The following is a 72,089-nucleotide window of genomic DNA, read 5'->3' as shown; positions in this document are numbered from 1 at the left end:
CTTCCACTCTGCCATGTACCTCTTTGAAATCTCCTCACACTCCTGCGGTTTTCCATTTTGTCATAGGTTGCTGGCAGATTAGCGGCCTTCCATAGGTGCCGCCAGGCCCCATATCGACCATGGGCCCCCGTACCTCCTGGTCACGCTGCTGCTGAGCCCACAGTGTGACCTGGGTCCCTGTACGGCCTCCCATTGCTTCCACTCTGCCATGTGCCACTTTGAAATCTCCTCACACTCCTGCGGTTGTCCATTTTGTCATAGGTTGCTGGCAGATTACAGGCCTTCCATAGGTGCCACCAAGCCCCATATCGGCCATGGGCCCCCGTACCGCCTGGTCACGCTGCTGCTGGGCCCACAGTGTGACCTGGGTCCCTGTACCGCCTCCCATTGCTCCCACTCTGCCATGTGCCACTTTCAGGTCTCCTCACGCTCCTGCTGGTTTCCATTTTGTCATAGGTTGCTGTATGGCCTCCCATTGCTGCTGCCTCCACCGCCACACTGTGGCTCCAAACACTGGTTTTGGCCCCGTGACTGGCCAAAGGAGTGAAGTGTGCAGTGATTCTAAGATCGACGGCACTCATCTGCATGTCATACTGACAGACAGTATTATTTCTCTTCCCCAGCAGACTCCAAGGGCATTTAAATTAAAGGTACAGTGTTCTGCACTAATATTAAGTCTCTCTGAAGCCTAGAAACACCCTTTTTTAAGTTAAATTCACAGCGAATTTATTCGGCTCGAATCGAATATTGTCCACGAATTCGCCGAATCAGTCGAATCGAATTTTTCATTTCTTCGCTCATCTCTAATTCTAACCTTAGGGCACGTCCACCATACATGGAACATCGTTCCCATTTGCCCACATCCACAGAAACAGAATGAGGAGGTCCCAGGGTACATTATTGACAATCATTCCAGGACTAAATACCAGCAAGAGAGGACCTTATAGTCTGCCTCTACAAGGGAGACATTCATAATGCCCTTGTGTATTCTAAGGGACCATTTCCTTCAATCCTCCTCTCCTATCTCCTCACCCACATCCCTCTCCTAGACAAGCATATACGGTAGTCTACCCAAGTTGGAAACAAACAATTTATACAGACTTGAGATGCCCCCCTTCTGAACCTCGCCTTGTAAACATCTGCTTTCAAAAGCTGTTCGTGTGCTGACGTCAATAGCATTACTTTGTAAGGAGCGAATGAAATGTAGGATTTTCTGCAGACGATATAGTTCATACGCTACGATACAATATAGTTCAGACAATATGGTGTTGTGGTTGCCTGATGGGGAGAAATATCTTGGATTGCTCCGTAAGTATTTTCCATACAAGACTGGTTGCAGTACCAGCTGAATCTGTTACACTGCTCATGTTGGCCACCCTGCTGGGCGATCAAGTTTTCTGGTAAGAGGCCAAGGTGATGGTCTCCTCCTTGGATTGGAACTCTCTTTCCTATGCACCAGTTTCTGCTTTCATATATGGGAATATCCCATGGACTTTGTTGTCACTTATGTATAGTTATTGTAATTTCTGTGAATGGGAAATGTTATGTTCAATTAGTGCTGAAATTTTTTATATTATGAATGTTTTTGTCTGCCTATATATGTGCAAGCTGCTTTGTCCTTTTTGAAATTCCGATCGCAGGTTTTTAGTATATATGATATAGTTCAGTTGCAGGCATCCCAAGCTGTTGTAAGAAATAAGTGGAGGGTATATCCCCCTATGACCCAAGAAGTGTCCTACACGATACAAGCCTTTATTTATCTACCAGTGGAATTCGTGGGCGAAGACCAGGGGGAAACTCTGGATTTCCAAATATCGGTGCTACAGGGGAGTGGGGTGAGTGGAGAACCACCTGTTTGTGGGCAGAATCCCAGAGGTTCAAGGAGTGGGATAGCATGAGGCACCTTTGCTTAGGGGAGATCCACATTAAAAGGTCGATGGGAAGAGGTGCACGAGCCTGAGCCTCCAGCGCTATCCATTCTGGTTGATACAAAATGGTGTAAATTTGCGACAATTGAGTTACCTGTGCTGCCCAATAATATTTTTTGAGATACGGTACCCCCAACACACCAGAATCTCATAAAGTATATAAGGTTCAACTTTGTGAAAAAAGTTAAGTATTTTAGGTAGCGCTACCATCTTAACTGATGCAATCCTACTCATCCAAGACTGAGATGCGAAAGATGACCACTGTTCAACGTCCCTCAACAAATGTGCCAAAAGATGTGGCTAATGTGCCTTATAAAGTGTCGTTATAAAAGAGGTAAGCTTAATTCCCAAATAAGGCAAAGAGTTTGTCTGCCAGACCAGAGACACTTTGAGAAGCTAGAAGATCAATGAGGGATGGGAGAGAAGTATGTGGTGATGTAAGAAAGAGGAGTATATCATCGGCAAATGCCCACTGTCTATATCCAGGATGTCAGGGTGAGTCCTATTGGCCACAGCCAGGGGTGGACTGACAACTCATGGGGCCCCCGGGCAATAGGGGATCATGGGGCCCCTGTGTCCTTGCCCACACTCAAAAAAGCCTATAAAAAAGGTACCGTACCAGGAGCATTTCATGGGGCCCCCTACTGACCCCGGGCCCTCGGGCAGTGCTCGAATGGTCAGTCTACCCCTGGGCACAGCCAAAGTTTGGATAGAAAAAGCAAGAATAGTTGTATTTAGAGAGGAGCTCAACGGTGCCACATCCCCAATAATTATAAATTGCCTAGAGAAGAGGAAAAAATTAAAGAGAGAAAAAGAGGAGGACAATAAACTCATCACAGGGAAAAAGAAAATAGACGGGACTTTAAGGGTGCCACAAAGTAAAAAAACACTATAAACTAAAATTTACAATGTTATCAAATCAGTAAAAATTACTTTAAAAGAAATACATTCAAGTATGCCAACATTAATGGTAATACTTGTTCAAAAGCATATATCAGGTGCAACATTTCTCAACATGTTTCGCCTATTTTAGGCTTCTTCAGGAGATATTAGATATAGCACCTACAACAAATTCATGTTGATTACACAATGTGCCAACAAATTAAATATGTTGAATACATAGGTCAAAAATAGAATAAATATCAAATCAAAACACATCAGATGTGACATACAGCATGTGAGATATTTTAGAAATTGGGGAAGGGCAACTTACCAAATATTTCATAATGCCTCAGATGGAGAGATAATGTACAGAGCAATTATAGTGCAGTTAGATATGACATAAAATCCTCAAAGTAGCCAGGACACACTGGCACCTCAGATGGCTGGTAGAAGAGTGCACAAGCTGAATAACAAACATTACTACAACTGAAAATTTCCAAAAAAAAATTGCTCAGGGAATTAAGTAAGAAAAATTATACCTTCGAAATTTGGGATAGGCACATCTTGCTAAGTACTCAGCATACACAATTATTACCATTAGATTTAATTATGTTACATTGGAAAAGCTGAAAAACAGAGGTCCAAATTGGATACTGAAAAATTAATGTAAAGTACATTTCAAACACTAGGATACAAAGGTATTCATTGGAGATTGTTATAGGCCTCCCAGTGTTAATGAGAAGGTGGAAACTCAGCTCCTCGCACAGATCGAAAGGGCTGCAAGTGCTAATAATGGGGGATTTTAACTACCTGGAAATTAACTGGAGTAATGGTACTGCAGGAACAGTTAAAGGGCAAAACTTTTTATACCTACTACAGGATAATTTTATGGTACAGTTCATAGAAGCCCCTACTAGGAATGATGCTCTGCTGGACATGGTAATCTCAAACCATGCAGAGCTTATTATGAATGTCCATATAAAAGAACATCTGGGTAGCAGTGACCATAACATGATTTCATTTATTGTTAGCTGTAAACAGCAAGCACATACGGGAAAAATAAAAACACTCAATTTCCAGAGAGCTAATTTTCCAAGGCTGAGAGCTGCTATCCAAGACTTAGACTGGAAGGGAATATTGGCATCGATAAACACAACACAGAAATGGGAGTTCTTCAAAAAGACTGTATGTGAACACACTGCTAAATATATTCCCATGGGCAATAAGTTTAAAAGGCAAAACATCAAACCTATGTGGCTTACAGGCAAAGTTAAAAAAGCTATAGATAATAAGAAAAGAGCTTTTATTAAATATAAAAATGAAGGAAAGCTATCATCATTTAAACATTGCAAAGAATATAACAGAATATGCAAAAAAAGGAAATAAAGGCCGCAAAAATGGAAAATGAACGATAAATTGCAAAAGTTAGCAAGACCAACCCCCAAAAATTCTTCATATATATTAATAGTAAAACGGTCCGGTCTGAGCATGTAGGCCCTATACAAAATAATCTAGAGTGGGTGACTGGGGACAAAGAGAAGGCAAATTTATTTAATACCTTCTTTAGCTCTGTATATACAAAGAAGCATGGGCAGCTCTTGTCCATAATGGGCATGGTATTGACACAGCTCCAGATGATCCACATTGGCTCACAATTGATCTGATCCAAAAATATTTACACAGTATAAAGGTGAATAAAGCACCTGGACCGGATGGCATACACCCACAGGTCCTTAAAGAATTGAGCTCTGTCATTTTAAAGCCATTGTTTCTAATTTTTAGGGACTCTTTAATGACTGGCATAGTACCACTGGATTGGCATAAGGCCAATGTGGTGCGAATATGTAAAAAGGGGTCAAAATCTTTGCCAAGTAATTATAGGTCTGTTAGTTTATCTTCTATAGTTGGGAAGATACTGGCGAGTTTAATAAAAGACCCCATAGATGAGTTTTTGCTGGAAAAAATATTTTAAGCAACAGACAGCATGGATTCATGAAAGACAGAAGTTGTCAAACAAATCTGATTTCTTTTTATTAGGGGGTTAGCAAAACCTTGGACAGAGGGGTGGAGGTGGACGTGGTATACTTGGATTTTGAAAAAAGTATTTGACATAGGTCCCCACACACGACTAATGTGTAAGGTAATGTCTACGGGCATGGAAAAATCTGTATGTAAATGGTTAGAAAACTGGCTAAAAGATCATATTCAAAGAGTAGTGGTTAATGATTCATACTCTGAATGGTCTAGGGTTGTCAGTGGCGTACCCCAAGGTTCAGTGTTGGGACCCTTACTTTTTAATATATTTATAAATGATATAGGGTCTGGGATTACAAATATAATTTCAGTCTTTGCAGATGACACCAAACATGTGGAATAATGTCCTTACAGGATGTCTTCAATTTACAAGCTGACCTCAATGCACTGTTTAATTGGGCAACTATGTGGCAAATTATTATTATTATACAGTATTTATATAGCGCCAAAGGGTTTGCTCAGCGCTGTACATTGTATTGGGGGACAGTGCATGGGACAATACAGTAACAAAACAATACACGAGGGGTTCAAGGGCCCTGCTCTTTCGAGCTTACAATCTAGGAGGGAGGGGATAGAGTTACAGGAGGAAGTGGCTGTGGGGGATGGAGTGGTAGATGGAGTGGAGGAGATCGGCTGTCAGGTGAGGGTGGGGTAGGCTTCCCTGAAGAGATGGGTTTTCAGGGTGCGCCTGATGGTGAGGAGGGTAGGTGACAGTCTGATGGATTGGGGTAGAGAGTTCCAGAGGTTGGGGGAAGTCCTGGAGAAGTCCTGCAGTCGAGCATGGGAGGTGGAGACCAGGGAGCTAGAGAGTAGGAGGTCTTGTGAGGAGCGAAGAGTACGGGTTGGGTGGTATTTGGGTATCAGGTCGGTGTGGTAGTTTGGGGCAGCGTTATGGATGGCTTTGTATGTCAGTGTTACTAGTTTGAATTTTAAGCATTGGACAATCGGAAGCCAGTGGAGGGAATGGCAGAGGGGGGTGGCAGAGGTGGAGCGGTTGGTAAGGTGGATGAGTCTGACCGCAGAGTTCAGGATAGACTGAAGCGGGAATAGCCTGTGTTGGGGTAGGCCGGTGAGAAAGGAGTTGCAGTAGTCCAGGCGTGAGATAATAAGGGAGTGAACGAGTTGTTTAGTAGTGTCTGGGGTTAGGAACGTACATATCTTGGAGATGTTGCGGAGGTGGAGCCTGCATGAAGTTGCCAGCGATTGGACATGAGGTTGGAAGGATAGGTTTGAGTCCAGGGTGACACCTAGGACTTTGGCTTGCGGGGTGGGATTGATGGTGGGATTGTTGGTCATGATGGAGAGGATAGGGGGGGGCGCGGGCTGGGGGAAAACTAGGAGCTCGGTTTTGGAAATGTTAAATTTGTGGAAATGAAGCGACATCCAGTCTGATATGTCGTTCAGGAGGTGGGTGATACGGGCGGAGACTGAAGGGGTGAGGTGAGGGGTGGAGAGGTAAATTTGCATGTCATTGGCATAGAGGTGATAGTTGAAGCCGTGGGAGTGTATCAGTTTGCCGAGGGAGGAGGTGTAGATGGAGAAAAGAAGGGGCCCGAGGACAGAGCCTTGGGGGATCCCAACAGAGAAGGGAAAAGAGGGGGAGGTGGTAGCGTTATAGGTAACGCTGAAGGAGCGTTGGGATAGATAGGAGGAAAGCCAGGAGAGAGCAGAGTCTCTGATGCCAAGGGAGTGTAGTTTATTAAGGAGGAGGGGGTGGTCAACTGTGTCGAAGGCCACGGAGAGGTCGAGGAGTAGGAGGACTGAGTAGTGGCCATTAGCTTTGGCGGTTAGCAGGTCGTTAGTGATTTTGAGTAGGGCGGTTTCAGTGGAGTGTAGGGGACGGAAGTAAGACTTTAGTGGATCAAGGAGGTTGTTGTCAGTGAGGTGGGAGCTTTGTCGGTTGTAGACTAAGCGCTCAAGGAGCTTGGATCTGAATGGCAGCAGGGAGATGGGTCTAAGGTTGTTCAGGTAGGTGGGGTCCAGGGAGGGTTTTTTGAGTATGGGGGTGATGTGTGCGTGCTTTAGGGGCGAGGGGAATGCGCCAGTAGAGAGAGAGAGATTGAAGATGTGAAGAGGGAGTGTAGGATGGAGGAGGAGGGTGACAGGAGGAGTTGTGCGGGGACAGGGTCAAGGGGGCAAGTGGTGAGGCGGGCTTCTGAGAAGACCTTAGTGACCTCCTCAGTGGTAGCAGGGCTGAAGGAGTGGAGTGTTGGGAAGGTTATAGTGTGCGGGATGTTAGGTGTGATGGGGGGCAGGGCGGTTGCGAGGTCAGAGAGGGGAGAGTTGATGGGGTAATGGTGGGAGGGGGGCTAGGTGGGGAGGTGGATTGATTATTATCAATGTCCTTACGGATTGCATCAATCTTGTTTTGGAAGTGATTGGCAATCTCGTGGTCGGTGAATGAGGTACTGGGTGGAGGTGGGGGGGAGAGAGTAGGGAATTGAAAGCGGAGAAGAGCAGGCGAGGACAGGCGGAGAGGGTGTTCATGAGGGTTACAAAGTAGGCTTGCTTGGCGGCGTGGAGGGAGAAGGTGTAGGTGAGGAAGGTGGAATTGTAGAGGGAGAACGCTCGAGCGGATCTGGTTTTGCGCCATAATCGCTCCAGCGTGCGACTGCATCATTTGAGATTTTTAGTGTGGTCGTTCTGCCAGGGTTGAAGCAGTCGGGGTCTAATGCTACGTGTGGTTAGGGGTGCTAAGGAGTCTAGGGCGGCTGACAGCGAGTCGTTGTACGCAGTATTGGCCAGGTCAGGGCATGACAGTGGAAGGATACTGTCGTACAGACGGTCAGCTGCAGAGTGGAGAGGGGCCGGGTTCAGGTTGCGGAGGTTATGGCTGGTGATGGTTTGACGTTTTGGGGGGGGGAGTTAGAGGATGGGGAGACTGAGAACGTAATGAGGTTGTGGTCATAGAGAGGGAAGGGGGTGTTAGTGAGGTTGTGGAGGGTACAGAGATGAGAGAAAACAAGGTCCAGGGTGTTCCCGTCGGTGTGGGTGGAGGACTGTGTGCACTGTGTGAGTGCGAAAGAAGAAGTTAAATGGAGGAGTTGGGAGGTAGCCGGGTTGTTGACATTGGTAGGGATATTGAAGTCACCAAGGATGATGGTGGGTAGCTCAGAGGAGAGGAAGAAGGCTAGCCAGGCGGAAAAGTCGTCGAGGCAAATGAGGTTTAATGTTGATAAATGTAAGGTTCTGCACTTGGGGGCTAAGAATATGCATGCATCATACATACTAGGGGGAGTACAACAGGGGGAATCAATGGTGGAGAAGGATCTGGGGGTTCTGGTAGATCACAAGCTTAATAATGGCATGTAATGCCAAGCTGCAGTTTCTAAAGCGAGCAAAATCCTCTCGTATTAAAAGAGGTGTAGACTCCAGAGAAAGAGATATCATATGACCACTGTACAAATCATTAGTAATACCTCATCTGAAATATGCAGTTCAGTTTTCGGCACCAATTCACAAAAAATAACACTGGGGAACTGGAGAATGCACAAAGAAGGGCAACCAAACTGATATGATGCATGGAAGAGATCAGCTATGAGGAAAGATTACAGGAACTGAATTTATTCTCTCTTGGTGGTTCATATAGTGAACTCGGTGTAGAGCTATTCACCCTGAGGTCATCACAGAGGACAAGGCGGCACTCTTTACGTCTGGAGGAAAGGAAATTTAATCTCCAAAACGGAAAAGTTTCTTCACAGTGAGAGCTGTGAAAATGTGGAATAGAGTCCCTCAAGAGTTGGTTCTGGCTAGCTCAGTGGATTGCTTCAAAAAAGGCTTGGATCCTTTCTTAGATACACAGAATATAACTGGATACTAACATTTATAGGTAAAGTTGATCCAGGGAATATCCGATTGCATCTCAGGGGATCAGGAAGGAATTTTTTTTCCCAGCAGGAGCAAATTAGATCATGCTTTGATGGGGTTTTTTTGCCGTCCTCTGGATCAATTATGGGTATAGGATTATAACTTTTTGTTTTAATGGTTGAACTGGATGGAATTTTGTCTTTTTTCAGCCAGACTAACAAAGTAACTATGTAAGTATACGCTATAACATATGGTATGATATGGATGCTCAGCTTACCTCAGTAAGGGCAATAGGGAGGTGGAAACAGCAAAAACACATAAACCAGAGAACCAATCCTCAGGAAAAGGAATGTACAGTATGCTAATGAATAAAGATGAACATAGAGATTGAAAAATAAATATAGGGAGACCAACAGTATACAGTACCAGCTACAAGCTCCAAAACATATCAAACAAGGTCTCACCAATGCAGATCCAACACCGCAACACCACCTCCCCATCAACCAAGATTTTTGAGCTAGGCCAGATTATTTATGCGTGAGTCTCTCCAACATCGATGACATCATGGCGCCCCCGAAGTCATGATGCGGCACGGACATAGAACATCACTTCCGCCCACCATGTGCAACAAACATCAACCAATATGGCCGCACTATAACAACACAGCGATGTGGGAAAAAGTTTAGATAGCAATAACAAATAATAGGAGCAAAAGAGGGCAGCCTTGTCAGGTGCCAGATGCAACTGAAATAGGATCAGAGAGGTACCCCGCAGCCATATTTGTGCCAAAGGATTACTATACACTGTAAGGAGGAAAGTCAGGAATCTGGGCCCGAAGCACCATCGTGAGAGAATTCGAAATAAGTACTCCCAAGAAATGGTGTTGAATGCTTTCAGGATATCTGATGAGCAGCATACCTCTCCGCAAGCTACCTCGATCCCAGGAAGAATGCAAGATAGAAATAAGATCACCGGCTTTCCGTATTTGATCCGAAGCTTGTCGATCAGGTATAAACTCGACCTGATCCTTATGGATATAGTTAGCGATAAAACCATTCAGTCTGGTAGTGTAAATTTTTGCCAAAAGTTTCAAGTCTGTGTTTATCTAAGAGATTGGCCTATAATTAAATACATCACAATGGTCTTTGTTAAGTTTGGGAATAAGACAGATAAAAGCTCTATTGGAATCCGTGTCTGTTGGTTCACCCTGTTGGAGATAATTAAATTAAGACACTAAATGTGGGACAAGAAGGTGGGCAAATTTTTTGTAGTACAGGGCTGTGGCTGGCTTCGACTCCTTGATGGCCCTGAGGAGCTCAGCCGAGGTAATTTCCCCATCTAGAGCCTCCGAGAGAGCAGGTAAGGGAAGATGGGCTACAAATTCCTCAAAATCCTCTTGAGTAGCGGTGTGCATATGGGTGAATAAATTTCGATAAGTATGAAATTCCTTAAGCACCGTTACTGGGTTCTGAGTTAATGAGCCGTCCAAAGTTCTACTTTTAGGAATTGATGTCAGTCGCGGTCTAGGAGTTCGTTTCTGCGCCAACAGTTTCCCTGGGTGGTTGGAGTGCTGATAAAATTTGGCCTGAGACCATCTAAGTTGTTTCTCCACTTTGGTAGTGAGACAGATGTTTAATTTGAGACACTTGGCTTCTATTTTATTTAGAAGGTCGAGGTGTGGATTCTGTTTATGTTCCTTAAGGAGGGCAGAAAATTCAGACTCTTTTTGGCATATTAGAGCATCAGAGGTTTTTTTTATATCTGGAATCTAGCTGAATAGCCCCATACAAAGGCTTTATGAGCTGCTCAATTAATTTGTGGCGAGGTCTGTGTTGGATCATTAACGGCGAAGAACTCTTTTAGATGCATCTCAACATCAAGACAAACAGAGGGTTTGCTAAGCAGCAAATCGTTAAGGCGCCAGGAATATATTGAGGCAACTTTGCAAATAGAAGTGAGGGTGGCTATAACAGGCAAATGATCAGACCATGCAACTTCTAGAATTTTGGAAGAGGTAAACAAGGGCACATTTCGAGAGGGAGTAAATATGTGGTCTATCCTAGAATAGGTTAAGTGAACATTGGAATAATATGTAAAGTCATGTCTGGAAGTATGAAATTCTTGCCAAACATCAACTAGGTCAAATTGATGTAATAACTTCCCAAACATAGTACCCATTTTGGATGGTCGTAGAAGGCAGGAACCTGGGGCCTTCGTTTGTCCAGGACCGAATTCAGGGCCACATTCGAGTCACCTCCCAAAACCACAGTCCCAAAAAATGTGGAGACAGTGTCTGGATAGGGGACTGGAAAAAAACTATTTGGTCAGTGCTGGGTGCATAGTAAGTGAGGAAAGTCACCTGTTCCCCCTCTATCTCACCTGCCACCAGTAGGTACCTACCGTTAGGGTCCTGAACAACTTTAAGGGGTGAAAAGGAGAGCCGTTTAGATATACATACTGCAACACCCCACGTGTTATCCAGCGAGTTAGCCAGAAAAGTCCTCAGGTATTGTATAATGCATGAATTGTACCATTAAGTTCAAATTGGTTAAGATGATTCAGGTAAAAGGTAAATACTGGCTAACTCATTTGCCTGATATTCTTCTGGCCTTAAGAGTTTCAGTGTCCTCTAGTACAGTTTTGTAACCGTTTGAGTTGATGACAGGACTGTCATGGAAATTTTGTATTTACAGGTTGAACTTTAAATGTGTGATATATTGGTGTTATTCATATGTCTCTCGTGTGGCTTAATTAAAGCTCTGAAGGCTGCAATTGGGCCATGCGCATGTACAATGTATGTATTACAGTACTCAGCTCGGTAATGGATGAGATGGCAGATCTGCGCTTATAGACCGGTGTGTATACCACCACGGCATTCGATGCGAATCAGCAGCATAGTACCACATGGACTCCGTACCGCAAGGCGCCAAGCAGTGCGAACTCCGCGTGTAGGCTCATGTATATCTTACAAGCCATTACCAACCTGAAACTGTATCTGGATGGATGTGTTTTAATAAAGATCGTATCGGGCCCATCCAGATACAGACACTGTTTAATCTAAGGGATGCTTGTACAGAGAATTTACAGACCACTAGGAGCTAGGACAGGAAGTATGCTGACCTCAGAGGGCTCATGGGGGGAGGACCGTTGATAGATAAGAGGAAAGGCTACGCTCCAATCGGAATGTACATCCTGTGTATAGGCACTCCCCATTGCATTGTTCTGTGGGAGGGGATTGACCTTATTCATGTGGGGGGGCGTGTGTCTGCTTGTGAATAAAAATCGGAGGCTGGAGTTGGATGCGCCTCTTTGTGAATTCCAACAGCAACCTGAGAGTGTCGCCTGATCATTCCTGGGTAACCGAAACTCCATTTACCCACATCTCAAGATAGCTAACCCAGTTGGAGGGGCAGGAATCGTGTAGTTTAGCTGCAGTCGTGGTAAGCGAGATTCGCACAGCTTTATGGGGGATTTCTGCGCATCCAACTGCGAGTACTCACGTTAAGGAGAAATTCGTTCAAAGCGAATTTCCAAGACAGGACGAAGAATGTCTATTCTCTCTTCTGATATTTTCATACCTAGTCATTTACAACCTGTTGTACAGAAAAAAGTGCGGTTGCGAACATTGCAAAAACAGGTACAGGAACGTAAGAGGTTTGCTGCACAAAATATGGCTAGACCCTTGCTAGATTTAAATAGAAATGATGTCTTGGATAAGACTACTACTTCTGATGAGTTGAGCCAAAAGTTTATTCCAGGAGCTCAGGTTATGGTAAAAACTACAGGTCAGCAGGTACCTGGGATGCCAACTGGTAAGGTCCCTTTCTTATTCTTAAGGTGATTGGGACTACAGTTCTTGTTCAAAGAACTGCAAAGAAACGCAGAATGGACTCTGAGCTAAGAATGGTCCATATTGATCAATGTATATTACTCAAGCAAAACATATAATCATGATTTGATTGCTTTTTTTATTTTCCCTCCTAGACATGTAATTTCTTGCTAAACTTAAAGAATATTCTTTTACCTTTCCTGGAATCTTGAATTTGACTATGACCATGAGACAACACCACATCTCTTTGTCACTACCTCTTGTTTCTGCTCCCATTGTTTCTCCCTATTTGCATTATAAAGCACTATTGTTTCTGGATGGACTTCAATGATTTGCTTCTATGAACTTGTATCATAAGAGATATTCTGATCATTCGATCATTATAATAAAAAGGAGTTGGGATGCAATTGTCTTATACTTTATATATTTTTTACTTTTTATTTTTTTTTCTCCTATTTGACATTTGCACATCATTCACTACACATGAACTGCCTGATATAGGTGAATATGAATGTACGGAACAAGAAAATTATTTTATATCTCAGGATTTACAGGATAAAACACATTGTGTTGCTTATTCAAAAAGAACGGATTGCAAAATTATGGGAATAATATGTGTCAAATCCTGTTAATCTTGTTGATAGTAACAAGATAGAGGGAAGAATGAGTGACTCCAAGTTGACATTGAAGTCTGGTACTTTCTCCTGCACAATCTGTTTAGTAGATCCTGGGAAGATTATTGGTTATAAAGGCTCAAGTTTTTTTAAAAAAAACCTTCTCTGTGCAGCATCCCCCTCAGCCCCCTCTAGAACTCACCTAAGCCACCTCTCAATCAAGCGATGTACACTGGAGTCTTGGCTATCCTGGGACTTCCTTTCCTCATTGGCTAAGACAGCAGCAGGATCCATTGGCTCCCACTGCTGTCAATCACAACCAATGAACCAATGAGAAGAGAGAGGGGGCAGGGCCAAGCTGCGGCTCTGTGTGTGAATGGACACACGTAGCAGGGGCTTGGGAGTGTGCATGCTCTTGTGCCCCCATCACAAGCTGCTTGCTGTGGAGGCATCTGACAGAAGGGAAGGGTCAGGAGTGCCGTCAGGGGATCCAAGAAGAGGAGGATCCAGACTGCTCTGTGTAAAACCACTGCACACAGCATGTAAGTATAGACATGTTTGTTATTTAAAAAAAAATGTAAACCTTTAGAATAATTTTAGGATCACAGCAACAGCTAATAATGATACTAGTGCAGTTTGCATTATAGCTGTTACATCAAGGATTCTTATTCTTTTTACAGGAGCACATATTAATACAGTGGAAAGCATCCAGGTACATTTAAACCTATTCCTAATTGGACTTGTGGAATAAATGGAGTTAGGTATATTGTTAGATATGGACAGGTAAAGCACATTTTTAATTTAAAGTGTTTTACTCCGGACCCCACATTCACTATATCTGGTCTTCCACAGTACACAGAACATGGAAATGTAATTATTTTAGGAAATATAAACTGCTAAATACCTTTTCTCATCAACAGTATATAGCAGTCTTGTGACCTCTATTAGTATCCATCTGAGCACTGGTTAAAGCATGTAGGAGGAGTTTCAATTCTCCTCTGACTGCCCTATGAGCCTGCATAACCCCTGACCCTCTGTCTGCACAGTGCTGATTGGCCCTGTGCTGATCACATGCACTCTCCCAAAGAAAAACTCTCTAGCAATACACACTAAAGTGTGCATGTGCAGGGTGACTCCTAGAGCTCTGTAGGATCAGAAGATGTATTGGGGACAGTAGAATAAGGGGGGGATCAGAGAAGACAGGATCAAACACAATGCAGAGGATTAACCCTTTAGGTTCCACAGTGAGTATAACAAGCATGCTTTACTGCATATACAGACTGATTTTACTGTTGTGGGTTTAGTAACATTTAAGTGCTCTTACTTCTAATAAAAAAAATTCTATTGTAAAGGATGTCCCTGATCCTTTTAATAAATTTTGCAAGACTTGTAAATATAGACCTTCTTTTAAATAATGGACAGAAGCGAATACTACCAGTCCATCCCCCACAGTTATTACCTTTTGTACCACCAGCCCCTTCCTCTTAGATTGTAAGCTCCCAGGATCAGGCCCTCCTAGCCCTCTTGTATTGAACTGTATTGTTGCTGTATTGTCTCCCTTTTTTTGTAAAGCGCTGAGCATACTCTTGGCACTATATAAATCCTGTATAATAATAATAACAATAATAATAATAACTCAAGTGACATCTGTAGACAAGAAATTCCTTTTGTATTATAAAAGAATCCAATAAAGATGATTCCTTCAGGAGACTATATTTCTACGAATACTCAGTATGGGTTGTGTACATGGCATTTGAATAGGGATAAGCATACCTCTCATACCACTTGTTACCTACTTGGTTCATGCATCTGACTGTCGGCCATCTTTTTGGATTCTGTGAATCAACTTCTTTGGACATTACCATGTAAGTGTGCTACCTGTTTTTACCAATCTCTTGAATAAAAATACTACACTATCAAGATTTCTCTCTTTTGGGTCTTATTGCCGAGTCCCTAAGGTGATCTCCTGATATGAAAGCACACCACCCCTGGCGATAGAGGATATAAGGCAAATTCGTGTTACTGTAAAGAGGCGCACTCCCCCTGGTGGTAGGAGACGGCAAGAGTGGTGCACAGGTGTTCCTGAGGGCTCTACGCTGATGACCATTTGGCTGTGACCAGGAGTAGGTCATTATACTCCAATGCGCTTTTTCTTGCGCTATCTGGTTAGTGCATTTTACAGCTATTCTCCTATCACAGAAGTCACGGATTTGATTGGCACTTGGATGTACCCCCAGATCTAATGACTCTAACATCCCTATCACTATATGCACTTCGTTTGTTGGATGAATTTTTATTACTCACCCGACCACTGTTTACATTAATTTATGTACGTTAAACCTGGTGCACGTCATACTTTTAATGTATTCCCTTCTAAGTCTGTTGTATATATATTAATTGTCCTTACTATACACTCAAGCGCTGCATTTTTTGCTGTATTTTATTTTCTATGAAGAGGTTATACGAGGTTTACCTTTATGCTAGCGGCTTGAATCTGTCAGATCCAGCGCTCGTTTTTATCCTATTTACCGCATTTGAATATGTCATTATGGTAAATAACTCATCACTTTCTACATTGTCATTCTCATATTGTCATCCCTATATTGATTCACTTCAGAATAATTTTTGGTGATGGCTGACAACGTATACTGTTAATTGACATCTAGTGTAAGGAGAGCTTGGTATGACACGTTTTTAGGAGTAGGTTCTACAGCGGGAATTTTGAATACAATTGATATACAGACATCTAGTGTAAGGAGAGCTTGGTATGACACGTTTTTAGGAGTAGGTTCTACAGCGGGAATTTTGAATACAATTGATATACAGACATTATCTTCAAGGCTGTTTTCACAAGTTTCACAAATTCGCAAGTTTAGGAGCAGATTCATCACAAGCTCTTGTACACAGTGCCATAGAAGGAAATACTATAATAAAACAGTTATAGGTTTGATAGTCACATTGTAACTTTCATTCAGAATCATATAAATGAATTAACTGGTTTGACTGAACAGATAATATTAATACTAAAATGATATTGGCTTGTATTGCTTTACAGGAAAAAGTATATACAAATGCTAAAATGGTAAACAACAACATAGGGCTCTCAACAGACAGCAATGATGTGTGTTTTTTTCTCCCTGCAAAGCAGGGAGTAAAAACCAGCCCATTGCGTAATAAAATCATCATACAGTACACACACTAAATATTGTTAAGCACACATTTAACCCCTTGATCGCCCTAGATGATCATTGTATTAGTGTCACTGGAGATGTCAGTGGCAGTTAGTCAGTTCTCACTCCCCCCCCACCATCAGTTTATGTCAAATTGCCAGCCGCAGTATCGCAGTCCCACTATATCTATACCATAATTTGTAGACACTATAACTTTCACACAAACCAATCAATATACACTTATTTGGATTTTTGTTTACCAAAGAAATGTAGCAGAATATATTTTGGTCAAAAATTCTAAAGAAATTTGATTTTTTTAAAAACTTTTATTGTATATCTTTTATAGCAGAAAATAGATAATATATTTTTTTTTAATTTATTTTTTAATCGCAAAAAATAGAAAATCCAGTGGCAATCAAATACCACCAGAAGAAAGCTTTATTTCTGTGAAAAAGAAATTATATATATATTTAAATTGGGTACAACATTGCATGATCGCACAATTACCAGTTAAAGTAGCTCAGTGCTAAATAGCAAAAAATCTTCCAAGGCTCGAGTGGTTAAAAGCAGCAAATTATTCATTTTATTACTGCCTGAAGAACTTTATTTGAGACTGCTGCATTCGTGATCAGCAAAGACCTGAACTTCACACAGCTGAAGATGTTCTCTTTTTCCTCTTAAAATGATATTGACATAACGCCCAACCATGCCGTTACACCCAAAGGTCTGCGTTCCTCCAGTTGGAACAGAGGCCACCACTGCACACCTGTTAAATAATATCATTGTTAGTTTTATCATCCTTGTTATGAAAATTATTCATTTAATAAAGCAGACATGTAGTAATTATTGAATAGTATCATTATGTAAGAGGTGGGTTCTTGCACATATTCAGCTTTATAATCACTGGAAGCATGCACCACCTTCATAACCTCTGCTCTACCCAGTATTATGCTGCTCCTTTGTTGGTTATCCTACTCATTGTTACACTTCTGAAGCTGTGCACCATCATCCTAATGTCTCCTTCTCTGATCTGACTCTCTTCTGACTGTGTATCTGGTTTCCTTTAAAATGTCTATCTTCCCATGCTCTGCAGTCACTCTTTCCCATTCATGTTTCGGCTCTCCTTCTGGGTTTACTCACTCTACTGAGCTGTACCTTTTTTCCAAAATATCCCGCAGCACTCATTTCAAGCTTCCATTAAATACCATCACATCCTTCACATAAGCCTCCCTGCTTAAGACCAAATCCTATTTATTCTGGGCCCCATCTTACTATTATTGGTTTCCGCTAATCCCTCCCCATAACATGTACACTCCATATAAGATTAAAAAATATATATATTTTAGAGAAACTGTATTTTGTTTCTGTGAATTAACACATGATTTGATTACTTTCTATTATTTTTTCAGTTATAATATTGGAAAAAAACAATCAGACGTTTGTAAGATTTTCCAAAGTGTGGTAGCAAATGTTATTTGGTTTATTAAACAATTTCTCTTTTCAGAAAAATTGTAAGTTAAAAACATAATAATAATAATGAAATGTTCATAAATACAATCATGAATGACATTAACAAACACATACATATATAAAATAAAGGAAAAATTCCTAAACAATAGAAAAATACATTGTTAAATACATTTAGGCTTCATGCACGCTGTTTTTACAGGCTTTTGAGCTTTTTTTTCTCCGCCTCTAAGGTCTTTTCCATGTTAACCTACAGTATCTGTCCATGCACACTATAGGCATTGACAGGAGTTTAGAGGCAGAGAAAAAAACCCATCACATTCAAAAAAAGAGCGTTTTGGCAGAAAAAAATGCCTGATGCGCTTAAACGTGGGTGAACACGTCTAAATGGGCATTAATGCTAGGCGCTTTTAGCACTTAAGAGTTTTTCATTTCAGTGGCCAGAATATAAATTATACTGGCCAATGAAACTAATGAACACCCAATTACTTGATGCACCTGGATGCAGGAGAAAAGCGTTTAGAAGAACCCCAGTGTGCATGAAGCGTTAGGGGTTTATATATCAATATTTTCATCCAAGATTTACAAAAGTTTCACCCAAGTGACCCATTTTCACCTAAGACTCCATTAAAAAATGTGAATTTTGGGTGAAAGTTGTGTGGATCGTGAGTGCGTATTTACCCCCCCCCCAAAAAAAAATATAATGTATTGCAGCTCACCAATCCTTAAATGTGGTGACTGCATTAGCTTCCTTTATCCAGGCTTTATTTGTTTATTTCCACTGATCTGGTCAGATTGGTGATCTGGCCAGTACCACACTTCCTGTCTTAGGGTGTCTCCACTCTGGATGGAGAAACAACAGAGACACCTTTGGACAGCAGCATTGTCTCTTTGGGGAGAGGGTGATGTTGGATGTACTTACAGATTTAGATGGACTTGACTAACAAATTAAACCCAAACTCCAGCTACCGGTAACACTATTTAAGCAGTTACAGGAACAGTTTTTTTCCTCAAAAGCTGATCATTGTAAACACCCCTGTCTGTGGTAAATAGTTTGTCTCAATCCCCTAGCTATCGCTGTTGCTGGACAGATTAGTCTGTTAAATGAAACTGAAAATAACAGAGCTACTGGCTGGATCACCAGGTGAAAATAAAGGAAAAACTAGTGCAGCCAACCCATCTTAGAGTTGGCAAGCTGCTAAATACTATTTGTTTGTTTTGGCCTTAATACAGCTTTAATGTCTGTGTTCCAAAGTTATGTTAACCTTCAGTCTTTTTTTACTGAGGTCTTCTTGCAAAGTTTCTATATCCTACTGTGAAGTTATTGATCTACTTAGCTTTTTATTGTCAGCAAACACTGAGAATGAGCTGTCTATACCAGCCTCCTATATTATTTATGAATAAATTAAGCAGAATTGGTCCCAGGACAGAGCCCTGGGGTTCCCCACTTACCTCTCCTGACCAGTCTGAGTACACTCTATTTACCATCACGGCTCCTGTAACCAATTTTCTAACTATATCAACTATTAGGATGATTTTTTGTCCTGCAGACAATGATCATTGTCAACAGCTCTTGTCTTCATTCCAGGAGGTTTGCTGTCAACAGGGTATCCCATTGCCTGCCAGTGAAACAGAAGGTCCTGCCCATGCTCTGTCTTTTTTGGGCATTGGGATTGACACTGTAAAGATGACTTCTGACTTCCTCCAGATAAATTGTCTAAGCTTCTGTTTTTGATTATATTTGTAAGGGCTAGCTCTGGCTGCAGAGGCCTCTACCCCCTTTGGGACACCTTGTTTTCACTTGTCGTGAACTTCGATGGGCAGGACCTTCTGTAGGCGTCTATCCTGGGCTATGAAAGGTATATCGCTTCCACATTACGTACATCTTACCAGACTTATGCATAATGATTTTGAAGTGGAGTTGTCCTTCCCGCAGACCTATAAGGGTCATTCTTGTTGGCAAATGAAGGAAGTGCTGAATTCACAGCTAGAGTTTTACACAGATGCATCAGGATCCTGTGGTTTTGGCACTTTCTTCCAGGGTGAATGGTCTGCTGAACCTTGACCAGCCTCATGGGCCCAATTCGATTTTCTGCTTAGCATGTTGCTGTTGGACCTCTTTCCTAATGTAGTGTCAGTGGAATGATGGTGAGAGAAGTTGTGGAACAAGCAAGTGGTGTTATGCGGATGGATAATATGTGTGGTACAAGTGGTTATCCACCTCTCCACATGCTATCCACCTGTGTTCTCCCTATTGCGTTTTCTGATGTTCAGGTGCCTACAGCTGAATGTTTGGTTTTGTGCTAAACATGTCCCAGCTGTAGCTAATTCTATTGCTGATTTGCATTCCACATTCACCGTTCGACTGCTTACACCCCACACCCCATGGGTCTCCATTGCCCAATGTTTTTGTGGACCCTCATTCCCGATGCCAAGACCCCCCCCTCCCGTGTCTCCCTTTACCGAAGCCCTTGAGTAACCTACTGATGAATTTGGGATAAATGGTTGTAATAACTTGGTGGTGAGTTCTCCCGTTCCTCCCACGGGACAGGTGCTTGGTTCTTTCCTCATACCTCCTCCATCTGCAAGATAAAGCCGTGGCTGGTTCGAAGGTGGCTCCGCTCTTTCTGTTGTCTATATCATTCATTTCTGACTATTTGATTGGTAGGACATCACCAGGGATTCTCTAATTCTTAGGGTTTTTAAGGATAAATGCTTGACTCGCTTCCCTGATGCTTGGCTCTAGTTTCTGTGCAAATCTTAAATGACATCCTCTCCATTTTGCCCTCAGTTGTTTCAAGTTGTCTTTTCTTTGGCATCCTTTGGCTCCTTTAGAATTAGTGAACTTATCACCAGGGACAAACACTCAGTTGGTGGTATCTTGGAGGAGGATGATCAGAGGATCCTGCTGTGTTGTTCTAAAACTAGCGGCACATCAAAAGGGAAGTTGATATTTTTGAATTCTTATGGGAGCCCGTTTTGCCATGGTGCACTTGACTTCCAATTTTTCACCCATTCACACTGCTTCCATGGTTTTGTGGTTCACATTGATTCATTCAACCTAAGCAAATTCTAATTTTTACAAGTCCTCCACCTTTGCCTTTTTCACCTACCTCCATTGTTTTTTTTCCATGCATTCTTTCCACGATTATGCATCCATCGATGCCCATGGGATGGGTTTTCCAGATAAGCAGCTGCAACGTTTAGGTAGATGGGAATCATCTTGTTTTTCTCTATAAGTCTGTCTTTGCCTTTTGTTCTGATTTCTGGTTCCTCCTGGGAGTATCGTGGACTCCTTCATCTCTCCATGCTGAATTACATCACTGCATGGAGATCCTTCTATTTTCATTTGCTGTCCCAAAAACTTGTTGGCAATTTTTTTTTCTTTATTGTTCTCTGGTGTTACTTGAGCTGTTACACCACATAAAATTTATTTTGGGTCCTATCTTTCTTATCATTCATGCAGTGATAACAATGCAGGGCTTTCCAGGTCTGTAGATGTAATTTCCTCCATTAATGAGAAGCTCCAGTCTCCTCCAAAAAATTTAAAAGTCAGTAGCTACAAATACAGTAGCTAATGACTTTTAATATTGTACAGCGCTGAGCAAACCCTTTGGCGCTATATAAACTCGATGTAATAAATAATAATAAATATAAGGACACTTACCTGTCCAGCGATCAGCGATGTCATCACCCTGAGCCAATTGTTCAATTGGCTTCGGATTCTGGTGCCATCATCTCAATTGTGGGCACCTGGCTGTGACAGCTTGTGGCTTCACGGCCGGTTGCCCACTGTGCATGCGCAAGCTGTAATGCACCTCATGAATGATCCCACAGTTTTCTGGCATCTTTGATGTGTCCCAGGGGGAAAGAGGGGGGCTTAACTTCCTTCTCAGATCTACGCAGACAACAGAATATAAAAAAAAACCAGTGCAAGCATTAAAAAATTGTTTAAAAAAATGGTGTAGGATCCCCCCAATACATACCAGGCCCTTTGGGTCTGATTTGGGCTTTAAGGGGAACCCCATGCCAAAATCCCCCCCCCCCCCCATTCAAACCAGGCGCTTTGGGACTCTTATGGATTTTAAGGGGAACCACATGCCAAAATGTAAAAAAATATCCAAGCATGCAGCCCTGCAGGTCAGGAAAAGGGAGGTGCTTTGGGGCAGGAGGGTTCCCCTCCCCAAAGCACCTTGTCTCCATGTAGATGGGAACAAGGGTCTTTTCCCTACAATCCTGGGTTCCAGCCTAGCGGAGTATTTTGCATCCTGGTTTACCATCTCGCACTGGCCACTTGTGAGTTCTATTTTTATTAAGTGGGAAGACAATGTCTGGGCATTGGTGATTTTGGTTGTTTTTGGATACTGGTTATTTTTCATTGTTTGTTTATATATAATTGTTCAATTTTTCTTTTTAAATGATCCAATACAGTTTTAATTTTTATAAATATTGTTCTGGTATATGTGGCATTAGTCTCTAGAAGTAACCACTTTTTGGTGGGGATCTTTTTACCTACCTAAGTTCTTCTCAATGGTGCTCTTAGTTACATGAGACAACTCTAATTACGTGAGTATGGACACCAGATGTATAAATTGCTCCTGGTTTGAATATATTGCTTGCTTCCCCCCCCCCTTTCCTGACCTGCCAACTGCATACTTGGATAAGGGTCTGGTATGATTTTTTGGGGTAACCCCATGCCTTTTTTTTTTTTTTTTGGTGTAGGGTTCCCCTTAAAATGTGTACCAGACCTGAAGGGCCTGGTATTAATTAGGGGGGGGGGGGCACATGCTGTTTGTTTGTTTATTTAATGCAGGCACTTGTTTGTTTATATTCTTCTGCCAGCGGGGAATCCAGCTGACAGCAAATGAATCATGACTATCACCTCTACGCTGACGACACCCAAATCTACCTCTCCACCCCTCTCCTCACTCCCACTATCTCCGCCCGCATCACTCACCTCCTAAATGACATCTCAGACTGGATGTCGCTACATTTCCTCAAGCTCAACCTCTCCAAAACCGAGCTCCTCGTCTTTCCCCCTGCCAACACCCCCCCCCCCCATCCTATCCATCATCACCAACAACTCCACTATCACTCCCGCCCCGCAAGCCAAAGTCCTTGGCGTCATTCTTGACTCGAACCTCTCCTTCCAACCACATGTCAAATCACTCACAAACACATGCAGGCTCCATCTTCGCAACATTGCCAAGATACGTACCTTCCTCACCCTTGACACCACCAAATTTCTAGTACACTCCCTCATCATCTCACGCCTTGACTACTGTAATTCTCTTCTCACCGGCCTACCCAAGTGCAGGCTCTCCCCGCTCCAGACCATCCTGAACTCAGCGGCTAGACTCATCCACCTCACCACCCGCTCCACCTCTGCCACCCCCCTCTGCCTCTCCCTCCACTGGCTCCCGATTGCCCAACGCATCAAATTTAAACTTTTTTGGAAAGTAGATACCCCAAGGTGGCTTAATTTTTAGTCACAATCTTTTTGCCTATTACCTATGCGCTTCCGGTGAGCGCGCTCTTTTACTATCGGTTGGTGTCACAAGTCTATCTGCTGTTGATTTTATTACCCTCTGGACTAATTTATTGTCATAATATTGGACTATTTGATATACTATTTGCGTTTAACACTGGATAATCATTTATTATATACCTTTTTATTAGCGCTGCACCTATATTTTTATTGAGCCATTTGAAGGTTTATCTTGGTACCTTTCTGGTGTTTCAGCAGCTATTTTAAGGAGCGCTCACTAGACTATATTTCTCTGGCAACTACATGGTGGCTTCAAGATTGAAACCTCTGCCTGAGCCACCAGACCAGCATGGGGTGAGTGAGCTGAGCTCTGCCCAATGCTGAACTCTCCCCATCTCCTTCCCTTCTCTCCCTTTCTCCTCCTCCCCCCTTCATGTCCAGTTAGCACTCTGGGACAACTTTAGTACTGTTGGGTATAGCTGTCAATCTGCTAGTTGGCTAAATTGCTGGGGTTTTAACTCACAGGTTTGTGATGCTTCTGTTTTAACACCTTTCTGCCCATCCCCAGCATGGCTTTACGGGCCTGTTTATATGAGCATTAAAGTGTAAAGGATCCTCCTGCGCTCGATGGAATGATTACTATAATACAGCTGCTGTCACTTAACTAATACCAATAAGTGCAAACAAAAAGAAAAAAATAGTGAAGTGCTTATATCTCATAAATAAATAAAGTAAAGTGCATTCAAAAAAGAATTAATAAAAAATGAATTAATATAAATCTGATACTCCTGTGTGACAAATCTATATAATAAACACTAATACATCCCTCTGGTGGGAGAAAAAAATAGTGCAACCGAATATAATTAAGCTTTAGTGATTCAACACACACTATAAAAAACCTATTATACCGTGCATATAACAAATTTCAATACATAACCAAATGTGAATAAATTAGTGAATATAAAATTAATCATCCACATAAAATAGTGCCTAATTCATACACATTTCATATACATCATAAGTGAAACAGAAAAAATGTCCATGCATGTGACTCTGTGCTTTTAGAAAACACACGTGATCTCCACTTCTAGGTGCAAGTAATCTCCTCCAAATGGCAGCAATGCCTGCTCACCTCCCCTCCTTGACCCACCCTCACAAACACATGCAGGCTCCATCTTCGCAACATTGCCAAGATACGTACCTTCCTCACCCTTGACACCACCAAATTTCTAGTACACTCCCTCATCATCTCACGCCTTGACTACTGTAATTCTCTTCTCACCGGCCTACCCAAGTGCAGGCTCTCCCCGCTCCAGACCATCCTGAACTCAGCGGCTAGACTCATCCACCTCACCACCCGCTCCACCTCTGCCACCCCCCTCTGCCTCTCCCTCCACTGGCTCCCGATTGCCCAACGCATCAAATTTAAACTCCTAACCCTGACCTACAAAGCCGTTCACAACACTGCCCCTGACTACCTCACCAACCTGATCCCCAAGTACCGCCCTACCCGTACCCTTCGCTCCTCACAGGACCTCCTTCTATCCTGCTCCCTGGTCTCCTCCTCCCATGCACGACTGCAGGACTTCTCCAGGTCCTCCCCCATCCTCTGGAACTCACTGCCCCAATCCATCAGACTGTCGCCTTCCCTCTTCACATTCAGGCGCTCCCTCAAAACCCATCTTTTCAGGGAATCCTACCCCACCCTCACCTAACGGCCATTCTCCCTCTTTCCTCCCACCCCTCATTCCCCTCAGCCACTTCCTACTGTACCTTTACCCCCTCCCTCCTAGATTGTAAGCTCGAAAGAGTAGGGCCCTCTTACCCCTCGTACGTTGTTTGTTGTTGTTGTACTGTGCCATGTATTGTCCCCCCCTCTATTGTACAGCGCTGAGCAAACCCTTTGGCGCTATATAAACTCGAAGTAATAATAATAATAATAATAATAATAATGACTGTTAAGGACGCCATGGCCAATAGACCACCCTGCTTCTTAACAACCAGCTATTATCAAATTAATTCAAATCATTTGTTTTAATAATATCTGACTGAAAAGAATGAGTTTTGTTACTACATTAATGTTTATCTTGGATGCATTCAAATTTGTTACTGTTGTATTTGGAAATTCAGATACATCGAACAAAAATGTCTTCTGAATTTCAATTCAGAACGAAAAGAACCGCACTTGTCAATTATAGCCTTTTGATTGTGCCTACTCCTGACATGAAGGCATAGAATATGTCAGTCATAAAAAGGTTAAAAAGATACAACAATGTACCACTGAATTTTACCTAGGATTGTCATTTCCATTGTCGTTCAATGAGTTTCCAACCAGGATTTCAGCGCCACTCAGTCTTTCACCACAGCAGTCTCCTCTGTTAGTGATGGTAATGTAGGCAATACTATAAGGTTTCAGCAGGTCCACTCTCCACCAAGGAGACAGGTCATTATGGGTACATGAACAGGAGCCATAGGAGAAGGCTGAGTTCTGGTTACCATCTATTGCATTTATTGCTGCAGTCAGATAACCTTCACCCAGGTTCCGGTAAATTGAAGACTGAGTGGCTCGACCCCCAAGGGCAACATTTTCATCTATGGGAAAATATTACAAAGAAGATACAAATATATTTAGTATGTAAAAAAAAATAATATTCAAGTGTAATATATTAGTCAACTCCTACCCTCCATCTCCTCCACAAGGTCCCCCTTAGTCTCTATATTTGAAAGGCCCTGTACATACTGTACTTGCTTTCCAGAAGTCTTTAGGCTTTTTTGGGGACTTCACAGGTCCTTGCTCATTTTCTGAGGCGCTAGCAGTGATTGATCCCTCCATATAGACTGAACAGCACTTGCATAATGATGTTTGAATGCTGCTCATTCCAGTAGTACTGTGAGACAAGCCTGCATGATAATGTACCCCCCTGGGGGTTGGTCCAAGATAGCCTGGGCCCATGGGAAGTGGGTTTAATGATAATGCCCATGATGCAATCTTGTGGAAAAATTAATGGTGCAGGACAGAAAAGGAAGGTGGAATTATACTAAAGCTTAGAGAGGTAATTCCTAGCAATTTTTTAATTAAAAAAAGTTATTCGGAATTATTATTATTATTATTCACATCATCATCATCATCAGATCTCAGCCCACTTTACAAACAGTTCTTACATGCAGTAACACCACAGACAATCCACAAGATGGCAGCTGCACGCAGAAATATCATTCTTGAGATCCAAAATCTTTGGTGATATCTAAAAAAACAAAAAAAAATTGGATAAAATTGTATATATCGCAAGAATATGACGATATGATAACGAATTAGTTTTTTGTCTACTCTTCAATATGGAGGAGGTTTAGGTTCATTGCTACCATGGGTTTGAAGAAAATCCTGTGGATTTGATTTATCATCCTGGTGAATGTTCAGATTTTCCCAGTTTTTTTTTTTAAACCATAATGCACATGGCTTTTAATCTGTGGTCAGCAGGCTTAGAATGGCCAATAAGGAAGCTTTTCGCTAAGCCAACCCCCTCACTATAAAAAGGGATAAGCAGGGGTGGACTGACCATTCGGGCATTGCTCGAGGGGCCGGGGTCTGTAGGGAGCTGGGTGAGAGGCACAATTCACTAAGTGGTATCTTACCGCATCCGAGTATGTGGTAGGATAACGCATAGCATTTTTTAAAAAAAAGTTTGAATACACCAAAAAGCGCTACTAAAATACCGCATGAGTCATGCGGTATTTTAGTAGTGAAAAACATGCCTTAATGTTTCAGCTGTCAATGAGGTTCCCCACTGACAGCTGAATGTAAAATAAAGAATTGCTGGCAATTAAAAAACTAATTAAAAAAACGTCCCAAAGGGCTTGGTATGAATGGAGGAGGGACCCCACAATGTTGTTTTTTTTTTATAATTATTATTATTTTTAATGCCCTTTTATATGCAGCTGAGCTGCAATATGTAGGTGGTGTGTTGTGGGGTGTGGCTTGATTGCAGGCGAAGACACAGGGGGCCACATTATCTCTTATTTCCAGGGAACCCCATGAGTTGTCAGTCTGCCCCTGGGGATAAGGGCCAGGGCAGCCATAGTGTTAGTGAATTGGAAGCTGTTGAAGGGAAAACTTACAAGATGCACAGGAAGAGTTTAGGGCAGTTAGGAAATTGTACTTTATTTTTGATTGCTAGCTCTTTGGGCAATCAACCCTTTTGCTGCCTTTTTTGTTTGTATTATTGGGGGCTTTTTTTCTTTTCATTTTATTTGCAACTTTTAGCTGTCATCCCATTAGCTCTTTTTTTTTTGCTTCAAGACTTCTCAGAAATGGGCTTTTGTTTCAGGGGTTGAATTTTGGGGTTCTTATTTTTTTCGTGTTTTTTTTTTTTAAATGATTGTTATTGTTGATGGGGCCTTTTTTAAGCTTAGGGTGCTTAAAGCGGGACATTCACTTGTTACTGTTCATCTATTCCTCAAGCTGTCTTTTGCTTGCAGCCAGGGGCGGACTGACCATTCGAAAACTCAGGCACTGCCCGAGGGCCCGGGGCCAGTTGGGGGCCCCATGAAATGCCCCTGGTACCTTTTTATAGGTTTTGTTTGAGTGTGGGCAAGGACACAGGGGCCCCATGATCCCCTATTGCCCGGGGGCCCCATGAGTTGTCAGTCCGCCCCTGCTTGCAGCACATCATTGCAGTGTTTGAATGTGCAAGGACAGTGTGCTCCTCAACCACTTAACATTATATAATTCACATTCACCACACCCTGCCCCAGAGATATACAAAAGTTAGTCATACAACCGACAGGCTTATTGCCTCTGATTAAAACTATTCTGCTGCTGGCCAGTTTTACACTGCTGTATACTCTGCAGTATCTTATTTCTTGAAGTAAAGCCCCAGTCTGTGCTATTTGTCTCTAGTAAATTTAGGCCTAACTTTGCCATTTAAGACTGGTCTGCTGCTGACCAGTTTTATACTGTTGTATTATCCGCAGTATTTTATTTATTAATGACAGCCTGAAAGAAATTGACCAGTGGCTGGGAAGGTTTGCATTTGTCAGAAAGGGGATAGTGAACTACTGGCCAATTTCTACCTGCCATTCTGTCTGTTTGATAAAAACATGTGTAAAGCTAACCTAAAAAGAGTGTTTTTTTTATCTCAAATGAATCAGACTGGGGTGCTGATGTATATAAGCCAAGCTAATTTTAAAATTAAAACATTTCTTCCACAGTCAAATATGTGCTGTCAGTGTTCCCTTTCAGTACTCCCTGTCACTGTGACTGTCTGTGAAAATTGTTTTGTAACACCACATACAGCCCCAAGCATGTTATTTAAATGATTTGTGTATTTCCAATGTTGCCAGAGCTGATGTTAGAAACCCATACAGCCACCCAAAAAAAGCATAGCTTACTATGCTTCAGTTATGAATGAACACAGTACTGATCACTCATTGTGCTCATTCAGGAAAGAATGGGGCTGGTTAATGTGACATATTTACCAAACGCTTCCCCCACTCTCCTGAGGGATCCTATTGTGTGCTTGCAGCTGTGGCTGGGAAGGAGAGGAGGAAAGCAGGCATTACTGCAGGGCTGGGGCACACAGGGGAGCCTGGGCAGCAGGGGGAAATGTATGGTGCACAGGGAGGGTGATGGGTGTGGCGGGGTAATTACTGGAACCAAACCCCTGTGTGGCTCTCTCTGCAGCAGCTGAAAGCCAGCGAAAGGGAGAGGAGAAGCCATCTTTCAGCTGTTGCAGAGAGCCATACAGGGGCTCGGTTCCAGTGATTGCCCCCCTGCCCTACTGATCACCCTTCCTGCTAACATCTGATTCATCCAGCTGCCTGGGCCCCCTTGCTGGATTGGGCCCTGTACAGGAGGACTGGTGGTACCCCCTTATCCATGGCCCTAAAAGTTGTCCTCGAAGCCTCATGAAAAGGACCTCTCCCCACTGTAAGGTTACTTTTTTTTATTTATGTATTTTTCTAAATTGTCTAAATTGGTGCATGTTCCCCTTGCGGCAACTTTTTCCAAGCAACTAGCAGGAAGCTAGAAGTCCTTGAAAACCGACAGCAAAAGCAATGGTCCAGTATAACCACAGTATAACTAATAGAATGCAGAAGATAGATAGATAGATAGATAGATAGATAGATAGATAGATAGATAGATAGATAGATAATAGATAGATAGATAGATAGATAGATAGATAGATAGATAGATAGATAGATAGAGATACATAGATAGATAGATAGATAGATAGATAGATAGATAGATAGATAGATAGATACTGTATGATCTGCCTTCTGCTGCTTTCCATTGGGGTTGATTTACTAAAGGAACAGAGCATAGTACAGTGTCTGCTTACTTATCTTAGTAAATAAGGTGAAGCCCATGCACAAGAACAAAAAATGTTTTTTTTTCAAATTTACGCTTACATGTGATATGGTGAACACAGCTTTACCTCATTTACTAATCTAAGTAAATATAAATTTTTCTACATGAACAGCTTACACAGCACTTGTTTAGCCCCAATATCAGTGCTCTTAATAAAAATATAAAAAATACACAATGCATTATTTCCCATTTAAAAAATGTAGTTAATGTTGGAACTAAATGTGAGATATGTCATCTTTACCTTGAATTATCCTGGGATTCTCTACCTGCTGCCGTGTCCTGTGTGTGAGCATGCTGATATCGCCAGTTTATATAGCTTTCCAGATCGCTGTGCCAGCCATCCATCTTCAATAGTCACACCCAACAAGGAAATATAACTAATATTTACCTGTAACTGTTTGCATTATTTGCTGCACTAAAGCAATCCATCCGTATAAATAATAAATGCGGGAATTCCCCTGTTTATTTTACCGTTGTTCTGTTCTCTTTGTACAATCCTTATCACCACTGTTGTTTTGCCTGTACATGTTCAGATTTAATCAGCAAACAGGAGTAAAGACTTACAATTGAGCTCCAGAAACCACTAAAAACACAGCTGAAAATACATTTTTTGATGAAATGTTATTGGCCAATGTGTTTCACCAAGCCCAATAACGATCATACATTACTTCAAAGCTCTAACCCGATTTCAGTCATTAAAGGATAAGTTTACTCTTTGCACAAAAGTAGTTTTGCAGGTAAAAAAATGTGCAATTATTATTTTTGGCTGCAGGAGTCTGTAAAGCATTGCACCAGCGATCAGCAGATCACTGGTGCCATGCAGGTCTTCTGCAGATCTGTCATTATATCTGCTTGCCGTACGGGATGTACACACAAGCCAATATATTGACAAGACGATTAGGCTTCTACAATGTTGTCTTTTTTATTGGTGGAAGAAGTGTATTTATATATATATATGTGTGATTTTTGTTATACTATTTTCTTTCAATATTTGACATTTATAAAGATAATTTGTATTTACTTAAGGTATAACTAAAGTAGAAACTTTTTACTTAAGGGTTCCATGTACATGAACAGCCCCTAAACTTGAGTTTAGGAGCTTTGGCATTTTTTTTGCCAAAGCTCCTAAACTCCACTTCATAAAAACCTATGTCTATGTTTAGGTAAGGTTAAACCTCCCTCTCCTGAACGTAGAAAAATCGCGTTCATAATAGGAACGTTTTGACTGCCAATCGTGGGAAAATGCAAACCACGGCAAAACTCGTGGTTACCGCATATTGCTGTGGTTTTGTGGCGATTTGCATTTTCCCGTGGTCAGCGGTCAGGGTAGGCTCGTGTACATGAAGTCTTAAAGTGGTTATAAAGGCAAAATATTTTTCATCTTAATGCATTCTCTGCATTAAGGTGAAAAATCGTTCAATGTCAGCTCCCCCTAGCCCCACCTCCCCTGTTAATTATTTACCTTAGCGCCCTCTCTATTTACAACTCTCTGCCTGTCTGCAGGAGCACTACTCTTCTCTTCCCTCTTCTAACAGGAGTTTTGGCAGCAGCAGGAGCCATTGGCTCCTGCTGCTGTCCATCAAACCTGTGAGCAGAGGGGGGGCAGAGCTGGGCTGTGTGTGTGTGTGTGTATGTGTTTATATGTTTCCAAAAAGTCATCCACTGAAATCAAGTTTCTTGATAATGGAACAATGCAAGGTCTAAAGACATCCACTCAGTAAGATTGTCTCATAATGCTCTCCAAGCTGACAACTTCAGGTAAATGTATGCATAGTTTGTGTATACTTATCAGTTCCCCATAATAGTAGTCTGGAGTTTAGAGACCATGAATAAGCCCGACTGGTTCAACTGGCTCCAACCGGCCACATCAGAGGCCTGATGCGGCCGGTTGGAACTAGCAAAACCGGTCAGGCTCATTCTACCCGTCATGGGCGTCATTTTGAGAGAAATATAATGGGAGATAACATTTTTACAAAACTGATCACTCTTCTAGCTACAAATTTAACCCTCGTCTCTCAAACCCAAACCTCCATGCAGAATTGCAAATATCTGCAAAAAATGTGTCTCAAATTCTAAACTATAACGAGTAAAGGTGGACCGCAAGTTTCTACTTTCTTGTATCTATGTACCTCTCATCGATGAGCCTGTTTTTCTCTTTTCTTGCTGCTCTCTGTTTGTCATACCGTGTTTCTATGTAACCCTGCTTGTTGTAAATGTTTGAAAATCAATAAAAAGTTAATTTTAAAAAAGCCACATTCATTACATAGCACATCTCTTAAAGAACAGACATTAGCAACACCTGAATCAATTGAATTAGGATGGAATGCAGTCAAACATGAAAGTTAATATTCAGAGGATACATAATATAACAGTGTCTCTGGTTACTTCACATACATACCTACTCTATAAGAAAAAATATAACATTTTACAAAAGTATTTACAAAAACAAATGCAAATCATAATCTTTATTCCATCCCTTAGGGTAAATAGTATCTAATTGTGAAATCCACCTCGTTTCCCTCTGTTTCAATTTTAACTATTTCCAGCTCTCCTCAACCTTGGCATGTGATCAGTTACCATGAATCTAAGCTGGGCTACAGTATGCCCACATTGTTTAAAATGGTAGTTCAGACTGAGGGGAGTGAATAGAGGATTTATGCTGTGATATTCTATCTTTGATTCTCTGAGTGGTCTCCCCCACCTAATACAATCCGCATGGACATTTTACATTATAAATAACATATGTACTCTGACACATGGAAAACCCTTTAATGTCAATAGACTTTCTTGCCTGGGGATTAGTAAATGAGGTGCCCATGATCATACTGGAGCACTGAGAACAAGACAAACAGGGCAAGGAACCATTTCTCTTAGGACCAAAAAACGTGGGTACTCCCATCACTCTCTCACTTTGAAACTCTGACTTAACAATCATATCCCTAATTGTTCATTCCCGCCTATAAGATGATAATGGAGGGGATCGAAATTCCTCAACATCAGGATAAGCTTCCTCCAATGTCTCTTAATTACAGAATAAATCTGTGCAGAATGTAAGTGATACTGTGCCATCTTACTTTCTTATTGGTTTCCAAACCCTGCACTCTCAAGCTTTCACTGGTTAATTGCTGTATGGCATATCCTCTGTCTGCGAGTTTGTTTTGCATCTCTGATAGACGTTCCTGTCTCACTGACTCTTCACTTACTATGAGGCTTACACATGTCATCTGGCTACGGGGTATGGATTTAAAGTGGAGTTCCAGTGAAAACAAAAAATAAATAAAAAATATATAAAGGAATTCGCTAAATACCAAATCACATGAAAATGCAGATAAATACATAAAGAAAATAAAAAATATATTTATAAATTTCCGTAATTCATATATAAGTCCAAACACCAATATAAGTGATTCAAAAATCTCTTAAACAAGAAAAAAACACCGTGTAGCAAAATCCACCACCGAATGAAATGGGTAAACTCACCAGAGGTATTTGCTCATCAAATTATAAATCAGCAAAAATAGCAATTGCTCTGGGAGCGATGATCTGTTGGAGTATCCAGGAGCAATAGACTGCAATCAGCCAAATCAGCACACATGGAACAGCCTTGCTCGGGGAAACAAAGAAGAGTATCATGGTGCAGTATATTAAAACAAAGATAATTTTTATTGTAGCCTTAAATATGCACTCACAAGAAAGGTGTCCAACCGACACCAGCAATATCAGCAATATCAGCAATATCAGTCTCAAAAAGCTAAAGCAGGGACGAGCCTTGCTCACCACGATCACAGCTGACAGTCTCGAGGAGCGTCCTGACGTCCCATCCACTAAGCCCCACCCTACGTGTTTCGTCATCCGACGTCTTGAAGACCATCGCTCCCAGAGCAATTGCTATTTTTGCTGATTTATAATTTGATCAGCAAATAGCTCTGGTGAGTTTACCCATTTCATTCGGTGGTGGATTTTGCTACACTGTGTTTTTTCTTGTTTAAGAGATTTTTTAATCACTTATATTGATGTTTGGACTTATATATGAATTACGGACATTTATAAATATATTTTTTATTTTATTTATGTATTTATCTGCATTTTCATGTGATTTGGTATTTAGCGCATTCCTTTATATATTTTTTGTCACTTACCTTTTCTTTGGTTAGGTTTGCAGCTTTATATATAATTTATTGGCGCTGTGTCTATATATTTTACAAAAAATAAATAAAAGTCAGCAGCTACAAAAACTGTAGCTGCTGACTTTTAAAAAATGGACACTCACCTGTCCCTTGATCCCGCGGTGTCCCCCCCCACAGCCTGTTTCATTGGTTGCCCTGTGTTCCCAGTGCAGGCACACATGTGACAGCTTGCGGCTTGACAGCCGGGTGCTCACTGAGCATGCAAGAGTAGCGCTGTGCATTGTAAATGGTCCCATAGTCCTCTAGGACCTCTCACGTGTCTCAGAAGACTACATAGAGGGAGGGGAGAGGACAACTTCCACTTCCGATCGCCTAGGTGATTGCAGTGGAAGTGGGAGCAGGTACCTGACAATTATGGGGTAACCACTCCCCAAAGGTGCCAATCCTTAATGGGGAGTGGGGGACCAGTCCTTAAAGCAGAACTTCCCCTTTTGGGTGGAGCTCCGCTTTAAACACTGCTGGTGGGTGACAGCTAGAGTACAATAATAACTTATTACTGTCTGTTAGTTTCACATATAAATCTGTCTCAATTTTACCATTCTTCTTATATAGCTTAACATCCAGGAAGGGAACTGATTCCTCACTACAATGCATATTAAACTGCAGTCCCGGTATTATACTATTTAAATATGAATCAAACTCTTTTAGGGACTCCATGTCTCTCCCAATATGGCAAAAATATCATCAGAAAATCCACACCAGACCACTGCATGCTGTAAAAACATAGGATGTGCAAAAATATATAAGTTCTCAACCATAGCTATATACGCATTACCATAGGGCGGGGAGACATGTGAGCCCATCACTGTACCTCTCAGCTGCAAAAAAAACTCATTATCATACAAGAAAAAAATTATTTTCTAGAATTTTAAGTTCTAGTGACGTATATAAACTCACTGCATCCCAAATAACTTGAACAGAATGTTGAGGTCATGTCAAATCGCCTTTACTCAAAAAATCGGTGTTTCTTAAATAAGATCTCCCTTTTGCTATTAATGGGGAGATAATTTTATCAAAAGAAATGGCTGAGGGAGCGCATAAAGAACTACTACTGCCACTATAGGTCTCCCTGGTGGAGCGGAGGGGTTCTTACGAATATTAGGTAATGTGTATAGAACAAGCACGATTAAGGTGAGGCTCAAGAAGGAAAGTGACTATTTCCTTATCAGTCAGATTATCTTTAAATGCAGTGTAAACAATGTTTCTCAATCCTCCTAGTAACTTCAGCCTTAGAGTCAGATGGCAATTTCCTTTATACCTAAGTGTCAGCTAACTGTGTATCTCTTTAGCATAGTCCTTGGAATTTTGGACAACCAACGAGCTGCCCTTATCAGCTGTGTGGCCCGGGGGCCGGATGTTACCCTTTGCTAGCCTTTATCCGGCCCTTGGGACACTATTGCTCCCAATGATATGAGGCACTATTCCTCCACTGACACCAACAATGGGGCACTATTCCTTCCACTGAGACCAATGACGATGTGCTATACCTCCCACTGATTCCAATGATGGGGCACTATTCCTCCCACTGACACCAAGGATGGCACACTATTCCTCCCACTGACACCAAGGATGGCACACTGTTCCTCTCACTGATACCAATGATGAGACACTATTCCTCCCACTAATACCAATGATGGGGTACTATTCTTCTCACTGATACCAATGATGGGGCACTATTCCTCCCACTGATACCAATGATGGGGTACTATTCCTCCCACTGATACCAATGATGGGGTACTATTCCTCCCACTGATACCAATGATGGGGCACTATTCCTCCCACTAATACCAATGATGGGGTACTATTCCTCTCACTGATACCAATGATGGGGCACTATACCTCCCACTGATACCAATGATGGGGCACTATTCCTCCCACTGATACCAATGATGGGGCACTATACCTCCCACTGATACCAATGATGGGGCACTATTCCTCCCACTGATACCAATGATGGGGCACTATTCCTCCCACTAATACCAACGATGGGGCACTATACCTCCCACTGATACCAACGATGGGGCACTATTCCTCCCACTGATACCAACGATGGGGCACTATTCCTCCTACTGATACTAATGATGGGACATTTTCTTCCTCCTACTGACCACCAACCCTGAGGCCATCTGTATTCTCACTGATGCTGAGTCTAGGACATTTTCTACCCCAGCTGGCCACACTCCGACCCCCCTAAAGTCTGAAGGACAATAAACTGGCCCATTGTTTGAAAAGTTTGGAGACCCCTGTCCTAGAGCAAAATGAAAACTCCTGTTACAAGCTTTAACCAATGCTCAGCTGGACACTGATAGAATTCACAAGACTGCTGATGAGAAAAGGTATTTACCAGTTTTTATTTACTAAAATAATTGCACTTCCATGTTGTGTGTACTGTGGGAGACCAGATATAGTGAATGCAGGGCCCTGGGAGACCAGATATAGTGAATGCAGGGTCCTGTGATTAGTAACATTTTAAATAGTATATTACTGGGTCTACAATGTAATATGCATTGTAGTGAGAAATCATTTATCTTCCTGATGTTATGAGTTCTTTTTGCAGCTGACAGGCATGGCAATGGGCTCACATGTCTCCTCGTTCTATGGTAATGCTTATATAGAATTGGTTGAGAACTTATACATTTTTGCACACCCTTTGTTTTTACAGCATGGGGTGGCCTGGTATAAATTTATTGATGATATTTTGCCATATTGGGTGAGACATGTAGTCCTTAAAGGAGTTTGATTCATACTTAAATAGTATAATACCAGGACTACAGTTTAATATGCATTGTAGTGAGGAATCAGTTCCCTTCCTGGATGTTAAGGTATATAAGCAAAATGGTAAAACTGAGACAGATTTATATGTGAAGCCAACAGACAGTGATCAGTTATTATTGTACTTTAGTTGCCACCCACTAGCAGTGTTTAAATCAGTACCCCGTAGCCAGAAGACACATGAAAGCCACATAGTAAGTGAAGAGTCGGTGAGACAGGAACGTCTATCAGAGATGCAAAACAAACTCGCAGACAGAGGATATCCCATACAGCAATTAACCAGTGAAAGGCTGAGAATGCAGGGTTTGGAAACCAATAAAAACGTAAGCTGGCAGCAGAACAAAAGAATTTGTTTTGTTTCACAGTATCACTCACATTCTGCACAGATTTATGATATTTATAATTTAAAATGTCCATGCGGATTGCATTATGTGGGGGAGACTACTCAGAGAATCAAAGATAGAATATCACAGCATAAATCCTCAATTCGCACCGCTCAGTCTGAACTGCCATTTTATACAATGTGGGAATACTATAACCCAGCCTAGATTCATGGTAATTGATCACATACCAAGGCTCAGGTGAGGTGGAAATAGAGAGTTAAAATTGAAACAGGGACATGAGGTGGATTTCACAACTAGATACTATTTACCCTAAGTCTTGTTCACACTTCTAGTCAAGTCACACAATTTCAAAGCCGGATGTCGTTCCGACTTTAGGTGCGACTTGCAAGACATCTGTGGCTTGCAAGACACAGATGTCTATGCAAGTACTACTTGCATGCACTACTTTCATAATCAGTGCGACTCCGACCGAGTCAGAATCACACCGATATGACTTCTTTAATTGCGGACAATAGGGTGCGACTTGCCATGCAATTTGAAACTTGCATCACATGGCAAATCGCATGGCACCCGGTATGACTGGGCACTAAGGGACAGAATAAAGATTATGTTTTGCATTTGTTTTTGTAAATATTTTTGTAAGATGCTATATTTTTTTCTTTTAGTTATCTATTTGAAGTAACCAGAGACACTGTGATAATATGAATCCACTATATTATGTTGTATTATGTATCCACTATATACACACTATATTGCCAAAAGTATTGGGCAAGCCCTCCAAATCTTTGCATTCAGGTGTTCCAATCATCTCCATGGCCACAGGTGTATAAAATCAAGCCCCTAGGAATGCAGATTGCTTCTACAAACATTGGTGAAAGAATGGGTCGCTCTCAGGAGCTCAGTGAATTCAAGTGTGGTACCGTGATAGGTTGTCACCTGTGCAATAAGTCCATCCGTGACATTTCCTTGGTACAAAATATTCCACGCTCAACTGTTAGTGGTTGTGTAAAAAAGTGGAAGCAACTGGGAACAACAGCAAAACAGTTTTTGTAGCTGCTGACTTTTAATAAACACAAAAATGGCTGAAACTCCACTTTAATTTTAGGCCAAAATGTATTCTGCTACATGTCTTTGCTAAAAAAATCCCAATATGTGTTTGTTAGTTGGTTTGTGTGAAAGTTATAGCGTCTACAAACTTTGGTATAAACTGTATATTTGAAAATTGAGGTCCCAAAATGCTCTCAGCAGCACAACTCCTTCTCCACCTGTTTTCCCCTCTTGGCACAAATCCTTTCCCTCCAAATTACCCCTCCTAGTAAATATCATGCCTTCAGTACTAATTCCATTCCTAAATCCCCAAGCAAAAATCATCTTTCCCCAAATTCCCCCTCTTAGCACAAATCCTATCCTCCCCCCCCCCCCCCAATTCCACTTCCTAACACAAAGCCTTTCCTTTTCCAAATTTCCCACCAAAAATTGTCCCCTGAAATTTCAACTTCCCAGTATAATTCCTCTCCCCTAATCCACCTCCTAGCAAAAATCACCCCAAACTGTCTCATTTTAACACACATACTTCCCCCCAAATCCCCTGTTTCAAGCACAAATCCTCTCCGCCCAGAACAAATGCTCTCCTCCTCCTAATCCCCCCAGTTATAGTATTTTTGCCCAAACATCACCTTCCAGTAAAAATCCAATAATCCTAGGGGCAGAGCCTAGCCATGGGACAGTATGGCTTCCTAGACAGGGAGCTCTGGCAGGATCCAGCTACAGCAGAGCTGCGCCAACACACACACCTAGCGCAGCTCCCTCTCACAATTGGGATGACAGGGAGCTCCTTTAACCGCTGATCGGTGGGCTCCACACATCCCAAGAGGCTCACAGATCTTTTCCCAGGTGCCAGCAACATGGCGGCCCTGAAAGGAGGAGAGGAATCAGATATGGAGATATGGAGCACTCTTCCCAGAGCGGTCCTGGTCACCAGCATTCAGCAGCTTCTGCACAAGCTCTGCAAAATGAGGATAAAATCTCACAGAAGTGCCCTGCTTTTTCTCCAGCTGCCTCTCCAAAATTCAAAGGTCTGGTGAGTAAAAAGCTTATGTCTAGCAATGGGGATACAGACATGGTTTGCAATCCTGAAACACTACAAACTTTAGCAGAGTTTCCTGCTTCAGATCCACCGGCATCTGCTAACACTATCAAAGAGATGCTGCTATCTCTCAAACATGACATACAAGAAGATCTGCGCAAAAATATTTCCAAACTTCAAAAACACATTGAGCAAGTGGAAGAAAGGGTGGACATAGTAGAAAGAAAAATGGGTGTCAGGAATGGACTGGCCAGCAATAGTGGGACTCAGCTGCCTTATGAGCTGCAGTACCAGGGCTGGCCAGCGGGTGCTCCCAGCAATCAGAGACTCAACCTTGCAGCCAGTCAAACACCTGGAACTAATTATACTGGTGTATTTAAGGGACATTCAGACCTGCAGACTCTGCCTTGGTGTTGTGTTTTTCCTGGGCCCTGTATCTTGTTCCTGCATCCTGCTCCTGTCCCTGTCCCTGTCTTGTTGCTGACCCGGCTTGATTCTGACCTCTGCTGACTTCTCCTGTTCTGATCCCTGGCTTGTGACCCCGACCATTCTCTGCCTGACCCCCTGTACCTACCTGCCTGTTAGTTGCTGTACCCTGCTCGTGACCTGACTATCTTCCGCTTACTCCCCCTGTACCACGCTGCCCGCACGATATTGACCCGGCCTGCCTGACGACGCTTGCACTGTATGTACTGTTATCTGTGGGTGGTTTGGTTTGGTTCATTTGCACTGTGTTATGTTTTAGTATTGCACTGCGTTTATGTTTGTATTGTTAGTGTTAATAAATTGTTTATAACTTATCTGAAGTCTGCGTTTCCCTGCGTCAGTCACACACCTCTGGTCATACCCGGGAGCCCTGACATTGGGTGTATATGCAGAAGCACATAACAGCTTAGTCCAAACTTTCTAAACAAAGGGCCAGTTTACTGTCAGACTTTAGGGGGGCCGGACTGTAGTCATTGGGAGTAGAAATTGTACTGCCATTAGTGGGAGTAAACAATGCATCATTGGCATTGGGATGGGGGGAGGGTATAGTGCCTCATTGTTAGCGTCAATGGGAGAAATAGTGTACCATTGTTGATGTTAGTAACTGTAGTTATGCCCCTTTGTTAGTGTAGTGGGAAGAATAGTGTCATGCATCAGTGGGAGAGAAAGTGCTAGAAGGGCAAGATGAAGGCAAGCAAAGGGCCATATCTGGCCCCCAGGCCACAGTTTGGAGACCACTGGCTTAGTGGATGGATTTCAAGAAAACAACACTGACATCCAGTGGTTAAAAACAAAAATTGCAGATCTTGAAGGCAGATTGAGACGTAATAACCTAAAATTCCAGGGAATTCCCGAATCTGTTTCCATAGTTGAGCTCATTCCCTTTTTACAGCAATTACTAAAAGCCCTTCTTCCCAAGCAAAACTTCAAAGACTTTGTCATTAGACCCCATACTAATTAAACTGGCCTCACTATCAGACAAAATACCTAAAGATGTAATTGTGAGGATACACTTTTTCCACATTATAGAACAGGCTTTTCTAGCTGCCAAACCAATGAGGAAATTACCAGACACATTCGCCAAATTCCAAATCTTCACCGATCTCTCTGCGGCCACCATGAAACAACGCAAATAATTTTCCCCTAGAACTATTTGAGTTGATTGTAGCCGTATTAGTGCGTTTGCGACAGAAACAATTGAATACTGTCCGTGATACTTTTTTATTTGCACTAACATACAATTTTGAGGACAAGCTTTCGGGGGAATGTCCCCTTCTTTAAAGTCCAAGCAGTACTATACCTTTGTGATTAGGTTGGTTAACTGCTTCTTTTTGCGGCTATATGCAGTATCTTCCATTTTGCTTGAGGTGATTGTAGCCATTTGTGACAGAAACAATTGAGTACTGTCCGTGATACCTTTTTTTATTTGCACTAACATACAATTTTGAGAACAAGCTTTCGGGGTATGTCCCCTTCTTCAAAGTCCAAGCAGTACTATAGTAGAAGAAGAGGACATACCCCGAAAGCTTGTCCTCAAAATTGTATGTTAGTGCAAATAAAAAAAGTATCACTGACAGTACTCAATTGTTTCTGCCCCTATAACTACTAAATTACATGAATGCAACATCACCTATCAGTGGGGTTTCCCTACAAAAATTATCATTATTTACCAAGGTCACACATACGTGCTAAGATCCCCAGAAGGAATAACCAAACTTCTGGGCCAATGGGGTATCAACATGATTCGCAACCGAAACCCTACCCGCACTAAACAGCTTACTCACATTTCTAGTGGCTGGTCTACAATCGGTAGCAATGGTAGATGAATCCGGGACATCATGATCTCTAACATTTACAAACTGAGTGCCCATCAATGTATCCTAATGGCGCACAGTACAATATCAGAATCCCAAACACTGTGATCCTTATTCACTCCGCACCTCTAGTCGCATGGATTACAAGCCTTTTTTCAACTCGTTCAGCTATGTATGGCTCATACATTACTTAAGCTTGCCTTGTGTAAAGTTTGTATGTACTTTGTTTCTTCTTAGTAACTTTTCTCTATTATTCTCTGTAAACATGGTAATTACCTCTGATACCATAATACTATTAATGTTATTATACACATGGATATTTGCTGTTCTGTGGTTCATACACCTGCAATGCTACTTCAAGCATTCCAAAATAACCCTCATGCCTTTGAAAATAACATCTCTAAATGTGAACAATCTCAATAGTCCTTTTAGGAGGTCCATGATGTGGAGGGAAGCTTTACAACAAAATAAGTAATATATTTTGTGCACAGGAGACACACTTGCGTATATCCTCACCATTAAAATTGTTGCACCCTAAATTTCCCCACTGCTATTTTGCGAAAGCAGAAAAAAAAAAGAAAGAGGGGTCATGATCGCAATAACGGACACAGTGATCTTCTCCCAACAATTCACAGAATGTGAAAAGAATGGCAGATATATCATTTTAGGTGCACTAATTAATCACCAGCCATACACATTAGTTACACTGTATGTGCCTAACACCAAACAGCAGGCATTCTTCCAGTCCCTAATGAAAAAAATACAGAAAATCCATATAGGTCACCTTATCTTAGCTGGGGACTTTAACAAAGTGCCAGACAAAGAATTTGACTCCACCAATCTAAACAGGCGAAACTCACATACACTATCCAAACTAATACAATTGGAAAACATATATGATGCTTGGAGAAGCGTTCAAATATTGCTTCTCCCTCCCGGGGTGTGACGTTTGGAGGGCGCGGGGCCGTTCAGTCTGGAGAGCAGAGAGGAGAGATCGGAGCAGTGTGCAGGAGATCGGGGAGCTGGATGATCGGTGGTGAAAAGCTGAACCAACCCCTGAGGAAATGTCAGGGCAGGGGCCGAGGAACGGACAGGCAGGCCTAACAATGTAACGCACTGGCTGACGACAACCACCACCCACAGACCGAAGTCCCTCAGGGCGCGGAGTCTAAGTCCCAGGCTGCCCTTCACCAGGGCCCCTGATGGTGGGGATGGACTTGACGCAGCCAGGAACCAGGTCGCGGCCCCCGAGACACCTCAGCTGTGGTAATGGCCGCCGCCAATGGCGTGTAGCTGGTGGAAGAGACAAAAGAGTAGTCAGGCAGGCCGGGTCAACAACAACAGGACAAAACAGTACAGGACAGCAGACAAGAATCACAGGTCACGAGCCGGGTTCAGCAACAGAGAGTCAGATCAAAGGAGAATACAAAGAATAGTCGAGTCACAAGCCGAATCAGATAGCAGGAGAGTTACGAGAGTCAGAACAGAGTAATAGCGACACAAAGACACAAGACACAAGTGCAAAGAGCATGTGCGGGCCACAGGCTTATATGTCATCAGCCAGATGGACGCCAGCACATGGAGTAACATAACCTCAGGGAAAAGGTAGGACCTTGAAAGGAATACACGCTGAGTTGGTGAGCAATTATTCTTTAGAAGCTTCTGGCCTGGGGTAATGGGAGTCCCCTAAGAGATCCACATCGTGAGGAGAGGTACTTGCCGTCAGGAAATAAGGATCCAGGGTGATCCTGAAAGCTGTCTGGCCCTTAGGGGTCGCTTGGAGGAGGTGAGGAGGCAATCTAGCCTTAGGAGGTGAAGAGTGTGGACACGCTCACGGAATATAAGCACTGTTTTGCACCTTGCATGAATTTGACATCACCTGCGTTTTTTATGGACATTTTATTTTGATGATTAGAGTGGCATTTGAAGTGTGGTCACTTTATTACACTTAAAGCACTATGTAATTATCCTCCTGTGTAGGGGGTTGTTATCATTTTATACTTTTTGATTGTGTGGGCACTAATATTGAGAGATTAATTTTGAGTGGCACTTTATATTTAAGATACATTTTATTTAATGTTTTAACATATTTTAATATTATTTATATTGAATATTGACACAATTGTTTGTGAGCACAGTTCCAGTATTGCACGTAGTATTGTTTTAAGCGCTGCACTATTTATGATTATTGTACACACTGTTTGGGTATCAGTTTAGAGTGCTGGCAGCTTTCACTAGGTAGACTTCCTTTCAGCGCAGGAGGATTCTTACCTACAATTAGAATAATCGCCCTATTCTATCCTTCGTTCATGTTATGTTGTAACATTATATGCTATGCTTAACAAAGCAACACGTTTAGTTACTAATATTAATGTACATGTGGTATCCTACTCTTCTACAAATGTCATTTATGCATAGACACTGTTTTGTATTGTTTTTGAAATTTTTCAATAAAAATTATTGTTCAAAAAAAAATCCAATAATCCTATCTCCCAATTCCCACCTCCCAGCTCTTCTCCCCCAATCTCAAATATCCTCTTCCAAAATTCCTCCCCATACTAAATCCTCTCCTTCAAATCCGCATCAGTTCTAATCCTCACCCAGGACAAATCTTCTACCCCAATTCTACCTCCCCAGCACAAATCCTCAATCCCTAATGCCCGTCTAGCATTATTCCTCTCCCACCCCAGGACAAAACTCACAACACAAATCCCCTCGCCCCCCCAATCTCACCAAGCACAAATATTCTGCCCATTACTAATCCTCTTTCCTGAAATTCCCCTTCCCAGTACAAATCATCTTCCCCTTTAACCCCCCAGCACAAACGTATTTTCTCCAAAATACCACCTCCCCAGCACAAACCTTCTCCTTCTTCATATCCTCAGCATTAATCCCCACCCCAAACCTCCTCCAGGCACAAATCCTTTCACCACTCTCTTTGAATTCCACCTCCTTAACACAACCCCCCCCCCATTTCCCCTCCAAGCACAAATCCTCTGTCTCTTATTCCCCGTCCCAGAACAAATCTCTCTTTCCCAGCACAAATCCTCCCCCCCAAGCAATAATCTTCTTCCTCAAATACACTTACATTTGCCACCAAAAAAAAAAAAACCCAAATCCCCCCCTCAAGCAAAAATCTCACTTCCCCAGAACAAATCCTCTCCCCTCAATTACAACTCCTTGGCACAAGTCCTTCTCCACCAAATTCCCCTCCTAGCAATAATCCTCTTCCACCCTTTTCAGCACAAATTCCCCAATAGTGCTAATCCTATCCCCACCAGAACCCCCTTCTTAGAAAAAAGTATTTTTTGCTTACATGGCACATTTGCTTACATGGCCACCAATCCTGGATTCCCAGGGTGCAAGCAATTGCTGCTTTCTTAAGGTTATGTGACCATATTTAGACAACAATGCAACTAGCTCCATTCCCTGCTCATGGGTGTACATAGTTGCTGCTTTCTTAGCAACTATTGACAGAAGCTGTCAATTTTTTTATGCCAAAAGTCAGAGAAATGCCCGAATAATGTTCAGAATGAACAATGAGCTCATTCCCAGGTGTGATGGTATTCTTAAAATGTTGATATCTTTGTATTATTTATTTAGTTCAGGTACTTATATAGCACGGTCAATTTATGCAGCACTTTACATATAATGTATACATTGTACATTCACATCAGTCCCTATCCCTCAAGGGGCACACAATCTAAGGTCCCTAACTTACATTCATACTGTACATACACATACTAGGGCCAATTTAGACAGGAGCCAAGTAACATACCAGCATGTCTTTGGAGTGTGGGAGGAAACTGGAGTACCTGGAGGAAACCCACGCAGGCACAGGGAGAGCATGGACACAGGCAGGTGGTGCCATGGCTGGGCATCAAACCAACGACTCTAGTACTGCCAGGCGGAAGTGCTAACCATTTAGCCACTGTGATGCCCATTGATTGATTGATATCAGTGGTTGGTAAGGATGCAGCGGGTGCAAGCAACTGCGGCTTCCTTAGTAACCGTTGTCACGATTGTTTATGCCAAAAGACAGTTGAAGCCAGTGTTCAGTCCTGAAACTTACTAAACAGACCGAATAATGAGCTCATCCCTAAGTGCACATCCAGTGTAGTTTCTTTAGATCCGAGTGGAAGCTCTGAAATGAGGCAAAGCTCTGCTTATTTCTTTCATCCAATCATGTGCAAGCAAAAAAGTTGTTTTTTTCTTTTCCTTCCCCGCACATCTAGAGCAACTGCACTTGCAGTGCACTTGCAGTGCACAGCCTATTTGCCTTTAGTAAATCAACCCCATTGTGTATATCTTTGTATCTATTGATTGTGTTCTCATGTGGTTTTCATTGAAGGTACCAACTGTCTGTCTTTCCGTCATACGCTCAGTTTTGTTCACATAATAAGCCCAGCATCAGCAGAGCATCAAATAAGCTACCCCCATAGTACAGCAAGTAATGTGGTATTTGGGAATGAAGTGAACATTGTCGGGCAAGTTAAGGTTTTGACATCCCTGAAATTAAGAACATTCTGTACATGACCCACATCTGAAAGTGCCCTTAATTCTTCTCGTGCCAAAATCTTTAGTGTAGTAATGGCTATGTATTAGTGTATCCCTCATAGACCTGGACATTATCTGGTTATGGTTTACATGTTTGGAAATGGTCTCATCTTCATCAGAGGATACCAATACTTTTGTATGACATTCCAAATTTGATGGTATTGCCTAGAATAAGGAATAATATGTTTCGTAGTATCAGTTGTTAGTATTTCTAGGGGTGTATAAGAGAGAAGTCCTAGTCTGTCCTTTTGCTTTCTGATAAGCCTTTTAAAAGGCATGCTTTGCTATAGCCTCTTTCCCTAAATTGTGCCGCCTGAAAAATAAAATCATCATCTGTGGAGCAATTGCTCTGTAGACATACATATTGCCAATATGCAATGCTTTGCACCAGAGCCCTTGGGTGGGAGCTCTGGGCATGAAGAATTGCATTGCCCGCAGAGGTATAAGGTTGTGGCCAATGACCCATCCTCTTGGATGTAGATTTCCACATCGAGAAAGGAAATTCGATGGGAATTTGATTACATAGTAAATTTAAGATTAAACTGATTTTCACCTATCCTGTTTATAAATTCTTGAAGGAGGTCAATTGTCCCATTCCTAATAATCAGTATGTCATCAATATACCGAAACATCCCATGATGGATGTCATATATAAAACAAAAAGATCCTGTGTAAATATTTCCCTCTCCCACCCCTCCAGGTATAGGTTTGCATATGAGGGGGCGCAACATGTCTCCATTGCCACCCCTTGAATCTGGAGGTAGAGGGTCTCACAGAAAACAAAATTAAACTTAAGTAGGTCTAGAATAAATCTGGTAAAGGCCACGTAGCCTGATTTTGTTCACTCAGGAAAGAATCCACCACCCCAATGCCTCGCTCGTGGGGGATGCTAAAGTACAAAGCCTCCTCATCAATTGGCATGAGCAGGGCATTGGGGGGGGGGCATCAAGAGTAAATGTCACTCTTACTGTATATTGTTGGATCAGTAGTTTTATTAGCCTTTCACTGCATTTAATCAGAGCTTTCTCCCAAGAGAGTATGAAATCCGGTGGGACTTGCCTCATAGTAGGAAAAATCTGTAACCTTAAGCCCAGAGGAATGCATTTTTCCTGTATATATTTCTCAAAAAAATATGCCAGTTTAGATTTTGACTTAGTTTGTAGGGTTCTTCTCATCTTAGAAAAATAAAATTTAATATCTTCCTATTCTTTAGAAAAGTCACTATAGGTAGCATGAAGATTTGACATACGGCCATTCCAGGAGGCACCACAAATTCCATATTGAGAGACAAAAAAAAACTAAACAGGTTTTGGGCAAGGTATGTCTTTTTTGCTGATGATACAAAGGTGTTCAATAGGGCTAATATCCTGAAAGTGTCGTTAACATGGAACATGATTTGGCATTGCTGGAAGATTGGTCAAAGCAGAGGAAACTACAGTTCAGTGTTTCTAAATGTAAAATAATGCAGCTAAGGAAAAGAATGCCTTGACAGAGTACAACACTTGGGGTACAGTATAGGCCAGCACTACAGAGGAAAATGTTTTGTGGGTACTTCCCTCTTAAGGGTTTCTGATGAATTGGGTCCCCCTATAGTCCTGCACAGCCAGACAATCTGCATTCTCCACACACGCTTGCATCCAGAGTCAGAAAAGCAGTCCTTGAGTTTTAGTTTTGTTATTTATTGAGAGGATTTAACTGGGATAGGGTAAGGGTGTGTATAGTATGGCCAAGGGAACCGATAACTGAGGCCATACTTCCTGAAACTATTCACAAGCTTCTTCTTCTGCAACACAGTCTTTGTTGAAGTGCTAGCCAGCATCTTCTAGTTGTACCACCCCAGACCCTAGATGAACTCCTCTTCACCCAGCAATCTAAGGACTTTTCCTGAGCAGGGGATCTGGCTCATGTCCCTTAAATCAAGGTGAACAGTCACTAGTAGGGGGCTAAAATGAAAAAAATATACTGTATATGGACAGCCTCAATGGACCACTAGGTCTTTTTCCATGTTTCTAAGCTCCCCCAACCAATAATCTTCTCTCCCTAAATCTCACGCCCCCAGCACAAATCATCAAGCCCCAAATCTCCCCTCTCCAGCACATATCCCCCTCCCCTGAAAATTTCAAATTCCCCTACCAAACAAAGATCTCTCTCTCCTCCACCAAAATCTCACTAAACCTAGGCACTAATCCTCCCCCCATAACCAATCTTCCACACCAAATGCCCCCTCCCAGAACAAATCCTCTCCCATAAATCCCACAGATATCTCCTCCTTATCACAAATTTACCCCCCCAGAAAATTCTAAATCCCCCTCTCAAGCACAAATCTATCTTCCCCAGAACAAATCCTCCCAACACTACTCCTGGCCACCAGAACAAATCCTCTCTCCACCATTCCACCTCCCCAACACAAATCCTCCTCCCCCAATTCCCCCTGCTAGCAATAATCCTCTCCCACCCCTCTCAGCACAAACAAGCAAACTCTGCTTCTTTAGTAACTACTGACTGCCGGGATACTGGTAAAATCATTGTACAAATAAAGTTACGTGGCCATATTTAGGCAATAATGTAACCAACTACATTCCCCACTCATTTGCTTATGTGGCCAGGGATTCCTGGCCACGTCAGTGTTGTTAAGGATGCAGCAGGAGCAAGCAGCTGGTGATCTCAGGATTCCAGGGTGGAAGCAACTGTTGCTTCTTTAACATTCATTGACTGCCAGGATAGTGGTAAAATGATTGTCTAAATATGGTCATGTGACAATATTTAGACAATAATGTAACCAGCTCCATTCCCTACTCATTTGCTGACATTGCCAGGGATGCCTGGCTATGTACAGTATATGTTTGGAGGATGGTGTCTGATTTTTTGGTAGACATAGTCCTCTTACTTACATATAGAGCTGTTATGCCAGGGAACGCCTGAAAGATTGATTTAGTAAGCTAAAAGTGCCTCCAAATATAAAAATAATTTAACTTACTTAATTAATTATTTTGAGTAAATCTTAACCAAGCCAAACTCTTTAAGAAAAAATGAATTAATACATAAATTAATTAAAGCAGAGTTCCACTCAAAAGTGAAGCCATATTTGGCACCTTTTCGGGGGGGGGGGGGGAGGTACCTGGTTTTGACAGGTATCTGCTCCCACTTCTAGCTCAGTTTGCCGTGGCAAAGTGAGCCTGAAGTTCGGCCCCCTTCTTCCTCCCATAGTCTCCTGGGAACTTCCACAGAAGACTGCTGGACCAATCAAAATGTGCAGCATGACTCACGCATGTGCAATGGGCACCCGGCTGTGAAGCCTCAAGCTGTCACAGCCTGGTGCCCACAGTTGTGATGGGTGCCGAGGAGAGAAGAGGCAGAGAAGAGACGGCACGGGTGAGCACATCGCTGGACCCTGAGACAGGAGAGTGTGTGTTTATTAAAAGTCAGCAGCTGCAGTTTTTTTAGATGCTGACTTTTAATAAACACAAAACTGACTGGAACTCCACTTTAATATTTATTTACATAAGTCACCTGCAAACACTATCAATAATAGCTCTATTGTGATGTACATAGACACTTAAGATAATTGGCTAAACTTTCCAACTTGTCTATAACAATAGATTACTTATATATATATATATATATATATATATATATATATATATATATATATATATATCTGATAACAATATTGGCACCCTGCATTTCTGTCAGATAATGCACCACTTTGCCCATAAAATTGTTGCAATTACAAATGTTTAGGCATTCACGTGTTTATTTCTTTTGTTTGTATTGATATGACACAAAAAAGTGGAGAAACGAAAAGCCAAATCTAGCACATTCCACACAAAACCCCCAAAAATGGCCTGGACAAACTTATTGGCACCCCCAATTTAATATTTTGTAGCACACCCCTTGGAAAAAATACCTGAAATCAATCCCTACCTGTAACCATAAATGAGTTTCTTCTACCTCTCTACTGGAATTTTGGACCATTCTTCTTTCTTCAACTGCTCCAGGTCTTTCAGATTGGAAGGGTTCCTTTTCCCAAATGCTGCTTTGAGATCTCTCCACAGGTGCTCTATGGGATTGAGATCTGGACTCATTGCTTTGCGTTTTGTCTGAAACCATTTCTAGGTGCTTTTTGACATGTGCTTTGGGTGATTGTCCTGCTGTAAGACCCATGACCTCTAACACAGACCCACCTTTCTGACACTGGGCCCTACATTGCACCCCAGAATTCTTTGGTAGTCTTCATATTCCATAATGCCATGCACACGGTCAAGACATTCAGAGCCTGAAGCAGCAAAGCAACCCCAAAACATCAGTGAACCTCCACCATGTGTGACTGTAGGGACTGTATTTTTTCTTTGCCTCATTGTGTTTTCTGAAAACAGTAGAATGATGGGCTTTAACAAAAAGCTGTAATTTTGTTTTGTCTGTTTTGCACATCCTCCTCAAAAGGATTTTGGTTTCCTTAGGTGAGTTTTGGCAAACTCCAATCTGGCTTTTTTTGTTTCTGTGTCAGCGGTGGGGTCCACCTGGGTCTCCTACCATAGCGTCCCTTTTCATTCAGATGGTGACGTATAGTGTGAGCTGACACAGTTGTACCCTGTGCCTGAAGGTCAGCTTGAATTTGTCTGGAAGTTAATCAAGGTTCTTTATTTACCATTCGAACAATTCTTCATTGCCATCTTTCATCAAATTTTCTCTTTCGTCCATGTCCAGGCCGATTAGCTACAGTGCCATGGGCTGTAAACTCAATGTTGCACACAGTGAACACAGGAGCATTAAGATGTCTGGAGATGGATTTGTAACCTTGAGATTGTCCATGCTTTTCCACAATTTTTGTTCTCAAATCCTCAGACAATTCTTTGTTTCTTTTTCTCTACTCTATTAATTGATGCAGGTAAGTTTATTTACAAATTACAGGAGCATCACAAACTTGGAACGCAATTATTTCTTACAATTTCTTACAATTTTGAAAAGGTGCCAATGATTTTGTCCAGGTCATTTTAGGGGTTTTGGGTGGAATGTGTCAGATTTGGATTTTGGTTTCTCCCCTTTTTTGTGTCATACCAATACAAACAAAAGAAATACACATGAGAATACCTAAACATTTGTCATTTCAACAATTTTCTGAGTGAAGTGTTGCATTACCTGACAGAAATGCAGAGGTGCCAATATTTATGGCCATGATTGTATATGGCATCTTGAGGGAAAGAGCGTGGAAGGGGAGAACAAAGGAAGGACGAAGTGAGGAGCACAGGGAGGAGGGGAGGTAGAGAGGTGAAGGGGGGGAAAGGGGGTGGAGAAGAGGAGAACATGGGTAACTGGGAGGAGGATGAGGGGCAGAAAGGATTATTGTCTTCAAAAGCTTCAAAAAATGAGGGGAAAAAGGAACATAATTCCACTTCATTGAAAGAAGCCAGTTAGGGTCTACGCAAGAAGACATCATTTGGGTATTGGTAGATAAACCTGTTATAGCGAGAAAGCCATTGCTATATATGAAGCAACATGCTTTGACTCTAGTACAGGGGTCCTCAAACTTTTTAAACAGGGGACCAGTTCACTGTCCCTCAGACTGTTGGGCTGGACTATAATTTGAAAAAAATATGAACAAATTCCCATGCACATCCTATCCTCACGGTAAATACACTGCTGGGGAGGTGTATTGTACATAGGGAGGTGTATTATAGATCGACAAGTGGGAGTGTACTGTATATCGGGAGTTTATTATAGGTCATTACTGGGGGATGTGTATTGTAGATCAGTAGGTGGGGGTGTACTGTAGGTGAACTGCTCGTACTGGGTGATATGGGAGAGGTGAATTGTAGGTAGGTACTGGAGGAGGTGTACTTTAGGTAGATACTGGGAGAGGTGTACTGTAGATCAATGTATGGATCTGTATGTAGTTGGGGGAGGTGTATTGTAGGTAAGAGGTTAAGATTATAATTAAATAAATGGTGAAGCGCTACCAATAACGGATATAGATAATAACGGCAACACTTATAGAAAACCACATAAAGTGATAATAATCACATAAAAAATTAATAAAATCAGTACAGTATTTCCACTCAGTGTTCTGATCCATTTGGATCTAATCAGGTGCAACTAAGGTGAAGTTAACAGGATAACCTGTAAAAAAGAAAGTGGACCCTTTTTCATAGCTGAAAAAATCAAACCTCCCCCTGTCCCCAAAAGGGACTTGAAGTGATTAATGAGTGATCCTCAGGAGGGGTATAAAAACAAGTCCAAGTGACCAGTGTCAATAGTGAATGAATGAAAGTCCAACAAACATAAATGCACATAAATGAATCAATGAATCAATATTAATATCCAAACTCATATAGCTTTTGGCTTCAAACCTACACACTTGTGCACGTGATAAGGTGGTCTTCACTCAAGTGAAAAGAATCCTACAAATGGCAGAAATGCCCCCTCACCTCCAAGCATTGACCACAAGGGCCAACTCGCCTTAAGGTGAGTGTCTTTCTGTCTCTCACCGGGGGGGGGGGGGGTGTTAGTGGAAGGCTCTCTCAGGTAGGGGAGTGGGAAGGGTGTTGTTGGTCAATGTCAGGCTCTCTCCAGGGTGGGGGGGCGCCCGATTTTTGTGTTGCCTAGGGCAGCACAAAACCTAAATACACCACTGTGTACACTGATAACCTGTAAAAGGTTTTAAAGCATTGCCTATAAAAATTTGTAGGTAGCATAATTTGTTGCCATTTCTCAGGGGCTCGCAATTTCAAGGATTGACATGTTTGGCTTCTATATACTCAACACAGCCTCATCTGTTGTATTTCACCAAAAAAAGACAAATACATTGTGTATTTGTTCCTGAAAAGTTGCATTTGATAAACGGTCACGCAGATATCACGTGACAAAAAATTGCAAAAGGCACCAAGTATAATTTCCAGGGCCTCAAAAAATTTGAAACGTATATAAAGTTTGGGGGTTCTAAGTCATTTCTAACAAAAAAATCTGATTTTAGCATGTGTGTAAAAAATTTAAAAACTGCCCCAAGACAGAAACTGGTTAAAGACCAAACATGTCAAACGTGAAGATCTTCATCTGCAAATGATCGGATTCACTCTTCGAAGTGAGTAGCATTACCTTTGGAATATTGGGTGACCAGTCAGTCTGAATCCCTGGCTGTAGCTCGCACAGTATGCTGTCATTTTATTTCACTATAAATTCTGCCTGGCCTCTGTGAAAATATGAGCTAAAAAAGCCCCTTACATGGTGAGCAATGTAATGTTCACAGGGTTCAATTTGGAGAATTAACATGGGGTCACACCACTCTAGCACCTTATATATTTTACCTATATATACTGTATGCCATTTAGATTTGTGCGCAGACATTCTTTCTGTATTATTGCATAGTGGAGGTCAGTGACCACTCTGTGTGGCTTTCCGTGACTGGTATTGGTTTACCCCATATTGGCACTATATGTTGTTAGGAGAACATGCAGAATTGGTAATGGTTACGCTTAAATTCACTGAGCTCCTGAGAGCGACCCATTCTTTCACAAATGTTTGTAGAAGCAGTCTGCATGCCTATGTGCTTGATTTTATACACCTGTGGTCATGGAGGTGATTGGAACACCTGAATCCAAAGGTGTGGAGGGGTATCCCAATACTTTTGGCAATATAGTGTGTGTATATATATATATATATATATATAATATATAAAATAGGTTCTGATGAACTAGAACAGGAAATGTACTTCAGAGTATAGAGGGGTATGTGACCTACCCTCTTTTTTCCTAAGATGCAGTGCTTGGGTCTAAATGGACCGTTTCCAGGCCCAAACATGTCAGGTAAAAGAGGAGAGCAAGTCATGAACCCATTAATAAAATGGAGCTTACGCAAGGTTTGGATTCCAAGCTCCAACAGTAAAATATAACAGTGGGAGGGTGACACGTGTTCTTTAAGGGACCCTGTCACTTTGCATTGAATTGGGAAGTGACAGAGTCTTACTGTATAGACCTCTTTCCTACTGTAATGACCCCCATATACTGATAGCAAAATCTTCAATCCTTCATAAGACATAAGGGGGTTTATTTACTAAAGCTGGAGAGTCCAAAATCAGACTCCCTTCTGCATAGAAACCAAGCAGCTTCTAACCTCAGCTTGTTCAATGAAGCTTTGGCAATGAAACCTGGAAGCTGATTGGTTTCTATGCAGAAGGGAGTCTGATTTTGGACTGTCCAGCTTTAGTAAATAAACCCCAAGATGTCCACATGTCCTTTGTACAACCCTTGGGGAAATAAGTTTATTCTGTCTAATTTTATATTTGTTCTCTGTATGTAAAGTGCAGGCAAAAATTGCACAAGAAGCATGTCCAAACTGTGATACTACTTTTTAATTACAAGTCATTAATAATGAATATTAATTATACATTGATTATAATGATTATTATTAATAATAGCTAGCATTTATTTTTCAGTATTGTCCATAAGTTGATTGAAGAAGAAAATTGAAAACATAGACTAATAATGCTTTGTAACTTTTTAGTGGTTGTAAACCTCTGAAATGAAAAATCAACAAATCATATCCCTCTATAGTGTGTACTAGCTTCAATCCAAAGCACCTAGTGTGATTCTGGCTGCTTTATCCTCTCTTTGCTGTCTCCATGAGCCTTTTCTGACAGTTTAACTCAACACTAGGCCACCCCCCACCCCTCCAGCATGCAGCAGGTGACTGGCAGCTCCAGATGTGCATGTTTCCCTATGAGACTGTGTAGAGAGGGGGGAGTGTCCATTCCCTCAACTCAGGTCTCAGATTATGCTTAACTCAGTGCTGTGCAGTGTGTGACATCACATCCTTGCACCCTCCTTCTGAAAGCTCAGAAATAGTTTTTTAATCTGTGTGCTTTAGAAGAGAAGAGAGGGGTGTCAGGTAAACAGGTACAACTTATGTAGGAAGCTTTGCTTCAACTGAGTGTATCACCTGAGGCTTGACACTTCTGTGAAAAGGAATTGCAAGTAGTGTAAAGTGTATGTATAATCCAAACTTTGTTTTCTTATTTTTGGATAGAGTTAAAAATAAAACCCCTATAAAGTAATGTGAATAAGTATAACCACATACGATCCAAGTTTCAGAGGATTCTAAGAAAGTATTCTAATAAAGCATCTATATCTAGTGGACTAGAGATACAAACACAATTTAGAGACATTGTATGTATAAACACAATTATTGTAGAAGGAACATACAATGACAAGCTGGACTGGTAGACAAGAGAGGTCCTAAGTTCAATGTGAGTCTGTGGAGTCTTAAATGACCCCTTTCTGAAGAGAACCCCTTTCTACAAGTGAACGATGCCTTCAACCTCACTTTTATACAATGCAAGCCAACCTGTCTGATAGATGGCCAGAAGTGACCTCCGGATTAGAATCCCTGTCAGGTTTTTTTAATGTATGTGGCCCTAGTAGGTAAATTCACTCTCACTATCTGCCCTGGTGACTATTTTCATCAAGAGAGAAAGTGATGAGAAATCCAAAATTAACAGTTGTCAACAGAACAAAGGTAAGAGTGAATCTACCAGTGGGGATAGCTGTTCTTTTGATGACTGTATAAAAGCAGAATTGCCCTAGTTTTTTTGATATTTCTTCGTAGTTCCTGTTGTGTTTTTGAGATAGGAAGTGCAACTGGACACAGACAGCAAAAATAACACGGGTTTTAACCCTTGCCTACTCTATAAGAAAAGGTAAAAAGTCTGAATATTATGTTATTATGAATCACATAGAAGACAAATCAAATGTAGTACTGCTTTAACATAAAATGCCATAAAAAAACCCAAAAATTTCCTTATGGGAGGATGCAGGAGGGTTCTGTCAACTGAAAGGCACATTTAAGGGATGATTTCTCAAAGGGTGGTTCTACCTTTCTTTTATTTTTATCCTGTTCTCAGTTAACTTCTCAATGGTTAAAAGACAGGAGTACCATCTTTGAGGTTTTCAAGTTATTACTCAGGTTATTACTGTTATTAATTATCCTTCATTGCCCATGTAAGAATAATTTTAGGTAGCGGGTGGAAAAGTTGATTGAGCATACAGCATAACGAAGAAGTAGAGGAAAGGGTCTTGCCCCTGTGCCCTATCCCCATCATCTAGCTTGAAGTACTGCTAGGGATTTTAGCTATGTGACTGTATTTTTAAATCTCATTGGAATTGAGTCTAATGATTTACTCTGCTGAGGGTTCTGTATGGCTTTAGGTGCATGGAGTTAGGGAGTGGCTATTGAAACTGCTCACTTATGTCACATGTTCGATGTGCAGGACTCAGCACGAATTAAACTTTCTGCTCTCCTAAGCCAACTGTCTAATTCATCAGTCAACAGACTAACCTCACAGCCGAACAAGCCATCCCAATGTTGGAAGTGGAAAAGGCTGAAAGACATTTCACCCAATCTGTGTCAGTAAAACGACTAGAAACCTAGGGCAAACTACCCCCCTACTCTGTAGTTCATTTCTTAGAGTATGGGCTTAGTGTAGAGATACTCAAAGTTTGGGTCTGTCCAGCAGTCTGGAACCTTTTATTATACCAATGAATATGTTAATGACTGAGAGCAACATAATACATGGCAGTGTGCTGCTCTTGGGTGCCCTGTTATTCTAGGCCATGGTCTATGTTGACTTTCCAAAAAGACTTTCTAGTCTTAGGGACCTTGTCCTTGGTGTGGAAGAAATGTATGCAAAATGAAGGGGATGTCTTACTTTGTTTTCATGGGGGAATAGTTAGAATCCAGAGAAAGGAGAAACCCATTTAATGGCAACTTTAACAAGAAACAAGAAAGACTGATCCCAGTCTTAGTGGGAGTTGTAGTTGCACAAAATTTGCAAACCCCCAGGCTGAAAAATCTTTTTCAGACAAAGTTAACGTAACTTGTTACTGACCTATAATTCCTTCGGAGCTGAGAAAAGAATTTCTGGTCACAGTACCGCCCTGATTTACAGATCATCCGTTATGCAATATTCTCTACATAAAAAAAGAACTTATTCATATATCTAATTTGCAGGGCCCTCAGCTAAGCCACGATGGTCTAGTTTGCCCCATTCTGGTTCTCTAAGATAAGTGATGGATGCCAATCCTAACTATGGAGCGAGGGACAAAGCATTAAAGCGGAACTTCTCCTTTTGGGTGGAACTTCGCTTTAATGATCAGGGGTATACCAGAAGAAGAGGAACAGGAAGAGGATCTACGGGAGATCGAAAGGATCAGATGGCCACAAGGAGTACCAGTGGAAAGCCTCAGAGACATGATATTTTGATTTCATCACTCTGAAGATAGAGAGAGGATATGGAAAGGCTTGCATGACTCTACCGAAATAAAATATGAGGAAACAAACTTGCATATTTTTGTGGACATTGCTTCAGAGGCACTGGCTAGAAGAAGATCTTTGAAACCGCTGTTGAAGCATATGAGAGAGCAAAAAGTTTGATATAACTGGGGCTTCTCAGCATGCTTAATTGGATGGAAAGATGGAAAATCGGCAAGGCTGAGGTACCAAGAAGATCTCAATGACTTTTGCGAGAAATTAGACTTACAGAAAATAGATCTTGAAGGATGGTCAGAGGGACCTAGAGAAAGTGGATGGCAGGGATTGGGAAAACAGCAGCAGGTATCTAAGAAGAAGTAGGGGGCGTGGTGTAGGGGTCAGGAGGTGGGAGGTTTGTAGAGAGAGACCCTTTTTTTCTCTCTCTCTCCTTTCCCCCTGGCCCTCTCCTTTCCCGCTGGCGTGTGTGTTTTGAGTTTCACCTCATGCTAAGAATCACTAGTGGGAATATTTCACAACAGATTCCAGGGCAATATGTAGGCTAGGAGGGTATTAGGGTAAAGAGAAGGGGGAAAGAAGGGTGGGAGAAGAAAATGCGGGTTTTTGGGAGGGAAGGGAGAAAGTCCATATCTTAACATGTCTGTATCTGTCTTTTTGTGCTGGGAATCCTGCTAGAGTAGGGAAATAATAGTTGAAATGAGCTTTATAAAATGTATGACTTATAATGTGAAAGGGTTAAATTCCCCAACAAAAAGACATTAGATACTTAGGGAAATTCACCAACACTCCATAGATGTAGTGTTTCTTCAAGAGACACATATAACCCATGATACAAATGTTAAGTAGTACGCAACGTGGTACTACGCAGACTGTCCAGTTAAAAGGGCTAAAGGGGTAACAATTGAGTTTTCAAAAAATTTGAGTTTTTTATCCCGGAGGGAAGAATGGAGGACCTAGAGGGCCGATTTCTATTTCTGAGTGGAAAATTAGAAGGATGGCTGGAGATTCAAATCTGTGTTTGGGTTCTCAGATAGATCATCTTGTACGTGGAGAGGGGGGAGTAGCAAATCAAAATTATTGAAGAGGTTATTATATCAGTGTCAACTGACCAGTACTTGGAGAGTAAAACATCCAAGAGAAAGAAATTACACCTTCTTCTCTCCAGTGCATAGATCGTATTCAAGACTAGATTATATAATGATCAAACATAGACAACTGGAGTCGTTGGTTAGTGCCAACATAGAGGTTATGTCTATTTCTGACCATGTTCCTGTCACAATGAGACTACGAGTAGGGGGAGAGGGGATCAGGATAGGATAAAGGTTATGGCAGTAAATTGAGCAATTTTTTGAGCTCAATGAGACTGAGGAGGTGTCGGTGTCTACAATCTGGGAGGCACATAAAGTCTATATCAGAGGAATATTGATGTCGATGGGAGCAGAAAAAAAAGAAAGAGTGAGGGAAAAAAATAAAGATGGTGATAGAGGAGCTCTACAAATTAGAACAGTCAAATAAAAAGAAGACAGGTACAGATGTATATCAGATGATAATTATTAAAAGAGAAGAATTAAATGATCTTATGGTATAGGAGTCGAGAAGGATATTAAACAGGGTCTCAAAAGAAAGATCTCAGTTGGTGAATAGACCTGGAAAATACTTGATGAGGAAGCTAAAGGAAAAGAAATCCAAAAACTTTATAGAAAAAATTAAAGACAACAAAGGAGAAATGGTGTACGCCACCATTGATATTGCCAATAGGTTCCAAAAATATTATAGACGGCTGTATGATGTGAGCCCTAGAAACCACAAGGAAATGGAGGAGGAAAAGAAGAAAAACAGACAGAAATATTTAAATGAAGTGGAGTTGCCAAAAATAGCCAATGAAAACTTAGAGGCCCTAGACAGACCTATTACATAAAAGGAAATCACCATGGCCCTAAAAAATACAGCTATAGTAAAGAGCCCTGGCCCAGACGGATATACTGTGGGTTGTTATAAAAAATTTATAGATCTCCTAGTCCCTAAAATGTGTGGATAAATGAATGCAATAGGGGAGGGGCTAGAAATGAGGGAGGCGTCATGGCAGGTACATATGATTGTACTCAAAGAAGGGAAAGATAGCACACAGTGTGCCATTTACAGGCCAATATCCTTACTAAACATTGACACTAAATTGTAAGCTAAGGTATTGGCAACCAGACTGAAGGAGTTGATACCAGAGTGGATACACCTGGATCAGGTAGGATTCATTCCTGGAAGAGAAGGTAGGGACAATGGCCTGAGATCATTGATCCTCCTACAAAGGGTAAAAAGAGAGAAACTGCCGACATTATTCCTGTCAATTGATGCCGAAAAGGCTTTTGACAGGGTTAACTGGGCTTTCATGATCGATATGCTAGAGGTATTAGGAATAGGGCCTGAAATGTTAAGGTGGATAAAAGGGTTTATAGTGCTTCGTTGGTGGTGGTCAAGGTCAATGGTTCCTTCTCTCAGTTCTTTAAAATGTTTAATGGAACTGGACAAGGATGTCCACTTTCTATTTTATTATTTGTCTTATCCCTGGAACCTGTCCTGGCGGGGGTACGAGTGTGTAGACATAGCAGGAATAAAGATAGGGGAAGTGGAGCATAAGGTGGCAGCATACGCAGACGACGTGTTGTTTTATATTGTAAGTCCTAGCATAACGTTGCCTAATTTAATTTAAAACAGTACGACGAGTTATCAAATTTGAAAATAAACCCTGCAAAGTCAGAGATCTTAAACATCAATATACCAAAGGTTGAGAAGCTACAAAAATACTTTCTATTTACTTGGAGGGAAAAGGAAATAGGTTACTTGGGAATAAAACTAACTCCTTCAATAAAAGCACTGTACCGGGAAAATGATATCCCGTTATTAAACAAAATAAAAGAGGAGCTGGGGAGATTGTCAAAAAAATTGGAGCTTCCTGGATAGGTCGTATAAATCTGATAAAGATGGTGATAGTACCAAAAATCCTGTATAAATTTCACGTGCTCCCAGTACACCTACCAGGATCAATCTTCGCGGTAATAAAGAAGATGATACTTAAGTTTATCTGGGCAAGCAAAAAAACGGGAATTAGGTATGAGGTACTGTGTAGGGCAAAAGGGAATGTGGGCTTGGGTATGCCCACTGTTAAGAAATATTATCAAGCGGTGATATTATCATGAATAATAGATTGGAAATTTAATTCACAAGGGAAAGGTTGGGTGAATATTGAAGGGATTTTGAGTGGGGGCACAGTTAGGGAAGATGGTTTGGGTACCACATAAATATTGCACATTAGATGTGACTATTAGCACACTGACAAAGAAAGTTTTAAGTGTTTGGGATAGAATGTATAAGCAAAAGGGATGGAAATATAATTAAGTTATGATTCCCTTGGCAGGAAGGATATGATTCCCCTAGGGAAGGATAATATTTCTGGGAAATGGATTAAAGATAAGAACGCACGTTTGAAGGATATACTGAATAAGGGGAAATTGCCCATGTTTTCAGACTTAAAAAAAAAAGGCAGTATGGCCAATTAGGTCATTTTGTGCTCCCACAACCACTGAGGATGTCAGAGGATCTGTATCCATTTGAAAAACTGCTGAATGTAACTACAGTTCCTAAACAGGGAACCTCCAGGATTTAAAAGATACTTATGGATATGGAGGGTACCTCAGTTCTTGGAAAAATGGGAACAGGAGCTTGGAACAAAATTAAATGAGCAACAAAAGAATAAAATATTTAAATTAACACATGAGGTGACGAATATGAGCACAGTTGAAATGAATTATAAATGCTTGGCTAGATGGTATATTACACTGAGCAAGGCACATAAACAAGTAGATGTTTCACCTTTATGTTGGAGAGGATGTGGGGAAAAGAGAACAATGGAACACATATGGTGGGATTGCCCAAAAATACAGGATTACTGGAAGGGAATATTACAATATATTCAGGAAATATGTGGGATTACTGTACAGAGAGACCCATGGACATGTATATTTTATAAATTTGAACCTTTAGTAAAACAACATAAGAACAGGGTACTATATCATCTAATCATTGCAGCTAAGAGCTTGATTTTCAAATTTTGGCTAGCCCCAGATCTGCCAAGAATAAATGACTGGGTTAATAGAGTGGAAAATATTTACAGGATGGAGGAGTTCTGTCATACTGAGGAAGATAGAATAGAAAAATTTAGGAAAACATGGAGTAGATGGTTAATTTTCAAAACATCAAAAAGATATCTACAACTGGCTGGAATATAGGTGGAAAAGAATTAGAGGGAGTTCTAATGGAGTACCCGACAGAGAGAAGGAAATAGAAGGGAAGGGATACAGAATACAGATATAGATAGATAATCACAAGAAAGAATAGAAACTATCAAATTGGATATGGAGGACGGTGGTGATTGAGGGGGGTGGGAGGGAGGCGGTTGTAGGGGATAAAATGATGCAATTGGAAATTATGTATTGGCGAAGTGATTTTTTATTCTTGTGTTCATTAGATACTCTTTGTATTGAAAACATTTAATAAAAGATATAATAAGAAAAAAAAGAAAAAAAAGAACATTACAATTTTTCAGTACCCTGAAGCCTGATTCCTCATATATTTGTATGCCTTAACTTATTTGAAAACTTTTAATATAGTATGGTGGTTTTAGCCCGCCTGTATTGTTTGTTACTGTACAAGGTGGGATTTCCATTAAACTTGTAGTGGGAAAAACAGTGGGCAGGACCATAACAGGGATAGTAGGCATAAACTGCCAGGTTGAAATGAATTATTGTAGCCAGCTTGCTGAAAGGTCCTTCAAGGTCCACAGAAATGTCTTACTTTCGGAGATATTGGAGAATAGAAATACTCCCTACTCTGTCTCACAGTGCAGGGCTTTTGACCTAAGTAAATGATCACTAGGTCCAAGTGTTTTGTGAGGCTGGAATATACAAATGATCCAGAAGGTTCAGTGGGATGTCTCTAGTGGCATTGACAGCAGTTTGGTTGTGGCATGCAAGATGCAATATGCAACATTACAGTTCCTACTATTTACTTTTTTGATTAATATTTTTACCTACATTTAAGGAAATGCAAATGTGTCTATTTGAAGCAGTGGAGAGATTTTCCCTCTGAGACCTTGACTCCATGTTTACTATATGATTGATTATCATGAGAACAGTGGTGAACCCAAGGTCTTTGGGGGAAGATAACCCCTGAGGTTCTTTAGAGTCTAAAGTAGTTGACAGGTTAATTTGCCTTCCTGCATCCTCTCAAAGTTGATTAAATTGTCGGTTGGTATTCATATTATGGATCCTCATTTTTAACAAGCAGAACATTCCGACACAGGTACACCATAGATCTGAACTTCACAAAATGTTAGATGTCCTGTTTTTCCAGATAGGACAATGTTCACATATCGACCCTTCATATCAAAACAATGGAAAGTCAAAGTGGTACTTAGTGGTATTGCTGTAATCTGAGCACATCTGGAAAAAAAAATCAATTAACAGAGATTTTATGCAGGAAGAAGGGAATTGCAAAGAGAGAAGAGCACTAGAAAGAAAAAAGGTAGAAGACTAAAGCTAAGAAGAGGAAAAATAAAAGCATAAATAAGGAGAAAAGGTCACAGAAGAAGGAAATGGAAGAGGAAGGAAGGGGAAAGAACAAAACAATGGAGAAGAAAAGCCGAAGTATATGGAATACGAAGGTACAGAACAAGATTAAGAAGAAGCAAAATAGATAAGGTAGGATATAAATGCATATGGGGGGGGGAGGGAGGGAAACAAAATGAGAAAAGGAAAACGAAAAGTAGATGATGAATATGGAAAAAGAGGGGTCAGAACAAGACTAGAAAGAAAAATCATAGACAGGGTAGAGTAGTGCAAGAGGAGAGGACAGAACGAGAAAAGGAAAATTAAATATAGAAGAAAGATTTAGAAAAGGAATTAAAACAAGATTAGAAAGAAGAAACATAGAAATAGAACAGTAAGGAAGAGGAGGGGAGGGGACAGAACAAGAAAAGGAAAAAGAAAAGCAGAAGATATAGAAAAGGAAAATCAGAACAAGATTAGAAAGAAGAAACATAGAAATAGAAGGGTATGGAAGAGTAGGGGAGGGGACAGAACAGGGCAATGAAGAAGAAAAGTAGAAGAAAGTCATGGAAGAAGAGGGGACATAAACAAGACTAGGAAGAAGAAAAGAATAAGGATAGAGAGGAGGAGGGGAGGCACAAAGGAAGTCAAGAAAGATTAAAGGAAAAAGAATATGAAATACATAGCTCTCAACTGTCCCTGATTTCGAGGGACTGTCCCTCATTTGTAACAAAGTCCCTCTGTCCATCTTTCCTCCTCATTTGTCCCTCATTTTGGCTTGGTGTACTATATATACTCATAATAAAAATACACTATCAAAAAGTGTTTTACAGTGTTAAACCTTTCATCCAATTTATAGATTGTAACATTTGTATCTTTCAAAAGCCAATAAAAAAGGAATAGTATGGTAGAAAGAAAAAAGGACTTGTGGATTTAAACAATCATTTTCTGTGTATTAAGTATCCTTGTAAGGGGTATGGCGGGGGGGGGGGGGGTGTCCTATGAATACATACTTGTGTTTATAGGTGTCCCTCATTCCCATCCCAGTAAGTTGGGAGGAATGAAAAGAAGATAATAAAGAAAGAGGCAAGACAGCAGGCAAGAAGTATAGGAGCATGAAAAAGCACTGGGAGGAGCAGTACAAATGCAATAGTGGAGAATGAAGTGGGGAGAAAAAAGAAAAGAGAAAAATTGGAAAGAGTTTTGGGCAGATAAAAGTTTACCTTGCATTATTGTTCCCATTGTTGGTTAGTGAATCTCCAATAAGAATTTCTGCTCCATTAATGTACTCTGCACAGCAGTCCCCTCTGTTGGTGATCATTATATGGGATATTTTATAGCTTGCCATTAAATCCACTCTCCACCAGGGTGACAGTTCAGCTTTACTAGCGAAGCAGGACCAGGAGACATAGCGCGGATCTGAATTCCCATCTATAGCATTCAGTCCTGAAGTTAAAAATTCATAACTTGACGACTGAGTTGCGCGGCCCTGAAGGGCAAGATTATCTGGATAAAGAGAGAAAAATTATTCAGAGAGGATCTAAGAACTTTTATAGATGTTGGGCCATCTTACTGCTAAAATACAGCACTTTCAAAGATAATTTGAAATAATCAATAATACATATTCAACTACATGCTTTCAGAAGAAAATAAGGATTTTGATATAAGCTACTTTTTTTATTGCAGCCATAATAATTGTGAATAACCGATGTATATCAATCTTCTCTTTAATACAAAGTCCAAATACAGAGGCTGCAATTGCTGATCTCTATCCGGAAACACTAGCTAACTGTCTATCATGCTGATGTAACCACTTTATGCAGCGTTATTTACCCAGAACAAATATATATATCAAGTGAGGTCAGCACAGCCAACCTCTTTGGTGCTTCAAACCAGCCTCAGGGTTTCAAGCTCTCCCCTTTATGTTAGAACATCCACCTGCCCACCGAGCAGCTTAGTAGAACTTGTGTGCTTGCACTTTATCAGTAATTCAATAAATAGGGAATAGGGATATCAGATTAGCATGACATCCAGGCAGCTAGCATTGAAAGAAGGAGAGGCCAGCAATGAAAGTGTGTATATATATATATATATTATGTGGCAGTGCGGTGTCCTGCCACGGTCAAAATCAAGCTGAAAACCCTGGATTCTCAACCAGGCAGGTTGAGGGGCTCCAGAAAGTTGATGTATTGCAGAGGAAACTGGCTTTTTGGTTTCCTCATTTATTCATTAAGTCTGTTTTGGGATCTGGAGCCTGGAGATTTCAAAGAGATCTGGGAGGGATGAAATCTCCAATCCGGGGTCCATGTTTTGAGAACCCCCAGCACACTGATTGCACAGGTGTGTGCAGGCCTTTTTATAGAGGCCTAACCATAGTTCTGGGCTCCACCCCGGCAAACGGAGTCAGGAGGGCTCCACCCCGGCAGATGGGAGGTCGCTGCTTTGGAGTCAGGTGGAAGCCAGACTAGCTGTGTGTTAGTGGCCATAATCTGGGAAGAGTCTGCAGGAGACAAACATTGAACTGTGTACAAGCCAGGAGGCTGAATACTGTTAATTTGCTTGATGTTGGATACCCCTGCGTGGGAAGCATTTTTCTTTATGGAACTTTTTTCTGTTAAATAAAAGTGGGCAAAAAAGCCCTTAAAGAAGCGAGTTGCTGTGTGCTTTAACAAGAAGAGCTCTACCATTTAAAGCGAGTTCCCACAATATATATATATATATATTTCTTTCAAAAGTGATTTCCTTTAAACATATCACCAGCTTAAACTAAGTCTTGTCAATTTGCAACGGTTTCTAGATAGCGACTTGGCTTATGTTTGGTAGAGCTATACTGAAGAATGTAGGCCTTTGCTTTAAGGCTTCATCTGGCTGTGACATCATCTCTGGCCTGTACTCTAAATTAATTCAATACCCAAATTTCACAATGTTTTCTGGGTAAGAACTCTGGGAAGTATCTGATGCTGGATATTTGACACGAGTGCTGAACAACTCCTAGCAAGGGCAACCATAGTCATCCTGATGGACCTCTCACTTCAGCTTCTTCAAAGAATGTATATGGTCCAAGTACGTAAATTGACTTACCTGAAATAAATAAATAAACAATTGGAGATTTATACATTTGACCCTTCTATGCATCTCTAAAACATTTGAGAATACTGAAGTGGGCCCTAGAAATGGACACATTTGTGGGCATAAGGCAATAGAACATTTTCCATATTCTTTAACAGAAATATTTAAAAAATTCTCTTTCTTTCTCCCATGGAAAAAATGGCAAAACCTGACAAATTCTGGTAACTACTCTGCAGTTCATAGCTATGGCTGGTAAAATTCATATTGTAGTTATTTGGAGAGCACTAAATCTGAGGCCCTCAAGAACAGGGAAAACTCGATAATGGCCAGAAAAGATTAGTTCTATTAGCTCTGACAGCTGTGCTTTGATGACTCTTATACCGTAGGATTCCTTAGGAATAGGATAATTTGAATTTTGTGAGTCCCTCTAAAGTAGAGGTACAATATACCTGTAACTTTTTTTGTTTTCAAACAGAGTGAATTAGTTTTAGATCCTCTGTTTCACTCTCAGTTGAGGTTCTAAATACTGCTGTTACTGGGGCAGAAAATGAGGAAAGACCTACATTTTTTTTAAAACAAACCTTTTAGTTACTTTAGTAGGTTTTTACTTTTTTAACATTGCTCATGAGTACCTACCTGCCATAGGAAGTGAGGCCATATAAGCCCTCTACACTTACCGTATGTTGAAAGTCATCTAGGATTGTACTGGCATAGCAGATGCTATGGTTATAGCAGTCCATATACTGTATGTGTACAAATATAAAAGCTACACCCCTGTGTAGGAAAGTGTCCCAACAATTGTTTGATGTTTGTGGTCCCTATATTATATTATTCTTCAACCTTCCCATTGTAGTTTATCCTCATTTGTACCTTTTTTTAAGCAGACAAAGTGTTCATTGTTGGACATAGGTGTTCCGAAGATCTGAATTTCACAAAATGTGAGATATCCTGTTTTTCCACGCAGGATTACATTCACGTATCGTCCGGTCATATTAGGACAATGGAAGGTATTAGTGGCAGCCAGCGGTATTGAAGTGATCTGAGCACATCTGCATCAAGAGGATTTATTTTTAAAAAAGGATTGTATTAAACAAAGGAGGCAATTAATCTACAATAGGAGAGCAGGGAATGAAAACTGGAGTGGAAGGAGTTAAAGGTGGAAAAAAAAGGAGGTGAAGGGAGTGGAGGAGGAAGAGGAACATCAGTAGTAGGTATAGAAAGAGAAGGTAGATGAGGCGGAAGGGGAAGACAGAGCCGAGGATAGAGGAAACGTAGTTTTCAGAAGAATAAGTTCACCTTGGATTGTTGTTCCCATTGTTGGCCAAGGAGTCTCCAACAAGTATTTCTGCTCCATTAATAGCCTCGGCACAACAGTCTCCTCTGTTAGTGATCATTATGTGGGAAATATTACTCGTTGCTAACAAATCCACTCTCCACCATGGTGAAAGCTGGCTGGTAGTAGAGAAGCAAGACCCCTGGCTATAGATAGGATCTGTATTGCCATCTATGGCATTTAATGCTGTGCTTAGAGAATTCACATTAATGGATTGAGTTGCACGGCCATAAAGGGCAAGATTGTTATCTGGTAAAAAAAGAGAACAAATATTAGATGATGCTAAACTGTATTCTTTTTTTTCTACTGAAATGCTGGGATTAAAATAGTTATTTAAATGGTTCATTAGCATCCAATTTTTGTACTTAGAATTTCAATTCGTAGGCAATCATCTCCAAAATATTTAATTTGATCTTTGTATTTATTTATTTTTTTGCTTTGTATATGATCTAAAAACTGAATACGTTAACATTTTCCAAAAAGAGATACTCTATATATGTTATCAATTTACTTTACATAAGCCAGATCCCAATTTTTTTTTTAACTTTAGATAAGTAAGAGTTAGAACCTCCGACAGGTTTTTGTTGATGCCTGTGTCCTTGTTGAGGAGTCCCTCCCTCACTTCCTGTCCAAGTTACAACATGATCATGGGGACTGGAAGTAAGGGGAAATAATGGCAATAGATGGTGACATAAGTGCAATAAATACATTTCTTGCCAATATAGTGGGGTAAGTTTGGAACCTCTGCCTGCTTTTGTTTGCTGTCTATGTCTCCATTTGAGATTTCCTCCTTTTTACTTATAGGTAAGCTTTATGTTTGGCCTACATTACAAAAGATCTCAAACACGGCAGATTCACTGTTATAGAAAATATCTAGAAATATTAATTGTGCCTAAGCAGCACCCTGAAAAAAATACATTGTCTTGAATTTTTTCCCTTGACTAGACAATCTTGTTCTGTAGCCTCATAGCTGTAGGACAGCAGTATGAGATCATCTAAGGGACTGCTGGCTCTGACTGCTAGTCTCAGGAACTTTTGAGTGAGATTTGTTGATGTCAATACTACACTGTTTTCTTTAGAGAGGAAGTTGTACTTGGGGATCTGAAAGGATATCCCTGCTTCATTTATCCTTGTAAATCTAAGGTTTCTGAACCTTTTTTGTTGTTGCTTAATTATTCCTCCACCGTTTATCGGGGGGGGGGGGGGCAGCTCTGATTTGAGGTAGCAGAGTCCTGTTTCAACAAGATATCCACCTCCACACAGAGGTCTGATGCACAACAAGGCATGATAAATGATAAATCAGTAATGCAGAAAATCTAAAAGGAGACCACAAGCAATACTGGTAACTAGTCCTTCGGCTTCTGCCTGCCTTGTTTTGGGTCATAACTTCCCCTTATGTTTTTTTCATTGTAATTATGCATGTTTATTTTAATGTTTAATTTATAGTGCACATTTACTAATCTAGAGACAGTTCCTTAAGCTGGAGTGTACCTTAATTTCAGTCTGTTTGGATCTAGGCTGTAGCCAGCCTCAGCTTTGTTTGTTATCTGTGTTCAATGGGCTATACAAAAGCCCAGGACATTGATTGCTTCTGCCTGCTGCTGTTGAGTATTCTCCAGTAGTTGAAATGTAATGGGTTATGAATATTTGTCATGTCTTAGCCAGTCACTGATGGGTTTATTCCATTTACAGTTGCAAGAAAAAGTATGTGAACCCCTTGGGATTACGTGGAGTTTTGCATGAATTGGGCATAAAATGTGCTCTGAACGTCATCTAAGTCACAACAATAGAAGAACACAGTCTGCTGAACATAATACTACACAAACATTAGATGTTGCCATGGTTTAATTGCACATAACATGTAAACATTCACAGTGCAGGGAGGAAAAAGTATGTGAACCTTTGGACTTAATAACTGGTTGACCCTCCTTTGGCAGCAATAACCTCAACCAAACGTTTCCTGTAGTTGCAGATCAGACCTGCACAACGATCTGGAGTAATTTTGGACCACTCCTCTTCACAAAACTGTTTCAGTGTAGCAATATTCTTGGGATGTCTGGTGTGAATCGCTCTCTTAAGGTCATGCCACAGCATTTCAATCGGGTTGAGGTCAAGACTCTGACTGGGCCACTCCAGAAGGCATATTGTGTGCTGTTGCAGCCATTGTTTTGTTGAATTACTTGTATGCTTTGGGTCATTGTCCTGTTGCATCACCCATCCTCTGCAGAGCTTCAGTTGGCGATCAGATGGTCGTACGTTTTTCTGCAAAATGTCTTGATAAACTCTGGAATTCATTTTCCCATCAATGACAACAATCCGTCCAGGCCCTGAGGCAGCAAAGCAGCCCCAAACCATGATGCTCCCTCCGCCATGTTTTACAGTGGGGATGAGGTTTTGATGTTGGTGTGCTGTGCCTTTTTTTCTCCACACATAGTGTTGTGTGTTCTTCCCAAACAACTCAATCTTGGTTTCATCTGTCCACAGTATATTTTGCCAGTAGTGCTGTGGAACATCCAGGTGCTCTTTTGCAAACTTCAAACGTGCTGCAATATTCTTTTTGGACAGCAATGGCTTCCTCCGTGGTGTCCTCCCATGTACTCCATTCTTGTTTAATGTTTTCCTTATTGTAGATGTGTCAACAAAAATGTTAGCATGTGCCAGAGATTTCTGTAGGTCTTTAGCTGACACTCTGGGATTCTTCTTTACCTCGTGCAGCATTCTGCACTGTGCTCTTGCAGTCATTTTTACAGGACGGCCGCGCCTAGGGAGAGTAACAACAGTGCTAAACTTTCTCCATTTGTAGACAGTCTGTCTTACCGTGGACACATGAACATCAAGGCTTTTGAAGATACTTTTGTAACCATTTCCAGCTTCATGCAAGTCAACAATTCTTGATCGTAGGTCTTCTGAGAGCTCTTTTCTGTGAGGCATGGTTCACATCAGACAGTGCTTCTTGAAACCAGTAAACCCAAAACAGGTGTGTGTTTTTTTTAAGGGCAGGACAGCTGTCAGCAACACATCCAATTTCATCACACTGATTGGAGTCAAGGTTGGCTCACTCCTGGCTCCAATTAGCTCTAGGAGAAGTCATTAAGCTAGGGCCTCACATACTTTTTCCTCCCTGCACTGTGAATGTTTACATGTTATGTGCAATTAAACCATGGCAACATCTAATGTTTGTGTAGTATTATGTTCAGCAGACTGTGTTCTTCTTTTGTTGTGACTTAGATGACGTTCAGAGCACATTTTATGCCCAATTCATGCAAAACTCCACGTAATCCCAAGGGGTTCACATACTTTTTCTTGCAACTGTATGTGGGCTCAGGAAGAGTGTAAATATTTGGAAGGGTTTTTGTCCCCTAAGCTTGCGCTTGTGTAGCAGGGTCAGGTCTTTGCCTTTGTCCAGGGGATGAAGCACTGATAGAAAGGGGTTTTGTTCTCTTAGGGGCCTGAACCTTGGCCTAAAGACTACAAACCTGGCCCTTTGCAGAGGTGCAGGAAATAGGAAGATAGCTACCCGTCTGGAATATCTTTTGAGGAGTTTGCTGTGCCGTATTGTGTCCTGGACAGCTTAGAAAAAGCTGCTGCTGGAGGACATTGCATAGGGATTTATGTTTTGCAAAAAATTCAAGAATTCAAATATTCGAAGACTGTGCTGCTACAGAGAATCAAATATAGGGAGGTTGTTACTGAATTATTAGAACTGTCATCGTCTTTGCTGTTGAAGAAGGCTGCATTAATGAACCACTATCAGTTTGCTATTATGTAAAGGCCTGAGATTTGTTTGCTGTTCTTTTCTGTATCCTGCGCCCATAGCCTTCTTTCCACAAATTGATTAAATAACTCTTTAAAATAAAGAAAGCCTGGTTGTTACAAATGGTGGGTCTGTATTTTTGGGTGCAGCTATAGCGTGGGTCACCATTAGGAAGGCAGGAGAGTGTAGATAGATTGAAAATACTCAGTGAGTTAGGAACTGTGCCAGGCTGGGTTGGGAAGGGGTTAATCTTACTGCTTCTGTTTTTTTGGAGCATCAGCCTGCCCACCTGTGGTATAAATTGGGGGAAGGAATTGGGGGAAGGCTTAGGTCCGAAAGTCCCACTTTTCTCTCAGAGAGCCATCTGAGAGTTCCCATACTGTGCAAGCTGTCCCCATTTCCAAGAGGGCTCCAAACCATCTGTCCTCTGTACCGATGATCCTGGGATACTACCATCTATGGACTATGTCACCATGGCATTGGTGAGCATGCTTCTGGCAAAGGTACTCCTGGAGCATGGATGTGGTAGGCGTAGTTGGTAAAACACAGCCACCCTACAAGAGCCCATACAATTTTAGCAGCTTTGTTGAGAGTACATTCTACACTAGAGATTTTTTAGATTTTTATTGTCCTCACTGGAGGAGATTTTGCAACACCGCAAAATCATGCTAGAGACATGACACAAAAGAAAAATCACCTGATTGTGAAGTGAAATTTCAACTTCAACAGATGTCCCCAGTAGAGGTGTCCCTATAGGATTTCTCACCAATCCTAATTCTGAAGATTGACTGACTCCTCTTTTGTTCTGGGAATAAAATGCAACTGGTCCAAAAGGAAAGGAAAATGGGCAGCAACTTACTTGCAGATCTTTCACCCACAGTCACAGGCACTCCATAGATCTGAATTTCACACAATGTGAGATACCAGGTTTTTCCCCTGAGGATGACATTCACATATTGTCCCTTCATATTAGAACAATTATAAGTCTGAGTGCCACCGAGTGGTATTGATGAAATTGTAGCACATCTGCACACAGAAAAAATGCATTAAAATAAATGTGGAGATTAAAAAGTTTGTTGACTATGTTTTATTTTTCCAAAAGGAAGCAGAGCAGATAAAATGAGAGGAAGAAAAACAATCAAAATGGAAAGAGAAATAAAAGATAGGATGGCAAGGATGAGAGGAGAGGAATAGGGGATAAGATGGGAAGAGAAGTAGAAGAAAGCAATGGGGAAAAGAAAAGGGAAA

General features: G+C 41.3%; 2 protein-coding genes across 2 annotated transcripts in view; both read right to left on the bottom strand.

Moving 5' to 3' along the window:
- Positions 1–16,570: 16,570 nt before the first annotated feature.
- Positions 16,571–29,946, bottom strand: LOC149455697 (fucolectin-1-like). Its single transcript, XM_089686111.1, has 4 exons — positions 29,828–29,946; positions 26,382–26,464; positions 25,511–25,811; positions 16,571–17,030 (listed from the first exon to the last, which is right to left on the bottom strand). Exons 1-4 carry the CDS (start codon positions 29,929–29,931, stop codon positions 16,868–16,870), a joined length of 651 nt encoding a protein of 216 aa, XP_089542237.1. The 5' UTR covers positions 29,932–29,946; the 3' UTR covers positions 16,571–16,867.
- A 32,467-nt stretch (positions 29,947–62,413) lies between these two features.
- LOC149455696 (uncharacterized) overlaps positions 62,414–72,089 on the bottom strand; it is a 13,702-nt gene continuing 4,026 nt past the window's right edge. Inside the window, exons 3-7 of the mRNA XM_089686107.1 lie at positions 71,701–71,867; positions 67,051–67,336; positions 66,625–66,803; positions 63,909–64,191; positions 62,414–62,580 (exon numbers count right to left, since the gene is read on the bottom strand). Of these exons, the coding sequence (XP_089542233.1) occupies positions 62,415–62,580; positions 63,909–64,191; positions 66,625–66,803; positions 67,051–67,336; positions 71,701–71,867 (1,081 nt within the window). The 3' untranslated portion in view covers position 62,414. The remainder of the gene's footprint in view (positions 62,581–63,908; positions 64,192–66,624; positions 66,804–67,050; positions 67,337–71,700; positions 71,868–72,089) is intronic.

The sequence above is a fragment of the Staurois parvus genome, unplaced genomic scaffold (genome assembly GCF_062004578.1).
Source record: "Staurois parvus isolate SC_StPar_1 unplaced genomic scaffold, SC_StPar_1.0 ptg000390l, whole genome shotgun sequence".
Taxonomy (NCBI): Eukaryota; Metazoa; Chordata; class Amphibia; order Anura; family Ranidae; genus Staurois; species Staurois parvus.
Note: the sequence above shows the minus strand (reverse complement) of the source record. Positions and strands in the feature narration are given on the sequence as shown.

Bases quoted from the DNA above. Each gene is read 5' to 3' on its own strand.
- LOC149455697 (XM_089686111.1), bottom strand. From the start codon at position 29,931: ATGGATGGCTGGCACAGCGATCTGGAAAGCTATATAAACTGGCGATAT. The intron at 26,465-29,827 runs GTAAAGATGACA...TTGTTTTTTTAG, and splicing joins GAATCCCAGGATAATTCAAG to ATATCACCAAAGATTTTGGA. The intron at 25,812-26,381 runs GTAAGAACTGTT...ATTTTCCCATAG, and splicing joins TGTCTGTGGTGTTACTGCAT to ATGAAAATGTTGCCCTTGGG.